Source organism: Nicotiana tabacum, chromosome 1, assembly GCF_000715075.1.
Source record: "Nicotiana tabacum cultivar K326 chromosome 1, ASM71507v2, whole genome shotgun sequence".
Taxonomy (NCBI): Eukaryota; Viridiplantae; Streptophyta; class Magnoliopsida; order Solanales; family Solanaceae; genus Nicotiana; species Nicotiana tabacum.
Genome location: NC_134080.1, coordinates 76,341,014 through 76,412,418, shown reverse-complemented (window position 1 = coordinate 76,412,418; position 71,405 = coordinate 76,341,014). Strand labels below are relative to the sequence as shown.

General features: G+C 37.6%; 5 protein-coding genes and 1 long non-coding RNA gene across 13 annotated transcripts in view; 2 read left to right on the top strand and 4 right to left on the bottom strand.

The window, feature by feature from the left end:
* The window catches only part of LOC142180296 (uncharacterized), a 13,603-nt gene extending 4,534 nt beyond the window's left edge, over positions 1-9,069 (bottom strand). The window contains exons 1-4 of one of the 3 annotated variants that reach the window (XR_012708659.1): positions 8,609-9,069; positions 4,652-6,143; positions 3,606-3,684; positions 2,836-3,097 (exon numbers count right to left, since the gene is read on the bottom strand). This is a non-coding gene — a long non-coding RNA (uncharacterized LOC142180296). Of the gene's footprint in view, positions 1-2,835; positions 3,098-3,605; positions 3,685-4,651; positions 6,144-8,608 lie in introns of those variants that run through there. The other 2 variants (XR_012708660.1, XR_012708664.1) reach the window with 2 other exon arrangements.
* Positions 9,070-17,342: 8,273 nt separating this feature from the next.
* LOC107774206 (uncharacterized) lies at positions 17,343-24,981 on the top strand. Of its 4 annotated transcripts, none has more exons than XM_016593683.2 (5): positions 17,343-17,652; positions 18,925-19,030; positions 19,429-19,541; positions 22,203-23,096; positions 23,850-24,981. In XM_016593683.2, the coding sequence occupies exons 3-5, from the start codon at positions 19,437-19,439 to the stop codon at positions 24,738-24,740; spliced, it is 1,890 nt and encodes a 629-aa protein (XP_016449169.1). In that variant the 5' UTR covers positions 17,343-17,652; positions 18,925-19,030; positions 19,429-19,436; the 3' UTR covers positions 24,741-24,981. The 4 variants fall into 4 exon arrangements, with proteins under 4 accessions (XP_016449169.1, XP_016449168.1, XP_016449171.1 ...); XM_016593685.2 differs by having other exon boundaries at positions 17,516-17,652; positions 18,925-19,026; XM_016593682.2 differs by lacking the exon at positions 18,925-19,030 and having other exon boundaries at positions 17,387-17,652.
* A 2,670-nt stretch (positions 24,982-27,651) lies between these two features.
* Positions 27,652-29,979, bottom strand: LOC107774209 (uncharacterized). Of its 3 annotated transcripts, none has more exons than XM_016593690.2 (4): positions 29,848-29,979; positions 28,445-28,549; positions 28,223-28,347; positions 27,652-28,080 (listed from the first exon to the last, which is right to left on the bottom strand). In XM_016593690.2, exons 2-4 carry the CDS (start codon positions 28,527-28,529, stop codon positions 27,847-27,849), a joined length of 444 nt encoding a protein of 147 aa, XP_016449176.1. In that variant the 5' UTR covers positions 28,530-28,549; positions 29,848-29,979; the 3' UTR covers positions 27,652-27,846. The 3 variants fall into 3 exon arrangements, with proteins under 3 accessions (XP_016449176.1, XP_016449175.1, XP_016449174.1); XM_016593689.2 differs by having other exon boundaries at positions 29,823-29,928; XM_016593688.2 differs by lacking the exon at positions 29,848-29,979 and adding an exon at positions 29,746-29,779.
* Positions 29,980-31,268: 1,289 nt separating this feature from the next.
* On the bottom strand, positions 31,269-52,636 carry LOC107774205 (beta-adaptin-like protein A). The gene is made up of 11 exons (XM_016593681.2): positions 52,268-52,636; positions 51,203-51,719; positions 42,774-42,898; positions 40,576-40,774; positions 37,150-37,378; positions 33,950-34,116; positions 33,577-33,786; positions 32,793-32,903; positions 32,434-32,610; positions 31,859-32,302; positions 31,269-31,763 (listed from the first exon to the last, which is right to left on the bottom strand). Exons 1-11 carry the CDS (start codon positions 52,318-52,320, stop codon positions 31,473-31,475), a joined length of 2,523 nt encoding a protein of 840 aa, XP_016449167.1. The 5' UTR covers positions 52,321-52,636; the 3' UTR covers positions 31,269-31,472.
* Positions 52,637-54,322: 1,686 nt separating this feature from the next.
* LOC107774204 (GTP-binding protein At2g22870) lies at positions 54,323-60,400 on the top strand. Its single transcript, XM_016593680.2, has 4 exons — positions 54,323-54,912; positions 58,304-58,373; positions 59,197-59,359; positions 59,748-60,400. Exons 1-4 carry the CDS (start codon positions 54,405-54,407, stop codon positions 59,964-59,966), a joined length of 960 nt encoding a protein of 319 aa, XP_016449166.1. The 5' UTR covers positions 54,323-54,404; the 3' UTR covers positions 59,967-60,400.
* A 925-nt stretch (positions 60,401-61,325) lies between these two features.
* Positions 61,326-64,745, bottom strand: LOC107774203 (large ribosomal subunit protein eL37). Its single transcript, XM_016593679.2, has 4 exons — positions 64,607-64,745; positions 64,374-64,509; positions 62,259-62,360; positions 61,326-61,557 (listed from the first exon to the last, which is right to left on the bottom strand). Exons 1-4 carry the CDS (start codon positions 64,607-64,609, stop codon positions 61,511-61,513), a joined length of 288 nt encoding a protein of 95 aa, XP_016449165.2. The 5' UTR covers positions 64,610-64,745; the 3' UTR covers positions 61,326-61,510.
* Between the last annotated feature and the right edge of the window lie 6,660 nt (positions 64,746-71,405).

Below are 71,405 nucleotides of genomic sequence, written 5' to 3'. Positions count from 1 at the left end.
TGTAGTTCTTCTCATGGGGCTTCAACTGACGAGAAGCATAACCAATAACTCTACCCTCCTGCATCAATACACAACCAATTCCAACTCTCAAAGCATCACAATACATGGTATATGAACCTAAAGTTGATGGCAAAACTAACACTGGAGCTGTGTTCAAAGCTATCTTGATCTTCTAAAAGCTCTCCTCACACTCGTCTGACCATACGAATGAAGCACCCTTCTAAGACAACTTGATTAAGGGCGATGCGATAGATGAGAATCCCTAAACAAAATGGCGATAATAACCCGCCAAACCAAGAAAACTGCGAATCTCTATGGCTGAGGACAGCCTAGGCCAACTCTGAACTGCCTCTATCTTCTTCGGATCAACCTGAATACCCCCGCTGGACACCACGTGCCCTAAGAAAGCCGCTGAACTGAGCTAAAACTCACACTTGGAGAATTTTGCATAAAATTTTACCTCCCTCAATCTCTGCAACACAACTCTCAAATGCTCTGCGTGCTCTTCTTGACTACGCGAGTACACCAGAATATCGTCAATGAAGACTATAACAAACGAGTCAAGATAAGGCGGGAACACGATGTTCATCAAATGCATGAACACTGCCGGGGCATTGGTCAGCCCAAAAGACATCACCAAGAATTCATAATGACCATATCGGTTCCTGAAAGTCGTCTTAAGAATATTCGAGTCCTTGATCTTCAACTGGTGATAACCTGAACGGAGATCAATCTTGGAGAACATTTTTGCTCCCTGAAGTTGGTCGAATAAATCATCAATGCGAGGCAAAGGATACTTGTTCTTAATTATTACCTTGTTCAATTGCCTATAATCAATACACATCCTCATAGTGCCATCCTTCTTCTTCACAAACAGAACCGGCGCACCCCAAGGTAACACACTAGGCCGAATGAACCCTTTATCAAGGAGTTCCTGAAGCTGATCTTTTAATTCCTTCAACTCCGCTGGCGTCATACAATATGGCGAAATAGAAATGGGCTGAGTGCCCGGCACCAGGTCAATACCAAAATCAATATCCCTGTCCGGTGGCATGCCCAGCAGGTCTACAGGAAACACATCAGTAAAATCCCTTACAACTAGAACAGAATCAATACTGGAGTCTCAGCTCCGACATCCCTCATAAAGGCTAGATACGAAAGACAACTCTTCCCAACCATACGTTGGGCTTTCAAGAATGAGATTACTCTATTGGGAACATAATCAGTCACACCTCTCCACTCGATCCATGGCACACCTGGTATAGCCAATGTGACTATCTTAGCACGACAGTCCAGAATAGCACGACACGAAGATAGTCAATCCATGCCCAAAATGACATCGAAATCCACCATACACAATAACAAAAGATCCACACGGGTCTCCAGACCCCCAATAGTCACCACATACGACCGATACACACAGTCTATAGCAACAGTATCGCCCACCAGGGTAGATACATGAACAGGTGAAGCAAGAAACTCACGGGGCGAACCCAAATAACGAGCAAAGTATGATGACACATAAGAAAAGGTAGAACTAGGATCAAATAATACAGAAGCATCTCTGTGGCAGACTGAGACAATACCTGTAATGACAGTATCTGAAGCAATAACATTGGGTCTGCCTGGAAGTGCATAGAAACAGGATTGACTGCCCCTGATCGACCTCCCCCTCTGGGGCGACCCCTAACTGGCTGGGCGGGTGGTGATGAAGCAACTGGTGCTGAAGCCGATGACTGACCCCTCTGATGGGATGAACTAGCAAAACAATGAGGACACTACCTCTACATGACCCATCTCTCCACACTCATAACAACTCCCAGATGCTGGAGAAGGGGACTGAAGGGAACCCTTCGTACCAGAGTAACTAGCAGATGCACTCGTATAGAAAAGCCCTGGACTGATGGAGCACGGGACGAACTCTGAGATGGAAGGGCACTAAGTGATGATTGGCCCTGATGAGAACTATGAGAACCGTGACCCGATGATGCCCCACGATAACCTAGGTGAGCTGGCTGAGCATGCCTGAATGGACGGCCTCTGCCATGCTGAAACTGACCCCTCGAAGGAGTACCACTGTAACTACCAGATCCTCGAGGCCTCTTGGCCTCCCTCTCCTCGTGCTCCTGGCGACGAACAGACTCAAATCTCACGGGCAATAGCCACAACCTCCTTGAAAGTAGCACCAGTCACCCTCTCCTTGGTCATGAGAATACGGAGCTGATAGGTAAGACCATCAACAAACCTCCTAATCCTCGCTCTATTTGTTAGAACCAACCAAATGGCATGATGAGCTAACTCGGAGAACCTCAACTCATACTGCGACACGGTCATCTCTCCCTGACGCAACCACTCAAACTGCCTACGCAGCTCCTTTCTGCGAGACTGTGGCACATACTTCTCTAGAAAGAGAACGAAGAATTGCTGCCAAGTAAGGGGTGATGTACCAACAGGCCTACACCACTCAAAATCCTCCCACCAAGTAAAGGCAGCTCCAGAAAACTGATAAGTAGTGAAAGCGACCCTACTGGTCTCCAGAATACTTGCTGTATGAAGCATCCTCTGACACTTGTCCAAAAAGCCCTGGGCATCCTCGCCCTCTGCACCATTGAAGGTTAGAGGCTGAAGCCTACCAAATCTCTCCAACCTACGCTGCTCATCCTCTGGCATGGCAGAAACTACATAGTCTTGAGCAACTACAACCGGATGGGCTGGATGTGCCCCCGGCGTCTGAAGTCCCTGCACAACCTGCTCAGGTGTGCGAGCGGTGAGAGTCTGATTACCTCCCCCCGCCTGAGAAGTAGCTGCGGCTATAGTGGTTGTAACCACCTGAGCTAAGCTAGTGCAAACTAATAAGATCTAAGCCAAGGCCTCCTGAAGACCCGAAATCACAATGGGCACAGTTGGTGCCTGAGCTGGTGTTGATGGAGCATCCATGGCTGGGACCTGGTCCTGAACTAGGGTAGCTGGTGGATCTACATGTGCTGCCCTCGCTACTCTGCCTCTACCATCACCACGACCGCGTCCTCGGCCTCTGGTAGTCACTATTGGTGGTACTAGGGGTCGTCCACCCGACCAGTAGCATTGTCCTCACCATCTGTGAGAGAGTATAACAAAAAATGTTTAGTACTCGGATCAACAAGTTCGCACGACAAGAATTTCAAGAATATGAAGTTTTTCCTAAAGGTTCTGCATCCTCTCGAGGATAAGTACAGACGTCTCCATACCGATCCGTGAGACTCTACTAAACCTGCTCATGACTCGTGAGACCTATGTAACCTAGGCTGTGATACCAACTTGTCACGACCCTAAACCCAGACCCGGTCGTGATGGCGCCTCTCGTGAAGACAAGGCCAGCCGACACTTTCCATTTTTCCAATTATTAACAATTTAGCATTTAGAAACAGTCTAAACATGAATAGATAATCCAAAGTAGCAGATAATATCATAAATATGCGGAAGAACAACCCAACACAACCCTAACCGGGGTGTCACTAGTCATGAGCATCTATAAAACCTAATACAAGTCTGAAAGGTCTACAACTAGTACAAAAGTCTGATATGAGATAGAAATGATAAAGAGGGAGAAACACGGGTCTGCGTACGTCAAGCAGCTACCTCGTGCACTCCAAATATCCGCCGGGAGCTCTCAACTCGCACTGGCAAGATCAGCAACGCCTGAATCTGTACACAGGGGTGCAGGGAGTAAAGTGAGTACTCCAACTCAGTGAGTAACAAATGTAAATAAAGACTGAATGCAAGAAATCACGTAAGGCACAAAGTATTCTATAATGAAGCAGTAAAACCAAATAAAATCAGTAAATCAGTGAAAGATAGGTAAAATTCTTTATCTCAAATGTAGTTTCATAAAAAGCCTTTTCAATGATTAAGCAGGTAATTGACAGTCAATTAAGAAAAACAATCACATTAAGGTTCGCCCCTCGGGCACAGTATCAATAACCCGCCCCTCGGGCAACATTTCAGAACAGTACCAGCCCCTTGGCCATTCAATCTCATATCACAATGGGTACTCGCGCTCATTGTGGGTATACAGACTCCTAGAGGGGCCCCTTACGGCCCAATCATAATAACAAGCCATCTCGTGGCATCAAACTAGGCCCTCGGCCTCATATCAATCAAGCCACCTCGTGGCATACAGATCTTAGGCCCTCCGCCTCATATCAGTATCAGTGTTTCCTCACAACATAGGCCCTCAGCCTTATTCAGTCAAAAATCCTCAAATGCCCCTCGGGCAATAGTAAAACAGTGTTTCCCAGCCCAAACATCGTTTAAAAATATCATTTAAGTCTTAAAACAGAGTAAACATGGCTGAGTATAAAAATAGTGGAAAATAACATGATTGAGTTCAAGTGTGAAGTTAAAACAGTGAGTAAATATCAATAAAAATCCCCGAAGGGTTCAAATAGTTGGCACAAGGCCCAAATATGGCATTCAGCCCAAATAATGATGAGACAAATAGATTTCAGTCAAATACGCGGTAAAATCATCAGTCAGGACGGACCAAGTCACACTTCCCAATAGTGCATGACCCCACGCTCATCATCAAGCGTGTGCCTCACCTCAATATAGCACTACGATGTGCAATTGTGGGTTTCAAACCCTCAGAACATCATTTACAATCATTACTCACCTTGAACCGGTCAAATCTCTAACTCGCGACACCTTTGCCCCTCAAATCGGCCTCCACTCGCGTCAAATCTATCCAAAATCAGAACGAGGGCGTCAAAATATGCTAAGGGAACGAATCCCAAGTGAAAATAATCAAAATACAACACAATTCCTGAAATTACCAAAACCCGACCCCCAGGCCCACATCTCGGAATTCAATAATTTTTACCTCAATAGATTCCTTATCTCCCCACGAGTTCATACATATCAAAAGTTCTCAAATCCGACCCCAAATAGTCCTTCAAATCCACAATTAAAGGCCTAAGTTTCCAAGCCCTAGTTTCCCCAATTTTAACCTTTGATTTCCATAATTTCTAGCTCTAATCCATGAAATAATAGCATAGGAACAAGCTTTAGGTCCAAATTCCTTACCTCAATAAAGTTCTCTTGAAATCCCTCTATCAAATCGCCCAAAATGCTCTCAAGCCGAGGTCAAAAATGGTGAAATAGCTCAAATTCGCAAAATAGAATAACTTATATGTTCTGCCTAGACTTTTTCGCATCTGCATCACAATACCCTCTTCTGCGGTACCGTATTTGTGGTTAAATCCTCCGCTTCTGCGGAAATCACTTATCCAACCTAAAACGCATCTGCGACCACACTTCTGCATCTGCGACATCGCAGATGCGGTCACCTTACCGCTTCTGCGGTCGCTACTCACCTGAACCTTTATCGCTTCTGCGATAGATCTCCCGCACCTGCGGTCCCCAATCCGCAGGTGCGAAAATACCAAAGGCAGCAATTCAGCAGCTGCAACAACAATCCAAACTTCCCGTCAACCATACGAAATCACCCCGAGGCCATTGGGACCTCAACCAAAAGTACAAACAAATCCTAATACCTTATTTGAACTTGTTTCAATCATCAAAACACCTCAAACAACATCAAATCACCCAAAACACATCAGATTCAAGCCAAACTTTCTAAAATCTTCCGAATTTCACTTTTGATCAAAAACCCAACCAAACTACGTCCGAATGACCTGAAATTTTGCACACACATCCCAAATGACACAATGGAACTACTGCAACTCTCGAAATTCCATTCTGACCCCTATATTAAAATCTCGCCTACCAACTAGAAATCGCCAATATATCAACTTCGCCAATTCAAGCCTAAATCTACTTCGGACCTCTAAAACCCGTTCCGATCGCACTCCTAAGTCCCAAATCACCTCCCGAAACTAACCGAACCACCGGAACTCACATCTGAGCCCTCTAACACAGAAGTTAATGTCCGGTTGACTTTTCCAACTCAAGCTTCCTCAAAAGAGACTAAATGTCTCAAACCTTACCAAAATCATTCCGGATTCAATCCGACCAACCCGATACCACATAACACGAATAACAAAGCATAAAGAGCAGAAATGGAGAAAACTTAGCGGTAACTCATGAGACGACTGGCCGGGTCGTCACAGTCTGTCATGCTCAAACTCTGGTAAGTAAATCCACACCTGTATAAGAAAACTGGAATCAACACTATGTGAGAAAATAACATTTCCTACTAGACACATGTAAGACATGGTTGTGACTATTTTTCTAAAATTAACCTATGTGGCTAAAAGTAGCTAAAAATGCAAGATTTGGCTAAGATCTCGCGAAGCCAAGAACCTAAACTCACTAGGAAGATTGGACCCTATGTCGGTTGCCTTTGTATCACGCCCCGAAAGATGAGAATCAAGTATGCGTAGTTCGGGCAGATTGGATACGATCGAGAATTATAAAAACAACTAATTTAGAGGAAAAAAATTGACTTTTTATTTTTGAAAAAAATGATGAAAGTAAACTCTTTTTGGATTTTCTTTTCCCCTTTTTTTGAAAAAAAAATTAATGGGAAAGTGCAAAATCTTTTTGATTTTTTTTTCATTTTTTTGGTTTTTCCTTGAAAATGTGTCAAAGAAAATTATAACTGGGCCCTACTTGCCTCATTTTTATACTTCAACCTCTTTTCTTTCTCATTTACCCTCAAACCTCATTGGTCCGCCAAATGACCCTTTTACCCTTGAAGAAATGCAATATGTAGCACATACGATGCATCAAGCTGGTCTGTTATTTTGGGTACACCTATCCTAGACGGACCCAACCCCTGTGTTGAGTCCCCAAGGTCAAATGCACGTGATGCAAACAAACGTTCCTACTAGGGACTCGGTCATAAGGTTATGTTGTTCTAGTTTAAACCTGGGGTTGTGTTCTTGACCTGGCTTACTCAGAGCGGACGACTCGAGCCGAAGAGGGGATAACGTACCGGGAGTACTAAAGTCTACCCGGCCTTGTGCTAGCCCAGCCTCGTTCTACTTGGTATAACTTCTACAAAAAAAGCGGGCCATGCAAACGTGTGCACCATTTTCAGAAGACTTAGAGGGGTGGCGTAAGAGGAAAGTTATATACAATTCAAATAATATCAAAGTGGTAAACAGATAGCATTTAGCACAAAAGGTTCACAGAATACGGTAATATCAACAATAAATAAAACCAAGTAAAAATCATTTTAACAAGCTCGAATTCTCGAACCCTGAACCAAAGATTCTGGGTTCTTGTCCCCAGTAGAGTCGTCAGAGCTGTCACACCTCCTTTTCACTACCCCCGAGAGGGTATAAGGGAGTTTTTACAAATTTAAGTGACAATCGATATGGGATTATTTATTTAAAAATCAAAGTCGCCACTTGGGATAATTTATAGTGTCCCAAGTCACCGATTAAAATCCCGAATCGAGGAAGTTGACTCTATTTACGGTCTGCGGACACAGAAATCTGGGTAAGGAATTCTGTTAACTTGGGAGAAGGTGTTAGGCATTCCTGAGTTTCGTGGTTTTAGAATGGTCTCATTGATCATACTTGGCCTATTAAAATTGTTTAATTACTCAACTAGAACCTATGTGCATTTGCCTCTTTTAATTAAGAAATTATCTTGAAAGGGGTTACGCGCACGTGTACCCATTTGTTTGGTGCATCAAAAATCACGTTATGCGAACGTGTCCATAATTAGTAACGTTTTATTATTATTAAGAAAGTTTGGCCAAAGTTGCAGGAACGCATACTCCGGTTTTGTTTTTAAAATCCTAATCTCGTCACGCGAACATGTACGCAATCACGATGGTATATTAAACGGTCCTAAAGCAACTACGAACATTTGTCATTTTTATATCTAGGTTATGAAGTTAATACGAGGGTCATGTATGATTAAATTGTGGATCGCACACCTCGGACTATATGAACTAAATTTAATTTAGCGGCCTATTAACAACAATTTTATTATTAAGAAAGTTTGATCGAAGTTGCGCGAACGCATAATCTGAATTGGTTTTTAGAATTGTAATCATGTCACGCGAATATGTACGCAATCACAATTGTATATTGAACATGCTTAAAGCAAACTGCAATGTTTATGAATATTATTCTTTCGAAATTTGGGATTATTAGCCCTATAAACTTTTAACAAACTACTATGAATTATTTACAACTTAACTTGTTCTTACTATTCTATTTCAAGGATTTGTTGAAACTAATTGTAGATGAAACAAAATAAGTTAGAACAAGAAGATATCTATTTGGGAAAAAGAAAAAAAATAGACAAAAACACTATCAGAAGCGAACAGAAGCAGTAAACAAAAGCATTTTGAAATGGTAATGTATAATAGCATTTTCAAACAAGTAGACTCTCATTACACCAAATCACATTGATTATAACTAAATATGAGCGTCCTATTCTGCAAGGGCACATAGAGAGTTTAACGGAACTGTGTTTCTACTAAAAATAACACTAAAGTTTACCTCAGAATATTAGAGGGCATTTCACAGGTTCATCCATACAAAAACGTTGCAATTCTTGAGCCAATTCGGCACCAAATCTTATCAGAAACAAATCCACTAAGTAATAATACTAACAAGAACATAAGGAACGGCAGAAGAGAGAAAAGAACCTCGATTCCGACTGCCTCGACGGAGCTGAACAGACCCAACGAACAGAGCTAGCGACCTACGAACGGGTTTTAACGAGACTCGATCTCAACGGAAACGTTACACTAAATGGAACGACAAACTTGTAACTCAGTCGACAACCCCAAACGAGCTCTCCACAAGCTTTAAACGAACTCCATTGATGAAACAAAATTCCGTCGCTGGTTTCCGGCCATTTTCGGTGGTGATGGAGTTCAGTCGAGGAAGAAGAAGCAGCAGCAGCTCCAAGTCGAAGAAGGAGCTCAACCCTTTTTGTGTAGGTCTTTTCAATCAAAAAACAAAATAGCCCTGCCTTTGGTCTTTGGTTAGCTTTCTCGATTTTTTGTGTATTTTTGCTGAAGAAGAAGATGAATATCCCTTTTGGGGAGTCAGCGGCGCTCAGCTTTTTTTGATTGTCTTAGGGGTCTATGTTTCCTGTATTTTCGCTGATAGCCCTTAGGTCTTAGGGGTCTAGGTATTTATAGGGTTTTTTAGGATAAGGGATATGGGCCTAGGAATTATGGGCTAGGTCCGGAAATTACGCTTAAAAATGGGTTGTTTGAGCCCAAATTTTATTCTTTCCCTGCTAACAAGACTAAAAATATGATCTCATTTATTAATTAATCCAACTTAAGTAAAATAACTATTAAAATAAGACTGACTGTTAAAACAAAACTATTTTTGGTATTTTTCAAGATTTAAAATGACTACAAAATATTAATGAAACTATTTTTTATAATTTTTATTTTCTTGTAATAAAATAAATTAAAAGAGTCAAAATTAGTTGAGATAGCGATATTAGGCCTAAATTAAATATTTACATGTTAAAATATGAAAAATCTTGGGGAGGGTCAAAACTCATATGTTTACACTCATGCTCCTCTCTACTGCTGAAGTAAACCAAAATATCATCAAAGAAAACAATCACAAAAGAATCCAAATAGGGCTTGAACACCCGGTTCATCAAATCTATAAATATTATTGGGGCATTACTCAAACCAAATGACATCACTAAGAACTCATAGTGACTATACCGAGTTCAAAAAGTTGTCTTAGGGACATCTGATGCTCTAATCTTAAACTAATGGTAGCCAAATCTCAAATCAATCTTCGAAAATACTTTGGAACCCTGAAGTGATCAAATAAGTCATCAATCCTCGGCAACAAATACTTGTTCTTGATAGTGACTTTGTCAACTGCCGATAGTCTATACACATCCTCATTGTTTCATCCTTCTTCTTCATAAACAATACCTGTGCACCCCATGGCGAGACACTTGGTCTAATGAATCCCTTATCAAGAAAATCCTGCAACTGCTCCTTCAATTCTTTCAACTCAACTGGGGTCATACGTTAAGGTGCGGTAGAAATGGGCTGATTGCCCGGAATCAGATCAATACAGAAGTCAATATCTCAGTCAGGTGGTTTCCCCGAAAAATCTGTAGGAAACTCGCACACAACTGGTACTGAATCCATGGAAGGAACCTCTGCACTATGATTGCAAATATAGGCCAAATATGTCAAACACCTCTTCTCGACCATACACCGAGCCTTCACATAAGAAATAACCCTGCTAGTAGAATGGCCAAGAGTCTCTCTCCACTCAAATCGAGGCAACTCTAGCATGGCTAATGTCACCGTCTTGGTGGGACAGTCCAAAATAGCATGATAAGGTGACAACTAATCCATACTCAAGACAACATCAAAGTCCACTATGTCAAGAAGTAGAAGGTATACCCTAGTCTCAAAGCTCCCCATAAAAACTACCCACGAGCGATAAACACGATCCACCATAATAGAATCTCCCAGAGATGTGGACACATAAACAGGAGCACTCAAGGAACCACGAGGCATAACCAGATATGCAACAAAATAGGATGACATGTATGAATAAGTAGAGCCCGGATCAAATAAAACTAAGGCATCTTTATGACAAACTGGAACAATACTTGTGATGACGGTATCAGATGACTCCACCTCAAGTCTAGCTGGAAATGCATAAAAATGGGGTTGAGCCGCACCACTATGACCTTCGCCTCTCGAATAGCCTCTAACTAGCTGGCATCTACCTCTAACGGCCTAACCACCATCTCTAGCTGTCTGGCCCTCGTCTCTAGCTAGATGTGCAGGCGGTGAAGCAACCATTGCCGAAATCATGGCACGAGTACCCTATTATGGTCTGTTGCTCATCAATATAGGATATTACCTTCTGATGTGACCCGTACCTCCACACTCTCTCGGCTACTATAGCTGCTAAAGCTGAGACTGATCCTGATTGTCCAGATAACCGTTGTGATAGCTCTAAACCGATGTTGCACTGATGGGAGCTAAAGGTGCATTGTAGGCTAATTACTTAGGACGGGGCCCATAAGAACCACGATTGCCCGAGGCACCATGGGCTACCTGAAGGGATGACTGAATTGGCCTGTGAGGATGGCCTCTACCAAATGAACCTCTGTCTCCAAATGAGGAACCACTGAAACTAACAAAATGACTAGGCCTCTTCTCAAATACTGCCTCTCTACCCTGACCTTTGATTATCTCGATTCGTCTAGCAATATCTGTGGCCATCTAGAAAGCAATATCATCCCCGGTCTCCTTGGCCATCTATATCTTGATAACAAAAGTAAGTCCATCAATGAATCTCCTCACCCTTTCCCTATCAGTAGGAATCAAGATAGATGCATGAAGGGCTAGGTCCACAAATCTAGTCTCATACTGGGTAACAGTCATGTTACCCTACTGAAGGCACTCGAACTACCTGCAGTACTCCTCTCTCACAGTAAAAGGAATGAACTTCTTCAAAAAAGTTGCGAAAATTTATCCCAAGTGAGTGGCGGTGAACCTGTTGGTCTGCCTCATTTATAGTCCTACCACCACCTCTTGGCAGAACCGATCATTTGAAACACTGCAAAGTCGAATCCATTGGACTCCAAAATACCTATATTGCGCAACACCTCGTGGAAATGATCCAAATAATCCTATGAGTCCTCAGAAGGTGTACCACTAAAATGAGTAGGAAAGATCTTGGTAAACTTATCTAACCTCATCAATCTCGTAGAAGACATCGCGGGCCTCTCCCCGGGCTGTGTAGCAATAACGAGCTGAACAACTCCAACTGCTGGAACTGTCAGAGTCTGATATATGGGAGCCATCTGCTCCGGAGTGTGAGTGTCGGGAGTCTGAGCTCCTCGCCCAGCCTGAGAGATAGTTGGTTCCATAGGAAATATTTTGGACTGGGCCACACTCTCCATGAGTCCAACTAGGCGGACTAGACTGTCCTGAAGTATGAGAGTAGTAATGAATCCCTCCAAGACCTGAGCGGGTCCGACTAGTGCGGTCTGAACATGGATCTCCTCCTCATGCTCAATATGAGGCTCTGCAATAGGTGTTGTTGCACGTGCTCTAAGCTGAGCTCTGTCATTGCCTCGGCCGCTACCCTTAGTAGTGGTTGCAACAGGGGGCTCTAGCTCCTGCCCCGCTATAGATTTTGTGTGTGTCCTCACCATCTGCGAGAGAACAAGAATAAAATGGTTTAAACTTTAGTAACAAAATAAAGACGCACGATAGAGAAAGAAAGAAGTGATTTTTCCTAAAGTCCTATAGCCTCAAGAAGATTAGTACAAACGTCTTTGTACCAGTCCTCCAGACTCTACTAAGCTTGCTCCTGAGTCGTGAGACCTAGGAAACCTAGTGTTTTGATACCAATTTATTACGACCCGGAATCCCAAACTCAGGGCTGTGACAGCGCCTAATATTTCACTTGCTAGGCAAACCAATATTAGCTAATTACTTATCTAGTTTTAATAATTTAAAACAAAACATTAATGATAAGAAACTGTAATAGTTAAAAATGTATGTGATAAATACCATGTAGCATAGTCAAAACATATCCAAGAAATCTGGAGTCACAAATACATAAGAATCTAGAGTTACTACAAATAAAGTCCGAATAAAATACAACTGTTTGAAATAAGGTAAATAGTAAAGACAGAATGGAAGGGGACTTCAGGGACTACAAACGCCATCAACTCTACCTCAAGTCTCATGTTGATAGCCAGTCCGGGCAAGATCTCCTCTACACGCCGTTGGGACCAAGACTGGTATCTACACAAGAAGTATAGAGTGTCACATGAGTACAACTGACCCCATGTATTCTGTAAGTGCCGAGCCTAACCTCAACAAAGTAGTGACGAGGCTATGACAAAACACTCACAATAAACCTGTACGAATAAGAATGATATAATACACAAATAGAACTAACGCAACAAACTCATATAACCGGACCCCTAGATCAACTACCAAAGGGCCCCAGAATAAAATAATCTGAAATCTCATATCATAATATCGAGAATAAACTCTACAACCACAAATAATACAACACATCAAATCCTTTGCGACGTGCAACCCGATTGCAACAATTAACACAATACCATGATATGATTTTCATTATCATACTATATCATCATTTGTTCATATCATATTCCGTCCTTATCTCTTCATATCATATCATTTCTACTTCCGTCCCCCAATATCAATTTATTTTAATACCGGCGCGCAATCCCCCAATATCAATTTTTCAATATAAACAACTCAACACCAATATTTTCGTAATATCAATACAAAAAAAATAAAACATGGGGAACAATAAGAAACTACCAAAATGAATGGAGAATAACCAATCCTTCAAAAAACCCAAACCTTGGCAAAACAATAATACCAAAATAGCTAGATGACTCACATAAACGGAATAACATAATAAAGTAGTTCAAGTAATATAAGAAAGGTAAAAGCAAGTAGAACATGACACAACGAAAATATACAACTTATATAATTAGAAGCATGTAGCAGAAGCAGATATTGGATGAGAAATATACAAATCGAAACAAGTAACAATTAAACAACAATAAGAGGTAAGACATGGATAATAATTAAGAACATGTAGCAACTAAAGCATGTAACAAGAGATAACATAGAATAAAAGAAGACATGGAATTAAATAGCCCAATCCGGCATGCATTAACCCCACGACAGCACATATATACTCGTCACCTTGCATATACGTCGTTTCCCCACTGTATAATGCCAAAATTGGGAAGTTCGACTTTGAGGCTAATGTGTCGCTCCATGCCTAACCTCGAAGAAGTCCGAAGCAGAGCGTGAGGTATGACCCCAAGGTGTGTCCCTCGAGGGAGCACATCGAAGGCTTACTATGGTCGACCTCGGAACACTACAATTGATGATCATCATGGAAAGGCAGGAACGTTTCCAAATACACGTGGTTAGGGAGGGCCAGGTCTACAAGAATAGTACAAATCCGTACTAAGTCATTATACAGCTATACCAATAGCATTTCCTCGTTATTATTAGACATGTACTATGTTGGGATTCCCCCTTTGATATAAAGGGGACCTTTGTCATTTTGTAACGGACACAACATATTGAATACAATACAACATTCTCTGCTCTTTGCTTAAACAATTGTTCTACACATTTATTGTTTATTCTTTCATTATTCTTTCATTGTTCATTCATTGTTCATATGTTGTTCTTCATTTATTGCTCATCATCAACCCGTTAAAGGCTGCCCTCGAGGTTCCACGTCGCAGAGCTCGAGACCCTCAGCCTTATAACCACTTCGGTTTGTTTATCATATCTTGCTCATTTACACTTAGCATTATTCATCTAACAACTAGTATTAAGATCATTCACGTATTTTTAGAACCACAAATCAAATATATTGTGAATACTATTTTCAAGGTAAACACCCACATAATTCACATAACAAGCAGAACAACAAGTCCTAATTTCTTCAAGTCAAAGTTAGATACAACACTTACCTCTTTCTGCAGTCAAATCAATACCCAACTACGGTCTTTTCTTTAGAAATAGCCTCCAAACCAGTCAAATCTATCCAAATATGGTTCATATAATTCAAATTAAGCTTTAGAAACTACTCACGAGTGAAAAAGATTCAATCTTTAATGAATTTGAAAAAAGAACAAAAACCAACCCCGAGCCCGCTTGGTCAAAGTTCGAGATTCGGACCAAAATCCGATTACTCATTCATCCCTGAGCCTGGTTATGTGATTTGTTTTGAAATCCGACCTTAATTTGAGGTTTAAAGAATTTTGGATAATCCCTAATTTCTACCATGAAATTCATAGATTAAAGGTTAGAAATCAATGGGTGATTATGGAAATACATCAAAACTAGTTAAAAATCACTAACCAATGAAGTGGGGATGAAAAATCTCTTAAAAATCGCCTCTAGGCCGAGCTCTAGCTTTCAAAAATGGTGTAGAATGACAAAATCCCGATTTAAGGTTTTCATTTAACTGGATGTCAGGTGTTCTTCGCGTTCGCGAAGGCTATTCCCCAGCCAAGCCTTCGTGTTCGCGTCCCAGGGGTCGCGTTTGGATGAAGACCATCACCTGCCTCCCCAGCCATCCCAATGCTACGCGTTTGCGAGTGGTCAGTGGCGCTCACGAAGGGCAGTCCCCCCCGGGCCATTCGCGACTTGCCTCTCGCGTCGCAGAGAGCAACCAGCCCTAGCCCCAGCCCCAAACTTCCCCTTCGCGTTCGCGGAGACTAACCAGACACTAGAAAGGCAGTTCCACAAGTTCAAATGTGGTTCGAAGCCTATTCGAAACTCACCCGAGCCCCTCGGGCTCCAAACCAAACATGCACACAAGTGTAATAACATCATATAAACTCGCTCGCGCGATCAAAACACCAAAATAACATCTAGAACTATGAATCGGACATCAAAACGCATGAAATTCAAAAGAAAACTCAAGAACATCTAGAATCACAACCAAGCGTCCGAATCCTATCAAACCAACTCCGAATTACACCAAAATTTACAAACAATTTTCAAATAGCAAATCAGACCTATTCCAAGTCCCAAAACTAGAATCCGAACAAGATAACCATAAAGGCAACCTACGGTCAAACCTAGGGAATTTTCAAACATTCAAATTTCTAACCTTTGGCAAAACAAGCCAAATCAGCTTAGGGACCTCCGAATTCAATTCCGGGTATATGCTCAAGTTTAAAATCACAATACAAACCTACCGGAATCATCATAATACCAATCCGGAATTGTTTATCCAAATATTATTATAGTCAACTCAAGTTATTTTTAAAGCTAAAAATCACATTTTCTTCAAATTTTCACGTAAAAATTTTCCGGAAAACAACATGGATTGCGCGTGCAAATTAAGAAACATCAAATAAAACTAATAGAGGTCTCGGAATACGTAAATAAGGGCTAGTATTCAAAACGGCCTATCGAATCGTCAGAGTATTGTTGCTTTATCACGGTGGAAAATCCCCAAAACGAAATTAGCATCAAGGATTAAAACATCGTGCATCCTATTATCAAATAATCCTTGTTTTCAACATTTAGGATGGCGTTGTGCCATCTGGTTAGATTACAGCTTCCAAAGCAGTAAGTACACTATCTTTAACTTTCCACCGATAATTGGCCACATTCATAATTCTTTCACTTTCAATTATACACAATGTTATAATATTATTATTATAGTAATAATAATAATAATATTACCAAGGCCTCATTATTTGATTTTTAATAATAATTGGCTACATTCCTGAAGATAGTTATTTTCTTTGTAATAATAAATATCGCTTTTAGCAAAGTGATTAAGGCCTCATTTGCTTTTTTTAATATTAAGACGGTCTGAATCTGAATACACATCTGAATATCAAGATGTGTATTAAGATTAAGATATCTGAATCTGAATACACATCTGAATATATTAGGATGTGTATTAAGATCTGAATACTAAATAATTAAGACTGTTTGATTTTTAATATCTGAATGTATAAAATTTATCTTTGTTCGAAAATTAATAAACATAAAATTCAAATGAAATACTAACTAACCTAATATTCTATGAATAAAATATATAGTTTTTCAAAATATGATAGTTGTTGGTGGCAATGGCTAACAGATGAATGCCGACTAGAGGCGGTGGTTGGTGGTAGTTTTGGTTGATGATGGTGGTTCATGCTAGTAGCTAGTAGTGATTGGTAGTGGTGGTGATTATGATTGAGGATGTTGGTGGTGATAGTTAATAATGGCGGGTGGTGGTAGTAATTGTGGCTGAGGAAGGTGGTGGGTGGGTGGTGGTAGGTTATAATGATGGGCAGTGCCGGCTGTAGTTGTTGATGGTAGTGGGGTGGTAAGTTATGGTAGATGATGTGGATGAGTGTTGATTGTGGATGAGAACTGGTCGAAGTGGTGGGGATAGTTGGTGGTGATGGTCGATAATGGTGGCGGCTATTATCGAGGATGATGGTGGCGTGGTGGAGGTGGGGTTGGTGGGGTTGGTGGAGTATGGTGGTGGTGGCGGCATGGTGGTAGTTGATAATGGTAGGCAGCGGCGGCAGTTATTAATGAATATGTGATAGCATCTTAATGAAATTAAGTCTCTGTTATAGATCTTAATCATACAGACCTATTCAGACTCATTAAGTGGTTGTGAAGTAAAAAAAAATAAACACACTTAATGATTAAGATGTGAATAATTAAGATTCAGACTTTAAAAACAAACACACTTAATTTCTGAGATCTGAATGATTAAGATTCAGACCTCCCTTAAGTGCAAACAAACGAGGCCTAAATGAACAAATAAATAACCTACTAATTGAGAAAAGATATTTATAATTCAAAAAATGCCACACACACAAGCAAGTTTTTTTTCCTTTTGTCTTTTTTCGCGTGGAAAAGAAAAGAAAAGATCATCCAATGAAGAGAAAAAGAAGAATAAGGATTTCATCCAAATTGTCTCTTTCATATTTTACAACCTTTCTTCTCTTCTCTCCATTCCTTATCTTTTGGAACTTGGAGGGACTATATTTTCCTGTGCAATCCAAAATTATATATGTGTGGATAAGATTTTCAATATAACAAATTGTCTCAACTCATTTCTTCTCGGATAGTATAAGAAACCAACAAGTTGCAGTAGTACATGCAAGTAAACCGTCACACTCTCTCGGATAAAGGTACTCCCTTTTCCTTTATTTTCTTCAAAAAGTCACTTAAGCTTAAATTGGTTTTTTTCTTAGTGATTCTTGAATATTTTTTATTGGGTTGATAGTTAGTGTTTCTACTGGGATGATTTTGTTACCTTTTATCTTGTTTTCCCAGTTCTTTGTGTTGTGTTTAATGTTTTCTTGGTCTGACCTTTTCTTTTTTTGTTTTGAGAAATGGGTTTTTTGTAGAGTGCGTAATGCTTGTTTGGTTGATTGCAGAAATGGGTTAATTTGGATTTCAAAAATTTCTTGTGTAAACTCTTTGCCGTGTCTTCTTTAACTGTGGGGGGTTTGGGGGGGAGATGTGGTCATTTTCTCTTTTTAGAGCCCTTTTCTTGTGTTACACTAGTCTTGACTGATTGATCTTCAAATTAATTGATTTTGGGTAATTTCCATGAACTATGATTATCCTATTGTTGTTGATTAATTGTGTAGAATTCTACTATGTCTAGTAAATCAGTACTTACTTCCTGAAACCTGCTTCCAGAATTTTCACTATTTTGAGTTGACATTTTATATAATTAACTCTATAGCTGCTTTGGGCAGACTTACTTTCTATTAATTGCATCAGCGATAAAGGTAGTGTCAGCTTCAGTTTATAGAACTAGCCAACACTTGGAAAGGTGATGTTTTATCTCATGTAGAATTGGTCTACAAAAGAGCAGCTCGTTCAAGTAATAATGGTAAATATCCAACAAAAAAGTCATGCTCCCTCTGCCTTGATATATTGAGTTTGTGAATCACGCTTAACACGAAAAGTTACTAGAAAGAAAATTGTTAAGATCATAGTCCTACTCATCTGAATTATTTTGGTCAGTGGACATGATTCTTCGTAAGAATCTGTTTGTTCTTGTTTTGGCTTGAAAGAAGAATATGCATGAATTCCCAAATTCAGGTGTAAATGGGTATAATTTGCAAGAATATGTTTATTCTAGTATTTCTTCTACAGATTGGAGGAGGATTAAGTTTTGAATCCCCAAATTTAGGAAATCACAGGAAGAGTATTACAGATATTAGATATTAGATCAATTCTGTATCTCCATTGAAATGCTTGCCTTTCATTCAGTGGATTCTCTAGTTTAGATGCTTCATATTTTGTAGAACTTGACCAAGTGCAAATGATAAGTCTCTAGAACTGGTGTTGTTTTAACATTTTCAAGCTTTATCCGAAACTGGAAATCAACCTTGAAAAGAAACCTCACTATTATTAAAGATTCTAAAAGCAACATTCATTTTCAACAGTGGGACAAATTCCGCACTTAGCTGGACTGTGCGACCTGAATAACTGTTCGGAAATATGTTCTGGACAGTGCACTGCAATTGTTGTCTACATTTCATTGGCCTGTAGGTATAATGGACTTAACTTACTAAATAGCAGTTTATGTTGGTTACTTGCTTCACATTGATCTACTTCAATTCTTAATTGTTTGTATACTTCCTGAGTGTGAATCTTTTGTCATTAGTAGGCCTTGCTTTAGGTCAGTTTCAGTGAATTACCCAGTGGGAAAACGTCGATAATCATATCGTGTTTAAATTCCTGCACTGATCCCCCTTAAATACACTTTCTCGTGATATTTCCTGCAGTCTATTAACTTCACATTTTTGTTACTGTTGTCCCTTCAGGGACATCTGATAATGTTTCTAGTTAATTTGTTTGTGGAGCTTCCAAAGTAAGCCTGTTTACATATTTTCTAAAGCCAATTGAGGACACCAGTATTCACTTGGCAAACATTTTCACATTTTCAGGAAATTACATGGATGATTTTGGAAAAGAAAGGCAAAACTGTGAAACATATCGCAAGAAGTCGGGTATGAGGACCCTTATCAGAAAAGAGTGGCTGCATGCATCACCAATCAAGGTACATTTAATGTGATAACATGTTACTCAATTCTTCCAATTTATGTGACCCTTCAAATTTTGAAACATTTCAAAATGTTTGATATCATACTATTTTTAGACGACTCTCACAACTTTCAAGAATTCAAATCCATTAATTTGACCTTAATTGTTGATATGATGTTTTCCCTATCTATCTAATAGTTCATTTACCTTCATTATCACTATTATGACATACAAATTAACATCTTAAACTTTGTGCCCAATCAAATGCCGACATACAAGGTAAAATGAAACGTTGGAGAATCATATTATGCTGTAGATTCTGTACTTTTTGGCATACTGCTTGTATACGGGAGAGTTTTCCATTCTTAATAAAATTATTTACATTTAAAAAGATCTGAAAACTTCAGTCTACCAGAGGACTACCTGTTCGTTTGCGAAAGTTTTTCTTTCTTTTTATAGTTTACGATTGTGATAGTGCATCTTTGTCTGTGTTTGTCCTACGCATGCCGCACACTATCTAATCTCTAGGTTGATATTATCAGTCCACATTAATTGACTAGTTAACACTCTACAATTTTAAGTCCTCAATCTACGCCACCTAACATGTGAAGTTAGCAGTCTATGTCAGTTGACTTGTCAAATCAACAGGCAATATTCAGCTCACCAGTAGTCTGTCTCAGTTGAGATCAAGGCATCGACCCACTTTTACCTGGTGAGAGCCATTTCTTTGCAGTCAGAGCCACATCATTAAAAATCATCACCTAGTGTGGAACCAGCTTGCGACATACTTGTTTTTGTCAGCAATTTGATCAAGCTGGCAGCATAAATGCCTTTGACTTCTGTTATGTTCTACTGATTCACAATAGCGCTGTGGCCAAGTTAGTCTCATATTAGTGCCAAATCAATTTTATTTTCAGCAACACTTTCCAGTTTGAGTTGCAAATACAAGTTGCTTTACGTTAAGGGTGCATCTTAAAAATCAAGAAAATCTATTAGAGTATTTTGTAGAATATTCTTAATGATTATCTCATTATTGAAAATCAAGAGTCATTAAGAACTTTGTGAAAATAATTCCTAATGATTATGTCATAATAATCAGAAATCCCAAGAATTAGGTTACTTTCCCTTTATCATGTTACTCAACTCCTATAAAAGGAGCCCTCTTATATCTTATTAACCACCAATTTCAACATAATAGTTTTCTCTCCTTTTCTCCCCCACATCGTGCATCCGAGTCACTTAGTACACGGTCTGCCCATTTTGGGTAAACATATGAAGGGGATTATTGCAGAATGTTTTGAGTTGAGAGAAGACGGACACTTCCACCGGCATATGTTGGTAATTCTAGCCTATCTCCTGTTAAAAGTCCTTGGATTTGCTAAGAAGAAGGCATCATTGGTTCTATCCAAACAAATTTGAGGTCCACGTCGAGACGAGAACATATAATTGTGCCTTCTATGCCACTAGCAAGCCTTTTAGAATGTAGAATAGTTTTTCCATTTTTTTTGGTTTTGTTCTTTTCCTTCAAGTCTTCCTTTGGTAATTTGTTTCTGTACATTCTTTCCCTTGTCCTGAAAAGAATGATGGTTTTCATTATATATAAAACTGACTCCAAAAGAAATTGTCTTTAGTGTAAATATGATTATATGTTTGTATGATTGCCTGCGGTGTTAATAAGGTTGAAGGATGTCTTTTTCTTTTTTTTGGAGAAGCACTATAGAAATAAATGAAACCGCTAAATAATATTGCTTTGAACAACAAAATTTTTGTCATGGGTATTGAATTAGGGAGTAATAGAATGTAGGACTGGGCTTAACCTGATAGCAAGTCCTAACACAGGGTTGATGTTTCTTTTATTGATTCTAAATGCGGGGTTCCTTTTTCATTTTTCTCTAATAGTCCTCTTATATAGAGTACCACATGAAGTTGAAACATCAAAATCTGAAGCTAATTTATTAGATTTCATTCTTTACAGGTAACTTTTACAGTTATCTTTGATTTAACGGAAAAGGATTCAAAATGCCCCTAAACTATTGGAAAAGGTTTAAAAATACCCTTCATCCACCTATTGGGCTAAAAATACCCCTTCATCCACCTTTTTGGTTCACTTATGCCCTTTGACGGTTCGGTCAATGTTGAATTAAAAATAATTATTTAAACAAAAATATTTTGCAAAATATTTTCGTTTTTTTAAACTAATGCACTAGTAGTCCACTAATTTAGTAAAGTTTTCTTCTTCATTTTTCAGTTTCTACAAAAAAATATTTTTTTTCAGTTCTTTTTAAAGCATTTTTTGTAAAAACTGAAAAAAAATTATTTTTAATAAAACATTTTCGTTTTTTAAAAACTAAAAAAAATATTTTCAACAAAAACTGAATTGTTTTTTGTAAAAACTGAAAAAAGAAGAAGAAGACTTTACTAAATTAGTGGACTACTTGTGCATTAGTTTAAAAAAAACAAAAATAAATATTTTTTTAAGTAATTATTTTTAATTTAGCATTGACCTAACGGTCAAAGGGCATAAGTGAACCAAAAAGATGGATGGGGGAGTATTTTTAGCCCAATAGGTGGATGAAGGGTATTTTTTTTTTCCGTAAAAAAAAGAAGATAATTGCTCTGCTGTTGTGGTTCAAGATCAGGGGTTGTTGCTAAAATATAAAAACCTTTATGACTGCAGGAAAAAGATCCAGACGATAAGATGCCACTGCGACCAACACCTGAATCTGGCCACTGCACCTTTTGTGTGAATGGTAATAGCTGTAGAACTGTTCGCTCAAGAACAAAACTGATGAACACTGTTTTAGAAAGAGGGAGGCCCAAGGAAGCCGAGCTGATCTTTGATAGTTTGATTAAAGGAGGGCATAAACCATCTCTAATTACATACACTACCCTCTTAGCAGCTTTGACAGCCCAGAAGCGTTTCAATCACATCCATTCCATTATATCTGAAGTGCAAGAAAATGGTATGAATCCAGATCCAGTTTTCTTCAATGCTGTTGTTAATGCGTTTTCTGAATCTGGAAACATGGAGGAAGCAATGAAAGCCTTCTTACAAATGAAGGAGAGTGGGATAAAGCCTGCAATCAGCACTTTTAATACTTTGATCAAAGGGTATGGAATTGCTGGAAAGCCTGAAGAATCTATAAAGATAATGGAGTTAATGTTGCAGGAAGTTAATGTGGAACCAAATCTGAGGACATACAATGTACTTGTTAAAGCATGGTGTAACAAAAAGAATTTTGCTGATGCATGGAATACTGTGGATAAGATGATAGCTTGTGGTTTACGACCGGATGTTATCACTTACAATACGATAGCAGCAGCTTATAGTCAAAATCATCAAACTGAAAAGGCGGAAAGAGTGATTTTAGAAATGCAAAGGAACAATGTGCACCCTAACGAAAGGACTTGTGGCATCATTATATCTGGATACTGTAAAGAAGGTAAAATAAAGGATGCCTTGATGTTTGTGTACAAGATGAAGGATCTTGGAATACATCCTAACCTTGTCATTTTCAATTCACTGATCAAAGGCTTCCTTGACATGTCAGACGGAGACAGTGTTGATGAGGTTAGTATTGGTATATCTTTTGATTAATAACTATTAACCTTCTATTGTATGTCAAAAAAAAACTGAAAGGGAAGTCAAAGAGTCAATAGAGTTTGAATGACTAAAACATTGTAAGCCATGAAGAAAAATTAAAAGCTGAGAGAATAGAAAGTCAAATATTCAAGCAGAGTTTGAACAACTGAAGCCCTCTCCCTATGCAGTCTCTAGTAGTTTGGAGCTGAAAGTTGAAAGCACCGTTCATAAGTTGCATACAAGAAACTTGAAACATCAAGCAACATCTTTAACTAACTGAAAATTGTTATAAAATGATGCAAATGATGCAACACAAGTATTATTCTTGTTGTACAAGGCTGACAATTTTCATTCCCCAAATCTGTATTGATTTACTTAAAAGTGCTGTTTGAAATCTTCTGTATATATATGTGTGTGTGTTAAGAACCACTTCACAAGTACATTTCCACTTGAAATGTTAGCATAGATCAGTACAGTCTAGGAGATAGGACACTAGTTAGAGCCACGTTTGAGGTCGTATTTGTGCATGTAAGCATGATTTTGAATTTGCCTGCGTCATTCATTAGCCAATTCATTCATAGAATGCTTGCATTGAATGGCTGAATGTTACAGTTATATGCTTTTTTAGGAATGTAGAACTTCTGCATCTTTTTCTGTTTCTCTTCACATGCTTGCCAAATTCAAATATTTTATTAAATATGATGTCCACTAAAAGGTTTTAATCTCCATCAATTTGATCAGGTTCTTACATTAATGGAAGAGTTCGGTGTCAAACCTGATGTCATTACATTCAGCACCATCATGAATGCCTGGGGTACTGCAGGATATATGGCTAAGTGCAGGGAGGTCTTCGATGACATGGTCGAAGCTGGCATTCAACCTGATGTCCACGCGTATAGCATTTTGGCCAAGGGTTACGTTCGTGCAATGGAACCAGAAAAAGCAGAAGAAGTCCTGAATACCATGGTTAAATCTGGGAACCCTCCAAATGTTGTGATTTTCACTACTGTAATTAGTGGATGGTGCACTGCTTGTAGAATGGATTGTGCAATGAGGATCTTCGAGTGGATGTGCGAGTGTGGGATATCTCCTAATCTGAAAGCTTTTGAAACTCTGATATGGGGTTATGCTGAAAATAAAAAGCCTCGGGAAGCGCAAGAGGTAATCCAAATCATGGAAAAATTCAACATTCAACCAGAGGAAAGCACTTATATGCTTGTTGAAGAAGCCTGTCGTGGTGTCGGATTAGCTGAGGCAGCAAATGGAGTGGCCAACTCAGTTGAAAAGCAAAACTTGACTAGTAAAGTTGATATGGAAGGCGTGGCAGAAGTGGAGAACTTGGAAAAAGTCTACCAGAAGAATGCTGTCCATCATTTTTATCCCAAATTGTTGCAGATACCCAATGAACTAATTAATGAACCAAAGGGACCAGTAAGTGCAGCCAAAAGAAGTCGTATGGTGCTAAGGGAAGCTGAATTTTCATCTGATACTTTGTCTGCTGCGACAAGATCATTGCATATTAGCTGTAAACTTGGAATGCGGGCTCCTGTTGTTTGCCAGAGACAATTTCAAGTGCAGCTTTGTGCATCTGGTCAGGTTGGAAACTCATGTACAGCTGTGTTCTTGAACTGAAGAGAGAAAAGTTGTTGTGATTAGTGCACCTGAATGCAGCTGGTTGTGAAAGTAATGTGATTAGAGTTTTGTACATATAAAGGGTGACTTCAAATTGCTCATCTTTCCGAGTACATCTGTATCCACAGGTTTTGTAAAGCTTTACTGATCATTTAACTCAAATTTCTTGTTGTCCATTGTATCTGCATACTGTGCAGCTGTAGAAATCATATTTGGATATATGCAAAAGTCCATTTGTAAATGCACAGTCGATCCTCAGTACTCTTTACCTCCATGAATGACTCAATTGTAAGGGGCAATTTTATGTTGTTTGAAGTTTTACTGAGAACTATGTCTTTGTTTTATTCTTGGTTTTGATGAGAGGAAGTGGAGGTAGCAATACCCCAATCACTCCCTCCGTCCCACTTTATGTGAGTCCCACTTTATGTGACATGCTTTCTTTTTTACCCTGTTTCAAAAGAATGATACTTCGTTTTTTTAAACTTCCATTTAAGTTTAGCATCCCAATTTATATTGGGACTCTTACATTACTCATTTAAAATGAAAGTACATCTGAAACCTACACCACCACAGCACCACTCATTTAAAAAGATAATTTTGATACTTATATATATTTGGTTGTTTTCTTTAGTTCTTAAATTTTGTACTCAATCAAATATCGTTGCATAAATTGGGATGGAGAGAGTGACGTTTTTCTTTGACTTGTTTTTTGGATAGAAATCCTCCTAGTTAATAAGATTTCTTTAGAAAGACTAATAGCTTGTTTGGCAAGCTTCTAAATCTAACTTATTTTGAAAAGTGTTTTTCTCAAAAGTACTTTTGGTAACAAGCAGTTTGTATTTGGCTAATTCATTTGAAAAGTGCTCTTGAACAACAATTAGTGTTTGGCCGAACTTCTAAAAAGTGATTCTAAAGTGTATTTTTTTCAAAAGTGTTTTTCAAAAAAGTACTTTTGGGGAGAATTTACTTTTTTCTGATTCTCAAAAACTATTTCTGCTTCTACCTCAAAAGCACTTTTTTCGTCTAAAATCTTGACCAAACACATTAACTTTGGGGGGGGGGGATCATTTTTGGCCAAAAAGAATCTTGGCCAAACAGGCTATAAATAACCTTTCACTTTGTAGAAACTTATAAAGAATAACACAAGGAGAATGCAATGTATCAAAGTCTGTTCTTCCTACAAAGACTGATGTTAAAATGATTTTTACAAAGTTAACACAAGGAGAATGCAATGTATCAAAGTCTGTTCTTCCTACAAAGACTGATGTTAAAATGATTTTAACAAAGTTTGCTCTTATTGCAAGCCCACTTGTGGAAATACACTGGGTTTGTTGTTGTTGTTGCTGCTCTTATTGCTGTAAAAATTACACGGGGCGCCCTATTTGGTCGCCCCCATTTAACCTATACCCATTTTTTTTAAAAGTTTTAACTTGTACTCACTTTTTAAACAATTTCAGCCCCATTTCTCCTCCTCCTTCTCCAATACTCGCACCATTATAGAAAACCAGCTTTGCCATAGGAAACAAAGGCTTCTCCCATACTCGCACCATTATAGAAAAAATAAACAGTGCAGTCCCTGTACTTGTAAGGTCCAAAATTGGTGTTCTTGACACCAAATTCAGCATTCATTGTAATGTTGAATGAAGAGTTTTCTGCATTTTTGGACAACACATCAAAGGTAGCGGATCGGACGTTAAACTTGGAGAAGTTTTATTTTGTGTCTCATACAACTTACATTAGTTGTATGAGGCTCTTTTTTGTCTCACAAATTTGTGGACCCTAATCTTACACTTCTGGGTCCACAGAAATCTGGGTCCACAATAATGTGAGATAAAAAAGTTGTCTCATACAAGTAGTGTCAGTTGTATGAGACACAAAATAAAACTTTCCTGAAACTTGGAAGTACTGACTTTCATTATGTACAATGAAAGAGAAGAGAGATTGCAATTTGAAACAGAGTAGAGAGTGCAACAAAAAATAAGAATTTCTTGCGTTTCTTTTTGCTCAACTCTTTGGATTGTATGGAGTTGGCTGATTCTTCAGCTTGCTTTGCATGTCCGTTAATCTAAAGTTGATGTTCCCCTTCTACTGCCATTTAGTTTCAAGTCAAATTTTATTTCAAAAATTTCAGCTTATATAGTGCTGAAATTTTTACAAATGAACTAAATAACTTCAGCATCTTCTACTGATGTTTTTGAAAAAGCTTACCAGGACAAAAAAAACTTCAGCGTTTTTAGTGCTGAAGTTTTTACGAATGACTAAATAACTTCAGCATCACAAAACTCAGCTACTAGAATGCTTAAGTCCAGCAAATAGAGAACAAAACTTCAGCACTAGAATGATTAAGTTCAGCAATTACAAACAAAACAAGTTCATCAAATAGAGAACAAAACTTCAGCACTAGAATGCTTAAGTTCAGCAAATGGAGAACAAAACTTAAGCACTAGAATGCTTAAGTTCAGCAATTAAAAACAAAAATTTTAGTACACTTGGTCTACTTCAGGCCTGGCTACTAGAGTGCTGAAGTTTTGCGTGATTGCCTTTGCTATTTCAGCCCCGTATGTTGAAGTACCGCAAAAAAGTGGGTACACTTGCAATTTTTTTTTGCAAAGCGGCCACAAGTTAAAACGTGACCCAAAAAACGGGTATAGATGCAAATCCCCCCTTATTGCAAGATCTATGAAGACAGATTGTTAAAATTAAAAAAGAAAATGCTATATTTTGATTTTATATTAACTGTTTAATCACAAGTGTTTACGAGACAAAATTGAATTTTGAAGTTAAATCAGCAGATATCCACCAGCTCAATGTTCACATAATCGGCAATATCAACAGCCTAAGGTATCAATATCCCTGCAGTTTAAACTGCTTCAAGTACAGAAAGGAAAACACAAAAAATAGCAAGCATATGCATAAAGAGTTTTTCATCCACCATAACATATTACTATATCAAAAATAGAGGCAGAACATCGATTCACTGACAAAATATTTGTTTCAAAACTAGATAACTAAAAAAGATACAAAAACTAGACAGCCTTCATAGTGGCTTATCACTTGTTAGATTTATGTTCCATGAATCACTCAACAGCTGAAAAATCAGATAAACTTAAGTAGCTGTCTTAAGCTCAGCAGCTACAGTGCTCGAGTAAACCGGGTGAAGCGCATGACCATCCTTGGGCTCAACATGCACCCATTTGCGCCCACTCAGCTTGTGGCGCTCAAACTTAACACAGCCTTCTTTCAAAGCATAAAGCGTGTGATCCTTCCCAATTCCAACATAGTTTCCAGGATGAAATCGGGTTCCCCTTTGACGAACAATAATATTTCCAGGTATCACTCTCTGCATGTAAAAAAACTGTGTTACAAAAAGAATACTGATGTTGGTAAGAAGGCATGCTCTATATGCAACATTGGAACAGAAAAGTTTCTCCTAAACTGATTAATGCTTCATCCCATTTTTCCACAAGCAGAGATTTTTTTACCTCTCCACCAAATTTCTTCACGCCTAGATTCTTCGGTTTTGAATCACGGCCATTCTTTGTAGACCCTGCTGTCTTTTTAGTAGCCCACCTCCTAAACATCAAGCTCAATCCATCTCCGGAAACATCTTAAATTTGCCCAAAGGAAACATATGTCAGAGTTTCTAAACATTTCATCTATTTCCAAAGCACATGCTTTAGCAAAGAGTGCAACAAGATACGTACCCCTAGCGGTATTGTAAGCAGGTGTGCCTGTTACCAGCTCTCTGATATTTAACCTCCTAAACAACGATGCTGCAGTATTCATCATGTAATTCACCAAAACCAAATCTGGGGTTGAAGAAACGGATTAGAAGTTACGTTAACTACAAGTCTACAACATTACTTCATCTATGCAACGGTATGAGCATTTGCAACTAATCAACTATTTGATTAAGCTCATATACAACAAATTCTGAACAGATCCACCGTATCATGTAAACGGTAAAACTAGGAAGAAAAGGAAAACTGAGTCAAATTGACACCTCGCCCTCCAGAGTCCTGCCATTGATTCTGGGGATCTGGAAAGTGAAAGTTCCAATTATTTGGATTTTCCTGTGGTTTTGCTTGCTGCCCCTTCTCTCAAACCCCGTTGGGAATTTCTGATCTCTACTTAATACTTACTTTAAAACCTTCCAACCACCATTTATTTCCCTAATACTCCACTCCGTAATGAAGGGGATTCTACCCAGCCACAGAGCAGCAGAGACAAAGCATTTTTTTTATTGATTCCACTTTCTACTAACTAGTAGTTCGGGGCTAGTTGATTTGTCTCTCTACTAACCAATAATCACATTCTAAATTGTTAGAGAATTTAACTATCAATTCTCTATCATATTAACGTCGCTCAGAGATCGGTTTAGATGAATTAATTTAATTCTATGGAACTTTTAAATTAATTCAAGGCTCATTTGGAAGGAGGAAACCCTAATCCTTTCAACCTGTCATAAAATGCCTAAGAAAATTTAGATTTGAAGCACAATGTCTAATCAAAATTTGGGTCTGTAATACAAACTCAATCCCGGTTATTTCAGCCTGTATTTGGAATTTTTTTTCAATTGACAATTAGATGACATTTCATCTTCTTTTTCTAAAAAAAATCCAGATATTTGCATCCAAACGGATCTATGTCAAATACTACCATTTGGGATTGTTAGAAATAGGAATTGTGTTGGCTGAATAATTAGAAAGATTTGGTAAATGACTTTACATTTTGAAATTGCACCCAACTGGTAAACGCTCAATATAACCTGTAATATAAGTTTTAGTCTTCAAATGATCAAATTACTAATACTCGCAAAAGAAAAGCAGATTAGTAAAGCAACAACTTTGGAAGTATTTAGGCAAAGTATCTTATGCTTCAAAGGTTCTCAAAGTGTGAGTGTAGGTATTCATTAAACAGCAGAATGCATAGTCAATAATACAAGTCTTCAGAAAACTGATTAATAGTGCTTAAAATGAGTGATTAGTACAAACAACCTCATTACCAATAGAAACAATTATCATATATAGGAAGCAAGCAAGAAGTCTGTACACATAATAATTTGTAGAAATCACATCTTACGAGATAGAGCGAGAAGAGGGCTTACAAGTTACAAGTCGGATATCGCAGGAGGAGGGGAAATTGGTGTGGACTTGGCCGGAGAAGATTACCGTAATTGAAATTGGGCCCCAAAGAATTGGGCCCAGTTGAGTCAAACTAACCTGACAGTTGTGTGACTTCTTCATATGAAATGACTGATTTTACAAGTAAAAATAGCACGGTATAGCCAGTTTTCTGATTGGTCATTCAAAAATAGTCAATGTTTACGAAGTCAATGAAAAATAACCACTATTTTGTTGTAACAGATACCAGTCCAGCATAATATACTGGAGTTCGGTGCACCTGTGTATGAACTCCAACATATTATGCTGGACCGATATACTTTGCTGACTCCAGTATAATATACTGGAGAATGGAGAACCGGCGCTCCAAACTCCAGTATATTATACTGGACAATTATACTTGCTGGAACTCCAGTATATTATGCTGGAGTTCTAGTGTACTTATGCTGGAACTCCATCATATTATGCTGGAGTTCCAACATAATTATCCTGGAACTCCAGTATAATATGCTGGAGTTCAAACATACTTATGCTGGAACTCCAGTTTAATATACTGACGTATTTTCTGGATTTTGAACGGTGTTTTCGCTCAAATTTATTTTTACATGAAAAGTGGCTAAATTTCGATTACTTTTGAAATTAGGCTATTTTTGAACGTTCAATTGTAAATCTAGCTATTTTTGAAGTTTTGCCGATTTAAATATGCTATGTGAAGAGTTAAAAGAGTTACTACTAAAACTAGAAAGAGACATTCTTAAAACGGAAAGTAAGACGCATAAATTAAACGGGATATAAGTTACCAGAAATTACTCTTCTTTTGAGTATCGGATTAGCAAGCTTAGAAACGTTCCCTTCTTTTTCTTCCTTGTTTCCAAAGATAGTTTATTTCTTAAGTTATGTCATGAACATAGTAATTAAGTATTCTTTTCACAACACTAATCAAAATTTTCCAACAGCATGTTGCTCAGAATTCTCATTTCACCACCCTGCGCCTAGTAAGAAAAGGAGGAAAACCTAATTAACCGGAACACATTTGGCCTTGAAAAAATAGCAGCCAGTTGATTATGCATAGGACAGAAGAACCTTTTCACAAGAGTATTTTGTGGTTTAAAGTACGGACAAACAATAAATAGGGACATGATCTAAAACCATCTAAGAATTTTACAAACACTAGTCATACAGGTGAAGTTACGAAAAAATTGTAGTAGTAGTAAATTACCGTTAGTATTTAGGAAAATTGTTACCAGCTGATCTCTGCATTAACTCCTTTTGATATCTTCTAACTGAAATAATTTCCACTGGTTGTATTTTGTATGCATTTTTTGACCACACAAAATCGGAAAGTCGGTGGGGTAACCGAACCAAAACTGGAAAAAGAAATCACTTAAAATTGGCCACCGAAAAATGTTAGTCCTCAAAAAGTAGTTTTTGCCTCAGAATCACAGGGCATGAAACACTCATCTTAGCATATGTTGTACAGAATAAGTAAACCCAAGTTTCATGGTTTGTTTTCTGACTCTTATTGAACTTGTACAAAATAAAATTACAACGAAATGTGAATCCACTAATACATCTAAGGAGCATTACAACAAGAGGGACATCTGAATGACTATGAAAAACCGAATTTGGACAAGGCTGACTGGAACAATTCTGAGAAGGCCTGAGATGTACTCTGATCATCAGCTTTGATCTTTAACTGTACTTTACACGACGATGAATTAACTATACATTCTACAAGATAGGTAGATGGTTCCTCTGCTTTTTGTGCGTAGAAGAAGAACTTGAAGTTCGGCGCTTGACCACCGGAAGCTATGCAGTGGATTGAATGGCCTTGCATGTGACGGATAAGCGCTTGAGGAGTTGTCATTGCTGCCACACCTTGTGGACTAATAGTGGTTTCCTGATAAAGAAGAAAAGGCAAAGTATTATGAAAGTGAAGGAGATTTAACTGACAATGGGGGATGTCGTAATAGTAATGTTCCGATATATGTGCACCTGTGATATTGATATTGGCAGTTGACGCCATTTCTGCTGGAAAGTGTTGGGAGCTAGAACAGCTTTAGTATTGAGCTTCAAAACAGGACGCGGAGGAGGAGGGCTAGCTGCAGCAGGCAAACCAAGACCAAGTAAATCATCGATTGCCGAAGCAGCTGATGCCACACTTGGAGTAGATTTGTAATCCAAGGAAACAAGATCAGTTTGAGATGGTGCAGCCAAAGAACCATCATATCCAGGAGCACTGTATGCAGAACCATTGTGACTCGAACCTTTACTTTCTTCTTTATCTGAAGTACTCAAAAGTAAATCCTTGTCATTTGCCTCGATTCTCTGTGCTGGTACTACATTATCAGTCGATTCTGCCCCAATAGACAAATTTCCAATTTCCTCAGAGAAGGCAAACGGCCCTCTATGTTCCTTATCGGTGAACATGTAAGAAGGCTGCAAAAATAATTAAGCATGAGAAACATGTTTCAACATTTCACTAATGTGCAGTAGCATTGAAATTACACTTCTGACTAAGATCCTCAAATTATTATACAATTGATAGGAGTAAAGAACATCTTGCATACCTTTTGATAAACAACAGAGAGGCTGTTAAACTCATCAAAGATACGATCTTTAATTTCATTACTTTGTGTATCAGCAAAGACAGAAACAGCTTGCTTTGGAGGATTCACCACACGCTCTGCTACGGAGACATTGTACTGTAGAAGTCTATAGTATAGTAATGCCCTGTCATGGACATCCTGCAATAATACTTGCACATCATTAGAGGCACATAAAACACTTCATACTAATATTTGCCAATCAACTATAGCTCATTCTCAATTAAGTTCATTCTGTTCTATTCGGGCCTACTTCATTCCAAAACTAAATATATTGTCTTTTTATATCAGTAATTTTTCAAAATACAAAAAAGAAGTGATACCTGATGAAAATCATTAACACCAGCAGCTAATACAGCTCCCAAGGCTTTCTGAGTCTCTGGTGGTCTTCTGAAAAAGCACTTCACTACTGCTGTAAGAAGATGCAAACGAACCTGCATAATGCATAGAAAGCTAAGTCTAATAAGCTTATGCATCTGTTTTGTTTTATGTATATATTTTTAACTCTATGAGAACTACATTTACAAATGCCTTTCAATCCATCCGAACCTTCCTACTGTTAGAGGAGCCCACACAAGAAATTCACAATTTTAGTTCATTCATTATCAATCCCACAAGAAAGCTTTGTTTTTTCCATCACTCAAAAGAGGAAAACTGATGAACATGGATGACATGAATGATGCAGATGACCTCAAGCTATAGGATCAATAGATCTTAAATTGAAGCAATAAGGACAGAGGCAACTGAACAGGGGGGGGGGGGGGCGCCTTTTGCAATTTTGACATCATCACCTTTGTACTAAGCAAGTAATGTATTGACTTGCATTAACAACCCACAAGGTAACTGACAAAAGTTAGCGAAGAAATGTTTTCTCCAAGGCACAAATCATTTTCAAGATTCAGAGCCTTACAAAATGAGACAACTGATTACATTCAGGTATTATGACACTCTTGGTGATGCTCAAAAATAAGAAAGATCTAAAGAAGAGCATAAAAGACTACACAAAAACCAGTCAATAAAAAAGGAATTTAAAAAAGAGACTAAAAACTTGCATAGGAAAAGAAAAAACAAACGCTAAAAAAGAAAAGAAAAATGCAGCTTGATTACCTCTGCAGAATGCTCCTCTTCCCAATTCTCAACAAGACTCTCCAATATATATGGAGCATCTTGCATGTCTTGAGCGTATTCCCCTAACATCCAAATAAGAGCTGCCTTGGCTTTGGGTTCCTGGACAGTTTTGCTACTAATATTCCCTACTACTGCTATACAATCATGACTCCATTGAGGATATTTCCTAAGGAGATCTTTTACAAGTACCTATATGAGCAAATGTCATGGTAAGACCAAACAAGAAGAGCAAGACATGAGGTTTCAGGTAATTTTACATATTTAAGGAACTATTCCTCCAAAACATAAAAAATAAACAACCCCAGAAAAGGAAAGATCCAAAAAGGAAAAAGGAAAACCAATGAAAATATACCAGAGTTTCCGCAGTCACATGGTCCTTCTCCATTTCCAAAAACTGGAGCAGCCTATCTACAATAGCATTAACATCATACTGTTGTAATGCTATTTTGCCAACAGCCCTGATCGATTCTCTCGCCATGGGAATGTCAACATTAGCAGCATATTCACATAGCTCCGTCACTGAAGTCAATCCACAAAGATAGCAATCAGTTTGGCTAATCAAAATATGCAAATTAATGGGTGCTGGGAGCGACAGCTTGAAGTTCTACAAAAGTTGGACAATAAAAGTCCTTAACAATACTCTGGTAACCTACACATCACCACACCAAAAAAGGGTTTATGGATTTAGTCCACAGAATTCTTTATATGTGGAGATCATACACTTGGGGGTCGTTTGGTAGGATGTACAATAATAATGCGGAATAAGGTGTATTAGTAATGCATGGATTAGTAAATGATGGGTTAGTAATGCATGCATTAGTTATGCAGATATTATTTCTTATCTACCGTTTGGTGTGGTGTATTAAAATTATAATGCATTGCATAATATTTAAGAAAAATAGTTGTTTACAAAAATATCCTCCATATTCTCTAGCTTTAAGGGACTTTAAGGATAATTTTGTCTTTAACCATACTAATGCAAGCATTAATAGCCTTGGTATTACTAATGCCATGGTTTTCTATGCATTACTTATACATAGGATAATACCAAGTATGATGTATAACTAATACAAGTATTAGCTATACACAAGTTGAAAAAATGTACCAAACAAGGTATTAGTAATGCATAGAGCTAATGCTTGCATTATTTTTTCTAATACCTCCTACCAAACAACCCCTTAGGATTTACTTGGTTTTATATAAAAGAAAATAGGCTCTTTATGAAACACTACATTTATTATTTACGCATTTGGTTACATTTTTGCTTTCGTGAAGATAATACCTGCATAACCTATGTGTAATCTCTGGCATTTGGGGTATAGTTGTTTGATTTATTGAGTAGATATGATAATAATACCAATACTAGATCGGATACAATTTTAACATAGGTGAAGGGTACTACTGGAATAAATCTGTGTCTAATTTATTACACACATGTTTTAAATAATGCATTGTGTATCCAGATTTAATACGACGAAGTTCACAATCAATAAGTCTAATAATGCAATGACTTTTAATCACTGTATATTCTAATCCTTACGTGTTAATTCATGTATAACTTTTCCACGAGCAAAACAACCCCTATACACCATAAATAATGGGTGTTGTAATTGAAAAAATATAACAAGTGCCTCCAGATTTATTTTAAATTTTTTATTTGATATTTTGAATTTAAGGCATTAATTTTGACTATACTACTAATAAAGAGTTGAATAACGGCTCTGGCCATTGCTTTTTTATTCCAATATAAGATGTGTGCCTAAGCAAAATCCAGACGAAACTAACTACTTCTAAAAAGAGTGAGGTTAATTTGTGAGGTCTATGTGTTATGTCTTAAGCTGGCACTAAACAATAAAAATAGCAAGTGAAGGGATATATTAACTGTTAACAAATTATAGAAAAAAAGTTAGAGATTACGGATAAGAAATTATCTTACAAGAAGACTACAAATAAGAAACTAAAATTTAGTAAAAGAAAACTAGTTAAAAATACATATTTGCATCTAAGTCAAAATTTAAATGGTTTTTTAAACTTGACTGGCATGGTTTTTACTTTATATTATCATCATTCAATTGCAGTTTGACCATTTCCTTTTGATCATATCATTATTTGTTTACCGCATATTTGCCTACAATTTACATATATATATCTGCGTCGTTTTTACTAAAGCACACGCTTTAGTTATGCTTTGCCGGTTAATGCCCAACCGTCTTGGCAGTTTTCTCAGCTTTTCGCCTTTAACAGGCTTCTACTCAAAGCTTTCTACAGAATTTTAAAAAGAAAAGAGAAAAACAAAACAAGTTAAAAAATTTGGATCGATCATGGTACAAATTCACAACTTCTCGTGGAAGGGGAAATAGTTCTACTGAATTGCATTCTCTCTGAAAACAAGTGAATGGTGAAATATCCACTAATACAGTAAATTATGCTTTATTTCTGGAGTTTTAACTACTTAAAATTCCAACTGTTATAGCAAATTAATGTTCAGACTAGTATTCGAACAGCTTAAAAAATCTTATTAAACCTATCTAAGTGAAATTATTCCCAACTACGACCAATACTTTGTTCTTGTTTCTCTATCATACTTATTGTTTAAAATAATAAAGACCTAGTAAAAAGTAAAATTTCTGTAGAAGGGAATTTAAATAACGGTTGTGTCTCCTCGACTATTCCACCTGGTACCTGCTACTTCCTACCAACATAGATATTGGGTAACTATGTCCACCAAGGCATATGTTGATGAGAAGAAATCACCTCGTGTTTTTTATTTCTGCTGGAATTTGCACAAAGGTCTCTAAGATTTGCACCCACTTTACTGACCACTATGCCACACCCTAGGGTGCAAAGGAAACTGATACTAGTTGATCTATTCTCATTTGCCTGAGTCTTCGGGCAGAGTTACCCGGTACTAGAGCTGATTGGAGGAAGTATATATCCGGTGGAATAGCCGAGGTGTCGGAAAGCTGGCTAGGCACCAATCGTTATAAGAAAAAAGTTAATAGGAAGTTAGATACCTTCCTATAAAATAGAAGTGAAAGAATAAAAAATAAAATAAATTGATGACCAATATAGGTACGGCTTTTTAGGGACGAAGCACATTTTTTACGAAGTCAGGAAGAAGCACATTTTGCAAGAATTTCCTTCCTCCAGATAAATTTGACCAATTTTTGGTGTTAGATAAGAAAAATGAGAACCTGCATCTAGTTTTTGGTAATAAAGTGTAATGTAAGAGTTTGTTTTGACAATTATATGGAACTTAAAAATTTAGCACTTCAGTTTATATTTACTAATCACCCTAAACATCAAAACCAACAGAACTTGCTTTCCACAGCTTTATTAACAGTTTACTGATTACTGTGCAAATTCACTCATTCTTACCTCTTCTCAAAAAAGAAATACTCTTTCTTACCTTATGCCCTTAATTATTTTTCAAAATTTTGGCTGGTGCAACACCAATATCCCTTTGACCATGATCCAACACCAGGAAATAAGGTACACACAAAGACGCTTAGGTTGAAAACTTCAAATTAGTTGACTGGTACAGATACTCACCAATTTCATATGTATTGCTCTCATTTGCCACAGCAGTCAGCATCTCAAGTTTTAGCTTTTTGACATAAAATGGCTCATTGTACTGGCAGTAGAAGTGCTTGTAGTCTGCTGAAAAAATATATGGTGCACGCATCACCAGCAAATGTAAATGGCTTAACACGGCATAGGATTGCTCTGGACCTCCTGAGCTAACTAATGTAAGTAGAGGTGCTTTTATACGCTCATATACCTAAACAGAAGAATGAGTAAACGAAAATTAGAACTCAGCATTAGTAAATTATAGGATGTGTCAATGATGAAAATAAAAGAAAATTTTGCATAAATAAAATTTTAAATAACATCATTTTGCATTTTTATGCAACTATTAGGTAACAAAGCTGTCAGAGCAATATAATAATTAAGTTGAGGCGGTTAGATAGCTAAGTGTGAGTACTTATACTTGTTGTAATATAGAATTTATGGCCTCCCTCGGGTAAATATAGCTACTAACAATGTAATGTGTGCCTATAAGAGGAATCAGATGTGAAAAATTAGTTTTCATGCATTAACTCAATATCTCCTTCTTGCTTATCTTAAAGCTCACAGAGAGTAAATCTGATGAAACATTTACACCAATAGAACGTGGGGATCCCATTTGTCTAAAAAATATACACTTGTACCAAAGGTATGTTCCGAGATTGGCACTGTCACAGCATCATTTCCAAGAATGAACATTTTTTGTTCTTTGTTTTAGATCATATACTTGGCTTCATCTGTACGTGTGAAAGTTAAATCTCAAACTGTATTGACTTTTCATGCTTCTTTTTACATGCACAGCAAAGATTCCCAACTTTTTAAGGTAAATTTTTTTATTGATATTGGAAAAATCCCTGTTTGAGAGCTACATAACAGAAAGTATAGAGCCCAATCTATAGAAACCAAGATCGGGTGCACCAAAATGGAACTAGAGACAAGAGGCTATTCCTCAAAAATAAAAAGTCATGCTCAAACACCCTTCTATACTATTTCACTTATTTAACATAACCCACATAAGAGCTAGGGGTGACATCCCATGCCATGGATTTTCTCTTCCTTCTTCTAAAAGCCCACTTAAACAGCCCCTCTTTTAATGTACTCAGCATCACCCAGTGTATTTCGAATCAATTCAAGATCACACACCACAAGCGTGCTGTTATTTGACCGTGCAACCGGAAGTGGTTCCACTTCTTCTCCTGAGCATCTACACATGTTAACATATGGCACCAGCTTATATGTATGATCCTCCTCTTCCTCAAATTTTCCGCTGTTAGTACTAGTCATCTAGCTGTTGGAAACCAAAAGAAGCGAGAAATCATCTCGTCCTTCACCATCAGTAATTTACTGAGAACATGACTTATCTCCTCATTTCCTAACAGTCCTGCATGGTATCTGGTACACTCTATTTTTAAAGTAACTCAATAAGACTTTGCAATTCGCCAATCTCCCAATCCTATAGGTTTTTCTTATAGTTCCAATGAACTCCCCCATCTTGTAGCGTGTGTTTGGGTCAAGACCTGTACATGTTAGGAAAGGCTATCTTCAACACGCTCTCTCCAACCCGAGGTACATATGGCCAGCTCTTCGAGTGTCTCAGTAATACAAACAAAAAAAGACGATGGTTTTTAACATGCCCTTGAAGCTAATTCTGCTCTCATCACTTACCCTAAAAGTAATTTGACCACTAAAGTCTTCCGTCCCATCATAATGCTCCTCCACAATCCATACCAAGATGGTAATGTAATAATCCTAGTCCTTCATCTCCCATCAATGGTATCATGCTTCTCCGTTATGACCTCCCTCCAGAAAGTCCGCACCTCAATCCGATATCTCCATAACCACTTTCTAAGCAGGCGTTATTAAAAATTCTCAGATCTTTTACTCCCAAGTCCTTCCCATTTTCTGGGAGAGTGGTAATTCCTGGTTACATGTGCATCATCGGAAAGGAAATTGCTCTTTAGCCTCTCCAACGTTTTTATCACTCTAACCGTGGTCTGCATTGATGACATGTATGTGAAACTACTAGACAACATGCTCTTGATTAGTACTTCCTCCCTCTTTCGACAAAGACTTCTTTTGCCACCCTACTAACCTATCCTCAACTCTCTCAATGACCGGATTCCACACTTTTAGGTCCTTGTTCGAACCGCCCAACAGCAAGCCAAGTTAAGTAGTAAGGAGAGCTCCAACCTTACAACTAAATACTTGTGCTAGATGCTCAATGTTGTTCAGCTCGCCCACTGATAAGATCTGACATTTTCTGGAGTTTATTCTGAGACCTGCCACAACCTAAAATCATATAAGTACCTATTGCAGGTATGTCGACTGAGACACTCTACATTATTAAGAAAAACCAAAAGTATTGTTCACAAATAAAAGATGTGTGACCCTTACGTTGCTCTGTCCATCCCTCGATACAGTAAAGTCCCTCAGGAGACCTCTCGATATAGCACAAGTCATCATCTAACTCGCCGTTCTTATTACCAAAATGAATAACATGGGAGATAACAAATCCCCCTGCCTCTAATCCATGAGCTGTCGAAGAATCACACGGACTAACAAATCCCCCTGCCTCGAACCCAGGAGCTGTCGAAGAATCCACATGGACTCCCATTCACCAGGACAAATGATTGACCAAATATATGCAGAATCTGTTCCGTACTCCTCCACTTGTCCTTGACTCTCATTCTCATCATGATGAAGTCCAAAAAGTCCCAATTTACCTGGTCATAGGCTTTCTCGAGGTCCAGCTTGCACAGATCTCCCTTTTTCTTCTAGCATCAACCACTTTATTTACCACGACCTCTGAGATTTCACTTCCTTCCACAAACACATTGGTCTTTAGTTGAAAAGCACCTTAAAAATTATAGTATAGATGCTTTCCACCAGACTAATAAGCATGTAGTCTTTAATGCGTGTCGCCCCCTCCCTTTTCTCGAAGAGCCCTGAAAGATGCAGATAAGAAATGGAGGAACCTAATTCAATCCCAAAAGCTAGCACGTGAGATGAGGATTTCCCAAGACCATATAAAGAGGCAACAACCCATTTCCGCCACCAATATGGGATACTTAACTCCCCACCCTCCCCGGGCACGCTTAGAGCTGGACAACATAACCCGGGAGGGGGGGGGGCAACATCGGGTACACCATGAATAGGAATGAACCTTAAACAGGGGTTATCATAAACCTACTGAATTTTATATCATCTCCTAAAAAAGACAATTTGGACCAAAAAGATATAAAGATATGTAAAAAATTAAAATGAACAGAGCTACCCGGAGCATACTCAAAAGAATAGTGGAAAAATAAATCGACTATTTGGTGAGTAGAAACTTTAGCTGATGACAAGTAAAAAGAGATGGCTATCATCATCTACTAGGGAAATTTTTTAGCTGAATACTAGGATGGGAACCTGTTGATGAATGTCAGCCATAGAGAGTGTCAGTTGTAAAAATAACTTGATTGTTGCCAAGACAACAGCACCATTAGCGTGTTGAAGCCTATCTTCAAGAAGATTCATCATGTCAAATATCTCATTATTGTCAGCAGGCACATACTTTGAAACCAGATCAAGAACAACACATTGAGCCCATTCACTGAACTCCTTGAACCTGCAGAATCATGTCTGAAAGATAAGGCAATTCTTCACTAGAAAGTCCAAACAACGCAACGACAAGGAAAGGGAAGCATTAATTCTACTTTTTTCATGGGATTTGATGAAAAAGATACTAAACATGCCACACTGAGATTTTATTATCCGTGTAGTGTAACTGTCTCCACAGATAAAAGAATTAACAGGCTCCCAGGAGTCTTACACTATTGCATGATCTTAAGCAGCTAGAGAAAAATATTAAACACCACAACAAAATGGTAAAATATAGAAAGGAGAGCGGGAAGTATAACTACTCTCTCAAGTGTCAGCAAAAGATATCTATCCAAAAAGTTTCAGCAAAGAGATATCTTCACCAAGCAGTTTGAGCTAGTTTAGGGCCTGCCTGCTGCCTAAGTCCAAGTACATTAGGTTTTTAGACAATAAACCTTTGTTTCTTTGACAAAACCGCAGTCCATCTTTCCGTGAAAGAATCAGGATTTTAAAGAGCATTGAAACATTGCATTCCCTCCAAAAACAAGCACTCCCTCTGTCCCAATTTATGTGAGCTAGACCTACCCATGTTTTTTGTTTCTCTATGTTGCTCGAATTTGGATGTGAGCAACCGATACGGGTGCGAATCTAGAAGTTGGATTTGTCATCACCTTAATCATAGGATTTGGGGATACATATAGGAGTAAGGGTACGGGTGTTAAGATACAGCTAAAAATTGCATATTCAACATATATAAGTATATATTTTGACAATTAATTGAAATTATCAAATTAAGGCTAGAATAGTTAACTTCTCTGTACACACTTAATACTTTATTGATATATATAATTATATATAACCAAATAGCCAATCAACCTATTTCTTGGCCGTAGTTGTAGCCAAAGCACCAAATTTAGGTTGATCAAATCCATTGCGGATCCACGCCCACACCCTGTCTGGTCGACACGAGTGCGGCAAGCATTTTGAAGGGTTGAGCAAGATAGGTGTTTCCCAATTGTGGGACTATCAATATTGAAAATCATATTTTTGAGATTGACAATGATCATTCCTTTCTGAGTGAACTTTAAATATAGTATTCACGCTCTAGTTCTGCAGATCTAGGCATGCGAGAGGGTATTTGAATGCCCCACGTTGGTTGAAGGAAAAGTTGCCTTCTTATATGGTTTTGAACAATCCTCACATCATAAGCTAGCATATCAAAACTACAAATGTCGCAAAAAAAGCTATATGCATCATTTTGTTTTGGAACATTGTAGTATCCTGATCCGTGTCCAAATACACCACACAATTTCAAGCACAGTACTTCTATAAAGATTACCTTTTGTTATGACCTAAAAATCAAATATGAAGGCACTCACAGACTTTCAGTAGTCACACATTCTTCTCCTATGAGGCTATGACTGCAAATAATATACTATGTAGTCCCTCCAGGAAAGACAATGCATAAACAAGTGCATATAACCTCTACTTTTGCAATCAACAAGATTCTTTAATTTTATCTTTATCCAACAAATTCTAAATTATACTAGAGTCCCTGAAGAGGACAAAGATTTTCATGCTACTGCTCATTCAAAATCTCTGCGACATATTAGTAAATTTTTTTGTCTATAAATAATCGCGACATATCGATATCAGTAATCTAAAAGCATGTTAGACTTTACGAATACAGATTTACTAGCAACACTTTTGTTCTATAGCATTCAAACAAGTGAAGCTACTAGCAACCCTCAAAGTCACATGTAAACACAAGACCTTCCTAATGATGAAAATCAATAAAAAAAAGTAAGACAAGAACCAGTATTGCACCGAGTAAAAGTTATATATCAACTTAATTCAGAAATGACTGCAGAAAAGTACACCATAAACTGTTTTTGCCCTTTTTGATGAATACACAGAGTTGATTATTCCATACACAGACATGATTGCCAAAAGTACAAAATATAGTGGAGATTTTATCACATGGTTCCGATAAGGTATTCAATCACATGGTTATGACAGCAATTCACCTATTCAAAAGGTAATAAATAAGTGGCTTGCTTAGTAGTGTTTCTCTTTCTGTTGATGCTTCCTCAGATTTTGTTGCTTCCAAACCCCAGATTTCCTGTAGGGAACACAAGCAGTTGGCTACAACCTGAAGAAAGAAGAAAGATGAATATGAGTAAATGATAATGCTAGAGATCATGAGATGGCTGCTTCTTTTACACATGAAATTAGAGTTGTTAAATTCTTTGTTGTTAAATTCTTTCTGGTGATAAATAAAGAGCTTTGACATTTGTTGAAAAGCATTGCATGTTGATGCATGTATATGAAAATAAATCATGAGTGGAAAAGCTTAAACGTATTGAAGACTGGCAGAACTCTTTATAATTGTGTGGAGCAAATGATGGAAGACTAACAGGAAAGAAATGTCATTACTAGTAGTATTCAATATACACATAAGCATAGTTAAATGACATCTCAATTCTCAAGGCTATAACATCGAAAGCAGCATATACTATAGGTTGGTAAAAACAAGAACTTTTTTTTGTGATAAGATAAATTGTATTAATCAAAAGGGCGAGAACTCCCGTAAACAAGAAGTATACCAAAAGATAGAGAATTTACATCAAAACATGATTCTCTACAAAAGACGTCCAATCTTCCATACAAATAGGGGTTATATGAGTGCACCAAAAAGTGATCAAAGATAAAAGACTATTCTTAAGATGTGAAAAAGGAGACTCAATCCCCTCAAAAGCTCTCCTATTTCTCTCCCCCAAACTATCCACATGAGAGCTAACGGGACGAACTTCCACGCCTTTTGCTTTCTTCTTCTGCGGAAACCGGCCCAGCAATATAGCATTTCCTTTACAGTGCTTGGCATCACCCATTGAACACCAAAAAGGTTCAGGATCGCCCTCCACAAAGCCGAGGACACAGGACAATGCAACAAAAGACGATCAACTTCTTCCCCTGAGCTTTTACACATATAGCACCAACTAACAATAGTAATTCCCCTCTTTCGCAGATTCTCAACAGTCAAAATCACTCCCCTCGCCGCTAGCCATGCAAAAAAGCACACCTTCGAGGGCGCCTTAGGAATCCAGATCGAGAAGTATGGAAAAAAGGCCTCCTCTCTCACCGACATACTCTGGTAAAAGGACTTTACGGTGAACAGACTATCGCCACGTAAATCCCATCTCCAAGAATCACAAGATGGCTGAGGCCTGTCTTGCCCATATAGCAGTGTCAATAAATTTTGGAGCTCCGCAATCTCCCAATCTTGCATGTTCCTTCTAAATGAGAGGTCCCATACTACCCCCTACATGCTCCTTACGAATTCGTTGGACCATCAATTCCTTCTGGTTTGAAACTCTGAAGACGTGGGGAAGGAGACCCTCAGAGTATCCTCTCCACACCACCTATGATTCCAAAAGCTGATTCTCTTTCCATCTCCCACCCTATAAGAAATGTTGCCACTGAAGGATTCCCAATTCTTCATGATGCTCCTCCACATGCCACACCCGAAAGGTGTTATGATTGCCTTGGTCCTCCAACCCCCTCCCATGGGATCGTACTTTTCTACTATGACCTCCTTCCATAGAGCATGCTCTTCTACCCCGAATTTCCACAGCCATTTCCCCAACAAAGCTCTGTTTAATACCCTAAGATCTTTTACTCCAAGTCCACCCCACTTCTTTGGGGAAGTGACTGTCTGCCAATTCACTAGATGATACTTTCTAGTTCCATCCGCTGCATCCCAAAGAAAATTCCTTTGAAGCCGCTCCAGTTTTTCTGTGATGCTCACAGGAGCTTGCAACAGGGACAAGTAATAGGTGGACATACTCGATAAAGTGCTTTTAATGAGAACTTCCTTTCCGCCTTTTGACAAGTACCGTTTCTGCCAGCCTGCTAATCTTTTTTCAACTCTTTCGATCACTGAATTCCAAACCGTAGCATCCTTATGCGAAGCGCCCCATGGGAGACCCAGGTAAGTAGTGGTAAGGGAGCCCACCTTACATCCGAGAACATAAGACAAAGCATCGATGTTAGCAACCTCACCCACCGGGAAAATCTCACACTTGCCGAGGTTGATTTTGAGACCTGATACTATCTGAAACCATTGCAGGACCTGTTTCAGGTAGGTCAACTGATCCATATCGGCATCACAGAAAACCAGGGTGTCATCCGCAAAAAGCAAATGAGAGACTCTTCGGGCACTGGGCACCCCGATCGGAGCTAAGAATCCTCTCAAGAAGCCTCCGCCCACCGCTCGATCCATCATTTTACTCAAAGCATCCATCACTAGAATGAATAGCATGAGGGACAGGGGGTCTCCTTGCCTGAGACCCCTGAAGCTGCTAAAGAAACCACACGGGCTACCATTAACCAGGATAGAGAATCTGACTGAGGAAATGCAAAACTTGATCCATCCCTCCATCTTGCCCCAAACCCCATCCGCATCATAATGAAATCCAGGAACTCCCAATTGACATGGTCGAAAGCCTTCTCAAGGTCCAACTTGCATAGTAAGCAGGGATCTCTATTTTTCCTTCTGGAGTCTACAAGTTCATTTGCCACCAAAGCGGCATCCAAGATCTGCCTACCTTCACAAACGCATTCTGGGAGGACGAAAAAGACACGTCAAGAACCTTCTTGAGTATATTGGAAAGCACTTTAGAAATAATCTTGTAAATGCTCCCCACAAGACTAATAGGCATGTAGTCACTGATAGAAGATGCACTTTCTTTCTTAGGCACAATAGTAATAAAGAAGCATTGATACTTCTCTCGAAAACACCATTCATATGGAAGTATTCAATGGCTTCCATCAACTCCCCCTTGATGGTGTCCCAACAGAGCTGGAAGAAAGCCAAGGAGAAACTATCAGGGTCGGGGGCCTTATCACCAGCACAACTCGACACAGCCTCGTGCACCTCCTCCTCCTCGAAAGCCCTTTCTAGCCACTCACTGGCTCCCTCCCCTATGTGGTTGAACTCTATTCCCCCAAAAGTCGGCCTTCAACTAACTTCCTCTTTGTATAAGTTCTCATAGAACCTCACTGTCGCCCCTTTTACCTCCTCCTCTCCCTCAATCCTCGCCCTATCCACAACTAAGGACTCTATGAAGTTTCTCCTTCGATTTGCAACCGCCACCCTGTGGAAAAATTTGGTATTTGAATCCCCTTCCTTTAACCATAGCGCCCTCGATTTTTGCCGCCAACTAGTCTCCTGAGCTATTGCTAACTCAACTACTTCCCTCTTAACCTCCCCCAATCTCTCTTTCTCAGATTCATCTAACTCCCTCGCCCCTTCCCCTCTCTCTAAATCCCCCAATTCATGCATAAGCTCCCTCATTTTAACCTCTACCCTCCCAAAAACCTCCTTATTCCACCTAATAATATCTCACTTGAGCAATTTAAGTTTCTTCGAAAGACGGAATGAAGGTGTCCTTGATACCCCGTAGCTTGTCCACCATTCTTTCACCTTCTCACCAAATCCTGGCACCTTCAACCACATGTTCTCGAATCTGAAGGGAGCACGCACCCCCACTCTCTGCATCCATCTAATTCTAGCAAGATAGGCAAATGATCCGAAGTCAACCTAGGTAAAGGAATCTGCAGCACATTCTGCACCAGCTCATCCCAGGATGGCGATATTAGAAATCTATCAAGTCTAGACCTTGAGTTGGAATCCTCCGCCCTGGCCCAAGTAAACCTTTCCCCTGACAGAGGAAGATCGATGAGAAAGTGATCATTGATGAAGTCAGAAAACTCCTACATGGCCCTCGAAATCATACTACACCCTAATCTCTCCTCCGGGAATCTAATAGTGTTAAAGTCTCCCCCAAAACCCATGGAATATCCCATTCCCCCATCATATTGGACAGTTCCTCCCAGAAAAACACCTTGGACCCTTCTCCTACCTGTCCGTACACTCCCCCAAATCCCCACTCCACCACACTCACTCTATTTTTGACAAGAGCTGCTAAAGAAAAAAGTCCCTTCTTATAGCCTGTTTGGCCAAGCTTCTTTTTGGCCAAAAGTGCTTTTTTGGGCCAAAAGTGCTTTTGGCCAAAAATTGATGTGTTTGGCCAAGCTTTTGGAAGGAAAAAAAGAGCTTTTGAGGAGAAGCAGAAGCAGTTTTGGAAAAGCAAAAAAAGTAGCTTCTCTCCAAAAGCACTTTTTTGAGAAGCACTTTTGAGAAAAATACACTTAGAAGCAGTTTTTTAAAGCTTGGCCAAACACTAATTGCTGCTCAGAAGTGCTTTTCAAACTAATTAGTCAAACACAAACTGCTTCTCGCCAAAAGTACTTTTGAGAAAAGCACTTTTGAAAAAAAACACTTTTCAAAATAAGCTGATTTTTACAGCTTGGCCAAACGGGCTATTAATCTCCTTTACCTCCAAGCTTCTATCATCCCACATTAGAAGAATGCCCCCGGCACTTCCCACTGCTGGAACCCACTTATATTTTACCCAACTACCTCCCCAGACACTCCTCATAATCACATCAGACAAAACTTCCATTTTTGTCTCCTGAAAGCAAACTAGGTTAGCACCCCACTCTCTAACTCCCACTTTGATGATAGCCCTTTTGTTTGGGTCATTCATCCCCATCGCATTCCATGAAAGAATCTTAACTTCCATAAGAAACTATATCCCCCTTCTCCCCACATCCTCTAACCGAGCTCCCTTCCTCCCTGTCACACACCCGGCCCCTTCTCTGGTACACCATTACATCCCCTAAATTATTTTGCTTAACACCTTGACCCACCTCCCTCCCTGCACCATCATAACAAGATTGTTGCTCAATCTCCCTCAACAGTTCTAACACCCTATCTTCCTTCCCTTCAAAAGAAACACCAAGAAACTTCCCAAAGTTTAATAGTTTATCCTCCATCCAGAAAGACATATCCTCTCCTCCAATCCGAGATGAAATTGGACAGGCGTCTTCTATATGTACCATTTCCTTGCCCTTACTGGAGGAATACAAGACCATAGCATTGCTAGCAATAGGAACTTTAGGTGCCGAAAGGATCTTGCCATTTCCTTGAGGGGTATCAATCTCTGAAATTAGCACCCCGCTGCTACATGAATGACCAAGAACACTAGTAGGGTAACAGGAAGGAGGAGAGCATAGAGCCCTTGGCGGCATCTTAACTAGAAATACTGGTCCGGCACTAACATCAGATGGGGCATGCTCAACGATCTTTCCAGAAGAAGAAGAAGCTTGAAGTGTAGCCTCAACACAACTAAGCCTAGGAGCAGATGAGGGGGCGATGGAGCTGGGTCCATCAGAGGCGGGAGATCGTGGAATAACAGCACCATCTATAGCCGGTGCCGCCCCTGAAGCAGCGGCCATCGAAGAAGGGCGAAGGTCACTAGAGCTCGGTGCAGAAATGCCACTGTGTGTAGCACCATTGGCAGAAGAAGGAAGAACGATTGTTCCCATATGCTTAGGAGCCTTAACAGACGCAGCTTGAAATAATCTGGGTCCCTTATAATCAATTCTAATAGAGTTGGGAAAAGTTGTTGGGCCCATGTGAGGAGGCCCAGGCCTATACTTGCTGAAAACTTGTCTGGCCCTAGGATAATTAGAAGATGACCAGCCCATTCTACCTTGCCAACCCGCATAACTAACTCATTCACGTCTTTCCCTCCTGTTGAAATTTTGTCTTCTTCTCCCAAATTCAAACCTCTCGTCTCTTCTCGATCTAACATCTGATTCTGGCTTAGACCACTGATCCGGTGAGCCCTCCCCTCCCCTCCCCTCAGAGACTGATTTCTCCTCCCCTCCCTTCTATTTGACCTTCCCTTTTCTTCCGCCACTATCACAGGCATAAAGATAGGGCGAAATTCAGGGCTCAACCACACCCTATAACTCAAGTAGCCATCTTCCACTACAGTGGAGACAAGGATTCTGCCCCTTTTTCTCACCACAATCCTCACTCGCGATAGATCATGTAGGTTGCAAGTGACATCAATAAAGCCCCCACATATTTCACCAATCTTCTTGAAGAGGCCAAGGCACCAAATATGCACTGGGAGACCCACCATGTTGACCACCAATGTTTCGCCGGTGAAACGATGGTCGAGACACCCATCGTGCTCCACCCATCTGTCTAGATGTAAAAAGTTCCCATCAAACCATCTATTTCCTTTAACAAGAATTTCTGAAGCTTGAGACTCGTCGAGAAATCGAAAGAGATATTGTGTATCCCCCAGTTGCGTTATTTTCAGCCCGTCATTGACATTCCATGCATCTGCTGCCCAATTCCTAACAGCCTCTAGAGAACCAACCCATTTGGAGAAAAATCCAATTAGACAAGATTTCAAGAAACCCTTGCGTCTGAGAGTGTGCTCCTCAGACAGCGAGAAGTGTGGCACCTGCCCTACGTCGAGCTTTCGATGACATCTTCCCTCAAGTTCTAGGGTTGGCCAAGAGGCAGCTTTGATAAAAGACATTTTTCCCAGTTTTCTAGATTCTAGTGAGAAGTAGGAGTTTCTCTCTGTAGAGTCCATCATTTCTAAAAGGCTGACTGAAGAAGAAAATCTGAAATCTAGTCGGAAAAAACCTCCCCCGTCGCCGGAGAATAGTGAAAGTCGTCGGATTTTGGAGAAAGTTAGATGGGTAGGCTCGGAATAGCCTTGTGAAGAGGCTGTCTGAAGGCGACCAGACGAGATCTAGCCGAAAATTGGCTCACGCGCCGGCCCGTGGCATAAAGGTCGCCGGAAGTGGGCCGCGCGTGAGGGCGCGTGGGAGGCTATCCGTCGAAGATTTTTCTGGGTTTTGGTCGCGATAGGGGTGGCTATCTGTGGGTGGTGATAGAATCCTAGGATTCATGGTACAGAGATGCCTCGGGAGTAGTGCCTGAGAGCATCTTAGGGTTTCTGTTTTTCAACTCCTCTAGAGTATTGTTAAAGGAGCTGCAACACAAACGCCTCAGATAGGGAACAGGAAGGAGCTGAGATCCCCGACTCAGCCACTCTCTGTTCTTAAGTAAGTGTTCCCCTCTTCAAATCAAATGAATATGTTAGTTACCACCAATTTTAACTTTAGTCATTTGCGGATTATTGTTTCACATGATTCTCTTGTGACTAGGTCCCACCATCTTAAGGCGCCCATCTTTGTTAAAAATACGACAATTAGGGATCAAGTGCCAGAAGGCTCCCGTCCAGGCAAGCTCGAAGGAAGATGAATGAACACAACTTTACATCCTCATGGGAGAGAATGGTTTCAACTTTCAAGATTCGAACCCTGCCACCTGTATTAACACACAACGCTCTCCATTGCACCAAAGACCGCCTTCTAGTACCCTAATTACTAGTCCAAAAAATCAAGATAAGCATACTCAAATATCTCATCACTAGTCAAAGTTTTTAAAAAGTGAAATTCTTAGAGAACTTCACCCTGATGATAAAGAGACAATGTCACCATCTCCTCCATCCGTTATGCCTTCCTCACAAATAAACGTTTATTCTTTTCATTCCTTCCTTTATAGCATATCATTTTTTGTTCTCAATTTATTTATCTAAATTCATACTATAATACAATTTTTTAATTAAGTAATAGTTTTATTATAAAGTTTGAGCACAAGAACGCCAGTATACAAGAAGTGCACCAAAAGGTAGAAAACCTAAAAAAGATATGGTTTCCTACGAATGTCACGTAAAGAATTAATCTTTATCCTAATCAGACCTTGGGTTCCCAAAATGAAAAAGATTTGTCTAAAATCACCCAATTCTGCGATGTTGTAACCTTTTCCTAATCCCATCCACAATATCCCAACATAAGAACTGCTTCCACGACCATACTATGTTCTTAAATAGACATATATATAATTAACATTGATACTGCAAATGAGATATGAATTTGGCAATAGAAATCACATGTACAACTCAAACACCAAGTTGATTTATCTCCAACAAAGTTGAATCATATAAACAGCAGCAAAAGCCTGGCAAACACAGAAGAAAGATTCATTTGTTAAGCAAACTAGCTATCTCTATTTCCCGTTGCAGTAGTGTAAACTAGTCATCTGTATTTCCCATTGCAGTAGTCTAAGTTCTACATGACTTTTGCCATGAGCTGCAAGGAACTAATTATAGTTTCCCGAATATAGATCTATTTCTCACACCTTTATAATAAAAAAATAACATTATCAAATTATGCCCAAGTATGCTGCAAATTGTTGGAACAATTATCCATTATGAGATGCATGGAATCCACACCATCTATGCTGAAATGCTACCCGATGTCATAGAGAGAGGGAAAAATGAAACCAGGAAAAAGGGAAAATCTATGGTTATATCAAAAAGTGTCTGCAACTATTTTGTTGTTATTGTAAATCATATAGCAACCAAACAGTAGGTAATAATTGCTTCGAAAAACTCAAGCATAAGGAAGTAGCCAAAAAAAAAAGAGAAAAGATATCATGTCGATCAAATTGCCAAACCTGAGCATCTCGATCATTAAGCATCAAATGCTTAAGCGTGACAAGAAAATCCGCATCCATGCAAGTTGATGCTGAGATATGGTACAACTTCAAAACACCAATGGCTGCAACTGTCCTGACATAGCTATTTGAATCCTTCAACCCTAAACCCAAGGGGCCGACCAAATACTCAACCAAATTTGTGACCCGCAGAGAACACAAGCTCCTTAGAGCCAAACCGCGAATCATGGGATCCTCATCTTTGCAGTCCTTCTGAAGAAAGTTAATGGTCAAAAGCGCGAGTTCTGGGTTGTTTTTAGCATAGTTCCCAACATAAAGGTAGCACATCTTTTTTAGAACAATATCTGAGGTAGCTGAGCACATAACCATTTCGCTGAAAACTGATGAAACGTCTATCCCAATTGTCATACACGAGATCACCTTCTTGAACAGCTCCCTCTTTGCATCATCAGTCCCGGGAGCTCGGCTACCTGCCAGCTGCCTTAGCTGCATCTTCAAATCTGAAACTTCCCCTTTTCTGCACCAATGAAAACTTACATCAGCAATTGTATATCCTTTAAACTGTACATAAAATTTCAATTTTTGCCATTCCAAAAGCCCTAATCTTTATTTACTGGAATCCCATAGAAGCAAGCAAAGCTCATTTTTTAACAAGGACATTGCCTTATGTAATTATAACAAAATAGAATGTATCATATAGCCATTAAATATAAACCATCGAGTTATTAATACAGTATAACTATGCAAAAAAAAAAGTAGTGATTTGAATAGGTGAACTTCTTAGGTCAATGTGGGAAATACCAACATCATGATCGAAGCTAAAAATCCAATCTTGATCGTTTATTGAGTAGTTAAGTAGTATTTTCGGCTTCGGAATTTCAAGAATTCAACTATAAACAATTCAATTTCATCGGCTTTCTTGAAAGGGTCACGAACAAGACTACGTAAAAGACAATGAAAAATAGGAAGAGTTCCTACCTGGTATGGATTTTTTTTAATTCTCCGTCCAAAAGGGTATATGAAAAAATTTTACAAAAAAGAAAAAAAGAAAGAAGAATTGTTTACCCGGAAGGTTGAGAAGGTGAAGGAGATCGATGAGTTTGAGCTGGAGGAGCCATTGATTGCACACTGGATCTTGATTCGTTTTTCTCTAAAAGGAATGGATCTCACAGTTTTGGTTATGTAATGAGTACAGCACTACACCCCAAAGAATCAAAGGGAGTTGTAGAGTTTTTGCTGGTGTTCTGATGCTTTCTCTGCTACTGTGATGTGGCAGGGATGTGGAAATTCCAATATCTACTGTTGTTGCCCTCCAATTTGGTGAATTAACCCATTGCAATCTCAATTTAACATAACTTTAATAAATAACGTTGAACCCCTTAAACTCAGTTTTCACAAGAATAAAACCTCCCTCAAGTAAAGAAGTACGTCATTAGGATATTGTAACTTTTATACAGGACTATTCAAAAATGTCACACAAATTTTAAAAAGATAGATCTAAAGTAATTTTTGAATCTCATTGACGATTTTACCAACAAAAAAATTACTTATGTTAACATATTGTATTGAACATTTCGCACAAAATAATTCGCATATTAATTTTGTCACATCGCACTAACAATATACTTATATAAAATTTAAGAGTTTAGTCTTTACGTACTAATAGGACATTTTAATGAACACACAAGAGACTATAATTCGCATATTGATTTTGTCACACCGCACTAACAACATACTTATACTAAATTTAAGAGTTTAGTTTTTAGGTAATAATCAGATACTTTTAGTGAACACAACAGAGACTTAAGAAGGCAATTTTCTTCTATTGTAACCTTTTAGGCAATCACATTAATTTCTCTATTTAAATATATTTATGATACTCTTAAATAAATAATTTATTTTTAAACTTATCATATTATCCTTAATAAGATGATTGGTCATGTAAATATTTATTACTTGTTTTAAATCATAAATTTCAGAAGCCTTTATTTTCATTAAACTTTATACCCAATCAAATAATATCACATAATATGATGTATTTGAGAGAGAGTAACTATTTGTAATAAGTTAATAACCTAAACAATAGAGTAAATAACCTACTCCTTTACAATATTAGGTATATAGAGGGTGTTTGGCTAAGTTTATAAGCACTTTTCGACTTATTTACGAGTTTGGTAAAGTTAAAGGTACTTATAAGTTAAAAATAAGTCAAAAGTCATACCCCTAACTTATGAATTTTTAGCTTATAAGCATTTTAAGTTTGACAAAGATTTTTACTATTCTATCCTTAAAATATCTCTTTTTAGAGCAAAACTACTACATCGATACTCACTGTCTCAAATATTCAACCTAACCCCCTCCCTCTCCCCCTCCCCACCCTTTCAAGTCTTCAATTCTCATTGACTATTTAACATAAGCAAATTCTCTATTCCTTTGCATACTTATATCTATGTAATTGTGTATTAATCTTTGAACTGTATGTAATAAATGAGGACATAACAAATTTTTTGTGTATTGTTTTCTAAGTATTATGGTGATGAAGACAATGTTTGCTTCTCTTCAAATAATTTGTCCTATTTAGGTTTATTTTTTACTGAAAAACTGTTGTCAATTTATTAATTATTATAACTATGATTATATGCTTATCATAAAATAAATTATATTTGTCATAAAAATTATCTTATCTAAGCAGATTTGTATTTAAAATAAAATGACAAATAGAATATTTTATATTTGAATCGATCTGAAATCTAAAATTTTGAAGAAATTACACCTTTAAAAGTTTAAACAGTTCTAAGGTTATTTAAGACATTTTAACACAAAAAGAGCTTATCAACACTTTTATATCAAATACTGCAGCAACTTATTATCAATTTTAACACTTGTACCTAAACACGTAACTACTTATTTATTAACACCTAATGCTTATCAGTTACTTCAAATCAGCTAGTCCAAACGGGCTAATAATAAGTTAATGGAAATTTTATTTTCTAGCACTTTTTTTTTTTGTAGCACATTATGAAACTTGAAAGGAGCAATTTCTAATTGTGATCATATCTCAAGGATGTTCTGAAATTTATCTTATCCCAAAGGACCAACATGAAAAAAAGAAGAAGTGGAAATATCTTTTACAAACCACAGCAAAACCCAACAATATCATGGTGGCAGTGACTTCACAGTGAGAGCAGAGAACCAAAACAAGATGTTTATCAGTCATCTTCCTAAACTCCATTCCCACTTCTCCATTTTCTGCCCAAAGCCCAAGATTCTCATAACATCCACACTCTTATCCAAATCCAAAACAACCCCAGTTTCCCATTTTTCATCAGTTACAGCAGCAGCCAACACACTCCTCCAAAACCCAGACTCACAAACCAAGAATTTGGAACTTGAAGATGTTCAAGAACAAAATACCCACATAGAAATTTCAGTTGAAAAGCTATTTGTTCCACCTGATACTGATATTTCTTCTGGTTCAAGGCCCTTGAGTGCTAGGATTTTAAAAGGGTCAAATATTGTGCTCAGCAAATATGCTGGGGATGCTCAAGTGGAGCAAGCTGAGTTTGTGAAGAGCAGTGTGGAGACTGAGGAATGTCCCTCTGATGGAAAGCCTGAGTTTGCTCTTGTTGGGAGGTCCAATGTGGGCAAATCTTCTTTGCTTAACTCGCTTGTGAAGCGTAAAAAGCTTGCTCTTACTTCCAAGAAACCAGGTTTTCATATGTTCTTTGCTTGAAATCTTTTGTAGAATGGCTGTAAATTTGATAACGTGTGATTAAAGAAAAGATGTGATTTATGAGGGTTCTTTGGTTCATTAAAAATAGTTTTTTCGAGTATAGCTAAGATATTAGGTTTCACTTGATAGAGAAATTTCTGATTTCGTTGTTGGTTACACATTTACATGTATGTGTGGCTTCAGCATTATGGTTAAAACTTTTGTATAGTTACTATTAATTTGATGAAGTGTGATTCTTGATTGTGGAAAAGATGTGAGTTTTGAGGGTGCTTTGGTTCATTAAAGATAGATTTTTGAGTATAGCTAAAATAGTAGGTCTCACTTGATGGAAAGTTGACAGAACCATCAATAAGATGTGGCAGATGATCCCAGCAAGTATATTTTGGTGTATTTGGACAGAAAGGAAGCGCAAATGCTTTGATGGCATAACAACTCCCAACTGCTCCCTGAGAGCAAAGTGCCTTAGGAATCTATATAACCGGAGCAACCTTTCCCCTGTAAATGAGTTAATTCCATTTCTAGATTTTATTAGCTCTTTGACTTTGGCTTGATTGCCAACCTTAGGTTTTTGGTGCTTTTGGTTAGCTTCCTGACTAGAACTGTATTTTTGTGTAAATGGAGCAAACCAACCTCTTTTGTAATGTTTTTGCATCTTCTTGATGCCAGTAATATAACATCTTACTTCATCAAAATAGGTTGTCACTTGATGTTGACAGAGAAATTTTGGAACTTTGCATAATTGATTGCATGTTTGTGTGGCTTCAGCAATATGATTAACTTCTCATAAGGTAAAATTTGTATGGATTACGAATCATATAGACTTTCGAAAACTTAATAGCCATGTTTTGGGTGAAGCTAGAAGGTAACAGGGGTAGCAGTAAAGATTGGGATAACATAAAGAAGAACAAATCGATTGAAGTGGCTATCAACAAGTTCCAAGCAATTAAATTATTTGAAAGCGAGCTTGGGGAAGATATGAACACCTTAGTTAAAGGGATTCCAGGCGACCATCAGATCTTTATTAAGGGAGATCTGAAAGGTCATGTCGATAAAGATAGTTGTCGAAGAGACAATTAAGTAAATAAAGTGTGCTCTCTCTAGTAGTATAAGCTTTTAGATGATATGGTCATACACTTCAACATGGTATGAGAGCAGGCAGAGGTCCGGGATTCGAGTCTCACCGCCGCCATTATAATAAATGACTTTTCATGTGCTTGGCAAATGCAAAAAATGAACGAAGCCGGCACGTGATGGGTGTGCTTTAAGAGACAATTAAGTAAATAAAGTGTGCTTTTTCTTATAGCTTATGCTTTTAGATGAGATGGTCACACACTTCAATAATAATGATCAAGTACACAAGATATGGTTATGGCACTAGGAACGATGAAGGAAAGGCTATCCTAGAGTTCACTTTAGCTTATGATTTTGTGTAGCTAACACATAATTTAACCAACAAAAAAAAAATATTAGAGTTAGGTTAAACATAGTCAAAATGGCTTTATTCTTACCCGAAGACGTTATAGAACATATAAGGACTGTATAGTTATACCAGAAGAAGTGATGACCACCTAACATAGGTTGGTGGTCTTGGATGTAAAACGCGAGGCGAGAGTGAGAGTGAGAAAGGACACAACTTGCAAGTAATTGAGAATTCAGTGGTGGGCATTAAAAGGTGCTAACTAGTTAGCATTCAAGAAAAACTACGGGAGGAGGGAGCATGGACCTAGAGGGGGATATTGACATCCTATGGGAAGAAATGTCATGTTCAATTAAAAGAGTAGCAAACAAAGTGTTAGGTGTCTCTAAAGGTTTATGACCTCAACCTCAAGAATCTTGGTGGTGGAATGAGAAGGTGCAAAGAGTTATTAGAGCTAAAAGAGAACACTATAGGAAGTTGCCAAAAGCAAAAGATAGAGAAGCCTTGAAGAGTACAAGAGAGATAAGAGGGAAGCTTAAAATACTAGTAAAGCTCGAGGGAGATACTGATCACACAAAAGAAAAAGCTCGCGGAAAAGCCGTAGATGGTTTTAACCAAAAGCTAAGGACACAATTGGGGAGAAAGAAATGTTTAAACCGACGCGACTAAGAGAGAAGAGAAGTAAGGACTTAACTCAGGGGAAGTGTAAAAAACGATTCTCAACAAGTATTGACAGAAGATAATGAGAAGGGGCTATTCTGATAAACTTATTTAACTCAAACCCCGATAACAACATTCTAGATCTCCAAACATTTGTGCACGATAGAACTTTAGCTTCACTTGTAGAATTAGGCCAACGGAGGTAAGGATGCTGTGAAATATATGAGGATTAGAAAAGCTTATGGCGTAAATGGTATCCCCATAGAGGTTTGGAAGAGTCTTGGAAAGGTTGGAGTAGGATAGCTTACCAAACTATTTACTGAAAAGTGGTAGGATGCCCGATGGGTGGAGAAAGAGTACCCTGATTCTAGTTTATAAAAATAAAGGAGGCATTCAAAGTTGTGCAAAGTGCAAACTATCATGACATTAAACTTATGAGTCATACGATGAAACTCTGGGGAAGAGTGATAATTAGTAGACTTAGGGACACTATAAGAGTGATAGAGAACCAATCTAGATTTATCCCCTATAGATCTACAATGGAATGAGGAGTCTATATTTTTGCTAAGGAGATTGATTGAAATTTATCGTAAGAGGAAGAAAGATATCATGTGGTGTACAATGACTTATAAAAGGCATATGATACAGGAGAAAGATTCAATGCAGTTCCAGCAGTTTTTATCTCATTCTTTCATCAGATTTCCGTTAAGTGCCTCTGCCATTCTCCATTATCATTAGCTGTCATTCCACTGTGAGAGCTGAGCAACAGTTTTAGAGTTTCCTGGTATACTACTTGATAAATGGTCCTCGTACCGCTCATCAAAGACCACAAGCACACTGTTCTGTCTTTACCTATCTCAATTTTACTAGATTTTTCAGCTTTGTGCTGCATGCCAAGTCTTCCTGGTGGCTAGAAACTGCCAGCTCCTTCTCTTGCTTTATTAACTCCAGTGAAACTGTATAGGTTCTAAGTTTTTGTTTCCATTAAGGTGTGGTAAATACGACATGGTTAATATGATTTGTTTAGTACCTCAGTACATGGAAATTTTGATAGTACATGCTATTTAAATCTTCCTGAGAAATTTGATTTCTTGTAAGTGCTCTCTATGTCTAGATAGGCAAGCAAAATTTTCTGGGGGACTTGAATGAAAGTAAACTGTTTTTCTTTTATATGTAAAATTAAATCCGACCTGCAGCTACTGAAGCTCTGATATTTCACCTTTCAAGAATTTCTTTACAAATCTGCAATACGAAACCGTATAATTAAGCCTGTTCTTCTATCTAATTGCAGGGAAGACACAATGCATCAATCATTTCCGGATCAACGATAGCTGGTACCTTGTAGATTTACCAGGCTACGGGTATGGACTTCACTGCAGAATGTTTTAAGAAAGTTGTGTATACTTTTCCTGCAGCATTCGAAAGACTACTGTGAAATGTGACGCTCACATTCTGGCCTTGCCGATGTATTTTCATGATAGCTTATCCGACGGCTTTCTATAGTTGCATATTGAATAAAAAATCCCCAGTAGCTTGAGAAGTGAGAACTCCCTACTCTATCATTCTAGGTCTTTCAGAAATGTTGACTAAATTCACATATAGGAATTTTATTTCATGAAGAGGAAAATCATGATTGCTTCTGTTTGTTAGAAACTGTGAATCAGGACCTTGCATGATGCTGCGATTTTGGATTAGAGACTATTGTTAAAACATTGACCTGAACTGAACAATTACTCATCATATTATGAGAGCTTGATGCAAGGTTTTAGCCAGCTTGACTAGGTTTAGCAAGCTATCGAAGAGACAGAAGATGATGTTCATAAATGCTTGAGCACCAAGCGGACATGTTCTTTAGAGCGACTTCATGCAACTGTTGAATTCCCTCTCTTCTGTGAATCCACTTCAAAACAAATTATTGCGCTCGAACTTTGTTTTGTATCTATTTTCACGATAATCAACTTCTCTACACCCCCTATCTCTTAGTCCCTTCCAATCATATTTTTGCAAATTTCACTGTCTTTATCACTCTCTCAAATAACATTGGAATAATCTTACTCCTTTTCATGCCTCAAATTGATATCGTTAACGTTATATGCTTTTTGTGTGCTATCTCCGTCTTCTATAACATTTTTAATAGTACTTGCATATTCAAGATCAAATACTGAACTTTTGTTAATACTGAAGGTATGCAGCTGCACCACATGAAGTACGGACAGATTGGGCTAAGTTCACCAAAGATTATTTCCTAAACCGGCCAACCCTTGTCTCAGTCTTCCTCCTCATAGATGCTAGCATCCCTGCAAAAAAGATTGATCTTGAGTATGCAAGTTGGTTGGGACAGAATCAGGTGATTCAGTCTAAATTATCTCCATTCCGATTTTATGAACAATGAAGTTGTAAGATCACATCATGTGAATATGAGGCCTCCTTTTGCCATGTGCTCAACATTTCAAGTTCTGAATTTTTATGTTGTTCCTTGTTTGCCTTTGCACTTTCTGTGTGATTCTATGAAGTGTTATTTTTAAACTTTCTACTCCAAGACCATACATCATTATACTCAATATTAGAGGAAAATGGATTACTCCCTTACTTTGGATATCATTTTGCCCCCACCTAAGCAATCAATTCAGAAACCGCTGACCAATTTGGTTTTTGGAAAAATATTGTTGTTTTTCTGTTTATTTATGACGACACTTTTCTAAGTTTTGTGTAGTATCGTGGGTGCTCTTTTTCAGATCCCAATGACACTAGTTTTCACCAAGTGTGATAAGCGGAAAAAGAAGAAGAATGGAGGGAGAAGGCCTGAAGAGAATTTGCAGGATTTTCTAGAGTTGATACAGAAGTTCTTCCAAACTGTACCACCTTGGATTATGACAAGTAGTGTCACCAACCAAGGTCGAGATGAGATACTGTTGCACATGTCTCAGCTGCGAAACTATTGGCTCAAGCATTGAGTTGGCATCATATGATTAATAGGTGCTGCGGCTCGCAATTTTTGCCCAACATCTCTAAACTAACCAGTGTGAGTGTTTATGGAGTTAAAAGTGATGGTTAAGCGTGAGGACGTGCAGGGTACAATTGGCATCATCAAGAATCGTATGCCTTATAAGCCTGAGTTACTGGAACACTGGGGAAAAAGAGCCTATTGGTGACTGCCTTAGGCAATTGTTATTGTTATACTTTCTTACAACTAGTTATCCTTCTCAGAACTTACCTGGTCAAAGAGTATGGCACTAGGTTGAGCTTTGTTTGCTAGTGAAACTCAAAATGGAGAATGCCCAAGCAACAGGGCCGTGTCTCTTGTATATACAGAACTCTATTTTTCTTTGACCTATGTAATGCATGCTTTGACAAAGAAATGGATCATTAGAACTGCTGGCATTATTTATTTCGTGACTTGCTAATAAATTGTTTTTGAGCTGTGTTTGTCCCCAGCATCTATCGTATTACAATTGTTCAGCATGGAGGATTGGAAATAAGGGAATGTTCTTTAGGGTTTGGGTGAAAGTTCATTTACTTGAGTTCTCTCCTCCTGATTCTGAACAAGGTGGATAACAATATAGTATACAATTTAATCGCAACTCTGTTTGCTGGATTGTCGTAAAATTTTTAAGGGGCTTACTGAAGTTGCAATGAACTTGTTAATAGAGGTGAGGAAGAAACCAACAAATATTCATCATATGGCCCACAATAAATCTAACAGTATTCTTTTAATTGTACCAAAATAAGTAACGAATAAACCAAAAGCTGGCTATACAGAGTCCAGAAGTTCAATTAGCGACTCGGAAAATGCATGACCAGGTCCCCTCAAACACCATTTGACCTCACACTAGTCGCAAATTTTACACTAAAGTAGTTACTCCCTCCAAACATTTTATAAGACAAATGCCCACAGGATTGGGCACTCCAAAGCAATTTCAACTTAATTTAAGAGCAAGGCTCCGCAAAAGACCTCTCAACATTTGCAACAGTTAAGAGAACAAAGAGAGTATCTACAGGATGCAAAGTTCTGTGTAAAGTTTGTCTTTGAAGGACCACTGCTATGGATACAAGCTGTCTGATTTTGAAGGCACTTCTCTTCACAAAAGCAGGAAATTTTGTCAAGATTGTCCATTTACAGTCATACATCAACTAATAAAATAATAGTATAAGGTCCAACGAGAGATTGAACGTTACTTTTACGTGGAGGTTGATAAATGACTTCAGAGGCCAACCACCTTAGGTAACATAATGATTTCGGTACAAAATGGGAGTTTCTACCAGTCATCCAGATGATTAAAGAGGACATCATTTAATTCAAATTATTACGCTTAGGAATGTAATAGAACTAGTATATAAAGGACAAAAGGCAATCATCATTGGATCTGTCTTAAATAGGAACCACTCCACACTAACAAATGAGAGATAATACTCGAGGTACAAATATCCAAGACTTGATTCATCAGGGAATGTAAAGCAAAAAATTAAAATGAAACAGATGAACTGCCTCTTTAGAGACTTAAGAGGCTACAGCAGCACCCTTCTTCCTTGGAGTAGCCTCGGTTCCTGCAGTGCCCAAAAGAAAGACAAACCAGTTAATCCCACATATAACAGTATTGAAGTATGCAAGCGCGCCAAATATATTTAGAAACGCTGCAGTTATGGTTCCTCCTTTACATCCTGCTTGCATTTTGGGTCTATTCTATAATCTCAATTTGCACATTCAACCTTTACTTTGTTAGGACGATAGATTGATCCATCTTACGCAGAAACTAGGTAAGCTTAAATAGCCTTAGCCCACAACTTAAGCAACAGCTGAGAGCCATTTTGTAAACAGACATTTGGGGAAAAGGATAATTTTGTTGAATAAGAAAGAAAGGATTAAAGCAGGAATATATCAAGACAAGGGAACGCAGATAAAGAAAGGAAACTGAATCTGGGCAAAAAAAGAAACCCTTGAACTGAAGATAAATATATGCCCCCAGAACAAAGCCATCAAGAAATCGATTCTCAGATCTCTGTCCTTGTAGCTGAAAGAAGAGGCAGTTAGGGTAAAAATAATTTTACTATATGCACGTCATTAAAATAGTTGTTTATCCTCAAAATGACACCTAGAAGATGAAATTGCCCTCTAGAAAAAGCATACATGAATACATGAGTTGTAGGTTAGTGTTGTTAGTATTAGCTAGTTTGTCTATTAGAGGTCGTAAAATTGAGGGTCCAAGAGAATATTCTCTAATTACAAAAGATAATAACAGACGACGTACCTTCTCTGAAGTTGGTCTTAAACCTACGTGGTACATTGCGGAGGTACCTCATGCGGCCAGTTCCAGTGGTCTTTCTCCTAAGTGCCTTGACGCTCCAGTTATCTACAGCAAAATACAGTAAGAAATCAGCAAATAAGGATATCCTTTTATTTTCAGAAACCATCCAAAACCACTTGGATTGGTATTCAAAACTAAACCATTGTAGCTATTGTTTGCAAACAAACAAAAAAACAATTGGATCCCTGAGTTGTTTCCGCAAATCAGCCACAAACCCTAATTTCAGTCCGTTTCTAACATGTAAAAGTTCCCAAGCCATTCAGTTCTTTTTTATAGGACAAACAGGGTTGTGCTTGAAACAGATACTTGAAAACAATCTTCATGAAGCCCCAAGTGGGGCTCAGACCCCTTTATTTCGTTTAGACATCGATATTTCAAAACCAGTTTTTATTTGCTTACCAGCTGTATAACCTTATGGCTGGACAGGCCATCTCCTCTTTATCTTTTACCCTGTTTGATCCATATGGCCAGAAAGAATTTGCTTTAAGATTTTGGAAATAAGTTCAGTAGCAAATATTTTAAACAATTTTTCTTTGTTAGTAATATTTCAGAGGTTTATACACAAATCCAGACACAGTAAATTAAAAACCAATTCTTCCCAAACCAACCCACACAAAATTGCTATTGACATACCAAACTTAGGACCTTCCAAACACAATCCAAAACCAAATAAAAGTGTGTCTAATCATACAACATCAAGGGACATAAAAAATAAGGGCAGCCCGGTGCACTTAACTCCCGCTATGCGCAGGGTTCGGGAAGGGTCATGCCACAAGGGTATATTGTACGCAGTCTTACCCTGCATTTTTGCAAGAGGCTATTTTCATGGATCGAACCCGTAACATCCTGGTCCCACTAGGGGGCATATCAAGCACAAATACTAAAGCATAGAAGAACAAAACAGTTAAAAAGTGTAGCGTGATATTGTGCAAATACTTTTTATACCATCCAATTTATTAGTTAAAACTCCAGCTAAAATATGAAGATTGAAGGTACAATTCCACGGAGACATCAATAACAAGAACATACAACCAACCAATACCAGCAGCTCAAACACAAAATCCGTTAGCATCTAAACGCATTGCTGTATTAAACAGGGAATTCCACGCAAAATAGTACCGTGCAACCACCACCGAAACCAACCCTACTAGATGGCTTGGACAATAATTCTTAGTTGTCTAGGTATGCTCAAGTATCAAGGAATTGACTTATAAGCATGCATGATAAACAACTTGGACTGGAGCTACAGGTAATCCACTCATTTCCTCTTGTCATTGCACCTACCAACTCCATCAAAGATCTGAACCAACTAATCCTAGTTTCATTTTACACCTGGTTTTATAAAGCCAAAAAGAACCCAAACAGTATGAAGTTTAGGACCCATTCGGCTCCCGTTATTTACCTAAGTTACTCAGTTTCCTGAACTGCACAAACAATTTAACAGTTAGAGCATATAGCAAATTGCTAGCTCAGTAAAAGTGACTGTCAGTCACTAATTTAATAGTAAGTGATTACATGTTCAACAATTGGAACAGTCAAAAACAGGCCCTAAGTTTTATGAGATTCAATACTACCCTCTTATCAATCAACTGACAAAAAACATCACTTTTCAACAACCCTTGAAAAAAAAATCCAAAAAAGTTCCCTAATTCGAACCCTCTTAAATCACGCCAGATCCAAAAAAGCAAAGGGAAATGACAACAAAAAAATCACAAAAGTAAAAAAAAGAAAAACCCAAATCACTGTGCACTTCGCGGCCAGTTCCATTATTTCACGCTATTTACCAAGTTTCCAATCACTGCTACACGACATTACAAAAAATCCAAATGTTTGACCTAATAGCAAACTACTAGATCAGTAAAACTGACATTTCAATCAGTTATCTTATGATTACTATGTAAACAGCCACTACCCTTTTTCTAACCCAAACCAAACAAGCTCATAATCAACTAAAAAAATACACCGATTTCCAACATTGAAACATCTCTCAATAAAATACCAGTTCCAACAGGCAAATATCAATATCAAAAGGGTGCTTCAAAAATGAAAACAAAATACATTTTCTGAGACGAGCAGCAGGATAAGCACAAGCTGAACAACGACTCTTCTGGATGTGGAAGCTGCGACGACCACATCTCACACACAGTGTGTGTGTCTTGTTCCTCCTCTTACCAAAACTACCTGTTCCTTTTCCCTAATACGATTCAACAAAAATAATAACTAAACATATATACACAATCAAAGTTGAATAAAGAGTTGATCGTTTATGCATTTGTAGATTGGACAGTTACCATTTGTGCAGCGGATGTGGGAAAACCTTAAAGCTGGAAAAATTATGCGAGTCGAAAAAGAAGAAGTAGGGTTTTAGGGTGTTCGTTTGTTTTTATTTGGTTTTCGTTTTGCGATTTGGGCCAGAATTGAAGTCCATTTGTTACTTTGTTCAGGCCTTCAACTGTTAGCTTCTTTCCTTTAGGTGGCTCTACAGAACAGGCCCAGCCTGACTGGACCAGGTCCAAGCCAGTACGCCCAACTTTGGCACCATTTGTGGGGGAAGTGCCCACATAGCCGTTTTAGGATTCCTATTAAAGGAATTGAATTTTTCATAATTGCTTATAGATTCAACAAATATTCCAAAATATACGGCCACAATTAGATTTTCATATTGTACAGCTTTTATGTATAATCTTAAAATATGGTAGAATCCCTATAGAAAAGGAATGCAAACTGTAACGTATCCCGTTTCTCATCCCATTCCATAATTAATGCCTACAAATTCACCATTTTGTTAAATCAACATTTTCATTATAAACTCATTAGATTATTTCTATTTCAATCTCCATCTTGGTCTCTAAAAATTCTCCATCGCCTTTATTTATATTATCCTTCAACACATTCTCAACAAATAATTCATTATTTATCAACTTCTCCTTCTCTTGTAGGAGAAATATTCTTCAAATAAAACTACCCAAAAAGGTGATGTATTATATATTATATACCAATTTCATAAAAGTTTATATTATATAATATATTGTATACTATATTTATTAGTAGTATACATCAGATAAACTAAAGTAATATTATAAGATGAAGGCATATTGTATAATATACTATACCAATATCATATAAGTTTGTATTATATAATATACTATATACGATATTTATTAACAGTATACATCATATTTTTCTTCTCAATGTACACATCAGATAACTAAAAGTGTATGTTATATTGTATACTTATGTACCATTATATTGTATACTATATTAGTTATTAGCATGCATCATATACATATTGATAGTAGTAGAAGAGGATTATACAACTAAAAGTGATATTATACGATGAAGGTATGTTATATTGTATATTTATATACCATTATATATATATATATACACTATATACTATATTATACTATATATATCGAATATACCTTGATATATAATACACTTAGTATATATACTATACTATACTATACTATACTATACTATACTATACTATACTATACTATACTATACTATACTATACTATACTATACTATACTATACTATGCACTAAGTATTAGTGCATTAGCTAATATTATATCGTATATAGCTTATATATATATACACATACATACATACATACATACATACATACATACATACATACATACATACATACATACATACATACATACATACATACATACATACATATATTAATTGATATAAGTCGAGACTTGCTATCCAGATTATATGACGCCAATATATTTTCAAAATTTGATTTAAAATCTGGTTATTGGCAAATTCAAATATTTAAAGAGTATATTTATAGAACTGCTTTTAATGTTCCATTTGGGCAATATGAATGGAATGTTATGCCATTTGGTTTGAAAAATGCCCCTTCTGAATTTCAAAAAATTATGAATGATATTTTTAACCCATATTTGGATTTTATCATCGTTTATATTGACGACATATTAGTATTTTCTAAGACTCTGGAGATGCATATTAAGCATCTTGATATTTTCAAGAAAATTGTTATACAAAACGGTTTAGTAATTTCTAAGCCTAAGATGAGTCTATTCCAAACGAATGTTCGTTTTCTAGGTCATAATATTTGCCAAGGAAAAATTACCCCAATACAAAGATCTATTGATTTTGCCTCAAAATTTCCTGATGTTATCACTGACAGGACTCAATTACAAAGATTTTTGGGTAGTCTGAATTATATATCCCCTTTTTATAAAAGTTTGTCACGAGATCTAGCCCCTCTATACGATCGGCTGAAGAAAGATCATAAACACCCTTGGTCTAACCAACATACTGAGTTAGTCAAAAGTATTAAAGGGCGGGTTAAATCTCTACCTTGTTTAACCCTTGCCAATCCTACTTGGCAAAAGATTATCGAGACAAATGCGTCTAATGTTGGATATGGAGGGATTTTGAAACAAGTCCTACTAGGGGACGATCTTCCCCTACCTCTGCCCCTGGTGACCCACGAAGGGTCCATTCTGCAGAAATTGTAAATCATTATTAAGTAAAAAGGATAGCATAATTCCAGTGCTGATATTATCTTGACTGAAGGGACACACATTTTCAATTAACTGAACAATATCAATAACTTCTTGAAAATTAGAGTCATATTATATATTGTATATATACTATATTAAAAGCACGAAGGTCTTTAGCGAAATATCGTTCGTCTTTTTTACCCTTTAAAAATATAATTCACATTAGACAAAACAGTCATTTAACTAATATTTAGGAATTTAGAAAAAAAACTATAACTTTATTTAATAAATTTTCCCTTATTTGAACTATATAAGAAATCCTAATATTTAGGACTTTAAGTTCAAATACGATTTACTTTCTATAAATCATTTACCTTTTAAATTAATGAGCTTTAATTTACACATAATTTTAAATTTTGAGAATATTGCTATTTGTGTATTTGTTTTTATTTTATTTTGTTAGAGTTAGAAGGATTGTGTTCTATAATTAGATATCACAACTAATTTGTTTAGTGATTCAATTATCACGAACCAATACTTAGGAGTTAGGACAAGGTAAACTATGATTCTACCACTTTAGTTAAAAGATTTTATGATCATTCGGTTTCAAAAAATAATGTTTTAAATTTCTTAGATCATTTAAACTGTTAGTATTTCTTTCCAATACTTTATTTCACAAAACATGGGGTTACAGCTTAGATATGCTTATTCTATTTTCTTTGGAATATGATTGCTTGAGATTAAGCTTTTGTTCGAATATTTAGTAGTTTAAATCAACTAAAGTTTGTGCATTAAATTCTTCATTATTTGAATATATAAAAGATTTTCATATTAAATACCTTGAATAAAACTTTTTCTTATTTGAATTATGTAGTATACTTTTTTTTTTTTGCAAAATATAAAAATAATCTAAAATTAAACGGCAAAGTCCACGAAGAATAAGTGAGAACTAACTATTATTAAAGTCGGTAATATTAGGTGACACTCCTTCAATATTTAAGGATATTTAGGTTCTCAGACTCTAAGTCTTTTGCTTTGTAAATATATACAATATCTAAAGTTCTTTTTTTGGAAGGTGTTCTAACACATATCAATTATGGATCTTATTAGTTCATATATTTTTATTTGCCTATGTTTTATAACTATAACTACTACAGTAATAGTTATACCAGCTCAAATGGCTAGCCACCTAAATAGAATCGATATATATCATTTTCAGAAACTTTTCTTATTTTTAGCTTATATTTAATAACTCAAACATACTGATTAATAATATATGTATAATTCTTAAAAATTATGTTCATTGATATAGGGTACACGCGCAACGCGCGTACTCTAAGACTAGTTATAAAAAAAAACAACATGCATCAGATACATATTGATAATAGCATAAAAAGCTTGGGATATACTTGAATTTTTTTAATGGAGAAATTGGGGAAGATTAATACGGATAGATACATTTTAGGTGAGATATAATTTTCTAAAAGCAATTGTAACATATTTAACTAAGTTTTGTTCTGCATAAATTCCTCTTAAAGGAATAGCCAAAATTTGAATGGGGCATTTGCATCTATACCCGCTTTTTTGGGTTACGTTTTAACTTGTGCCCGCTTTGCAAAAAAATTTGCAAACGTACCCACTTTTTCGGGTAACTTCAGCATACAAGACTGAAATAATAAAGGCAATAAAGCAAAACTTCAGCATTCTAGTAGACGGGTCTGAAGTAGCAAAGGCAATATGCTGAAGTTTTTTGTCCTGGATAAGCTTTTTAAAAAACTTCAACAGAAGATGCTGAAGTTATTTAGTTCATTTGTAAAAACTTCAGCAACTGGATTCATTAGTTCAGTCATAAAGTTTTTTCAAAAACTTCAACAGAAGATGCTGAAGTTATTTAGTTCATTTGTAAAAACTTCAGCACTAACTAAGCTGAAGTTTTTTTGTCCTAGATAAGCTTTTTTAAAAACTTCAGCATAATGGCCGTTGGCTATTTATAAAATAGCCATTTAACCTCCCCCCCCTCCCCTCCCCCAACTTTGTTTTAACCCCAAACTTTTTATAATTACACTTTTCCCTATTTTTAACTATAAATACTCCCTCTTTCTTTCATTTTTCTTCACTAAATCATCAATCTCTCTCTGATTTTCTTCTAAAATTTGTTACTTTGTTGTTGCAACTTGTGTGAAAAATTGTGAAGTTGGTGAATTGAAGTATTCAAGTCTTCAACGATAATTAATTTTAATAAATTGTTCGTAAATTCGGTTTAGTTTTAATATTATAGTTTTGTTTGTTTCATTTAATTACTTTGTATAATTATAATTAAGATGTATTTTTTGTTAAAAAATGTTTGGTAAAAATAAGGGAAAATCCAAGAGTGGTGAATCTAGTGGCCAATCTATTTCTCCTTTAATTCCCCGGCCTCCCCTACCTAACCCCCATACCCTCCCTCCACCTGCTTCTATTCTTGATAGTGATAATACTTTATTACAATTTATTGAGAGTCAATATGTGCATAATGTTGGTGGTGGTGAACGCTTAGATGATAAATATATGAATTTTCTTTATGGTAATCAAGCTATAGATGAAGAAGATGAGCAGGAAATAGATTTAGATGAAATGCAATCGGATGATGATACACCCACTAGTCCTGTTGCTCAAGTTAACCCAACTAATCCAAATGATACCCCGGTTGACCCCCCTGTTACTACCCCTACTTTTTCTAGACAACCTTTTAAACGGGCCAAAACATATCTTGTTTGGCCATTTTTTATTCAAATAAAAGAAAAAAATAAAGCTAAGTGTAAAATTTGTGGCAAAGAGTTAGCCTTTAACTATGTTGATCGGGGGGGGGGGGGGGGGGGACGGGAAGTTTGAGGAGACACATAATGATACACCCTCAAGATAAAGCTAAATTTTTTCGAATGAAAGTTGTGGCCGGGGGGCAAGTCCAACTAGTCAGCCTGACCCTAGTACCGGGCCAAATCAATTTCAACCGGGAATTAACACTGTTACCGGTGGTATTTTATATCATGGCCCAAGAAAAGATAGGGACGAATTGGCAAAAATGGTTATTGTTATGTGCTTACCCTATAGTTTTCTGTTTAACCCCACTTTCTGCATTATATTAGAAAAGTTTTTAATCCTACTTATAAAGGATGACCTCGCACAACCGTAAAGAGCGATATTTATAAATATAAACATGAATATGAACAATATTTGCGCTATTTATTTACTCATATTAATTTTCGTGTTGCTATTACTACTAATATTGGTAGAAGTGGTAATGACTGTGATTATCTTACTGTTACAAGTCATTGGATTGATGAGGAGTGGATAGTGCAAAAATGCATTATTGCTTATAGAATAATTAATTCACGTCACACAGGGCAGTTTATTTCTAGTACAGTTACAAATATTTGTAGATGTTTTTGCATTAGTGGTAAAATAATGTCAATTTTAATGGTTAATGCTACTAGTAACACTAATATTGTAGACGTTCTTACCACTACACTAAATCCTGCATTTAGTAACATTTTTCATGTTAGATGTATTTGTCATATTTACCATTTAATTGTGGGTGATGGTGTGAAAATTTTAAATGTTGAAATTGAAAAGATTAAAATGGCTCTTAATTGACTTTTTTATTTAAACCATAGAAGTAGACTTAGATAATATTTTAAAAGATGCGATGAATTTGGCCTAAGAGAAAGAAAGGTTCCTAAACCTTGTCCAACTAGATGGAATTACATGTATGACAGTTTAGTTGTTGCATATAAATATAGAAACCTCATAAACTCAACATTTAATGCTCATGTAAGTGATGATGATGAGCACCTTACAAATGCGGATTGGGCTAATGTAAAATGCTTGTAGATTTTTTAGAAACATTTCATGTTGCTACTGTGATGACCCGGCCAGTCCTCTCATGAGTTACCGCTATGTTTCCCTATTTCCGCTTCTTATTTCTTTGTTTATCGGTTCTATAAGTGGTCGGGTTGGTTGGCTCGGGTTCGGAAAGGTTTTGAGAAGGTTTGAGACATTTAGTCTCGTTCGAGGAAGCTTACGTTAGAAAAGTCAACCGGATGTTGACTTATGTGTTAGAGGGCTTGAATGTGAGTCTCGATGGTTCGGATAGCTTCGGGAGATGATTTGGAACTTAGGAGCGTGATCGGAATGTGTTTTGGAGGTCCGGAGTAGATTTAGGCTTGAATTGGCAAAATTGGATTTTTGACGTTTTTCTATTGTTAGGTGAGATTTTGATATAGGGGTCGGAATGGAATTCCGGGAGTTGTAGTAGTTTCGTTGTGTCATTTGGGATGTGTGTGCAAAATTTCAGGTCATTCGGATGTGATTTGGTATACTTTTTGATCAAAAGCGTAATTCGGAAGATTTTGGAAACTTGGACTTGAATCCGATGTGTTTTGGTTGATTCGATGTTGTTTGAGGTGTTTTGAAGATTGGTACAAGTTTGGATGGTGGTATATTACTTGTTTGTGCCTTTGGTTGAGGTCCTGAAGGCCTTGGGGTGATTTCGGGTGGTTGTCGGAAAGAATGGCAATTTGAGATGGCAGCTGAAGTTGTAGACTACTGTCATAACCACATCTGC

Bases quoted from the DNA above. Each gene is read 5' to 3' on its own strand.
- LOC107774206 (XM_016593682.2), top strand. From the start codon at position 17,619: ATGCAAGTAAACCGTCACACTCTCTCGGATAAAG. The intron at 17,653-19,428 runs GTACTCCCTTTT...TCACATTTTCAG, and splicing joins TCACACTCTCTCGGATAAAG to GAAATTACATGGATGATTTT. The intron at 23,097-23,849 runs GTTAGTATTGGT...CAATTTGATCAG, and splicing joins ACGGAGACAGTGTTGATGAG to GTTCTTACATTAATGGAAGA.
- LOC107774203 (XM_016593679.2), bottom strand. The intron at 62,361-64,373 runs GTATTTTGTTTT...ATTTTGCTGTAG, and splicing joins TGCTGCTCGTCTCAGAAAAT to ATAACTGGAGCGTCAAGGCA. The intron at 61,558-62,258 runs GTACGTCGTCTG...TGGGCACTGCAG, and splicing joins TAAGACCAACTTCAGAGAAG to GAACCGAGGCTACTCCAAGG.
- LOC107774205 (XM_016593681.2), bottom strand. From the start codon at position 52,320: ATGGCTCCTCCAGCTCAAACTCATCGATCTCCTTCACCTTCTCAACCT. The intron at 51,720-52,267 runs GTAAACAATTCT...TCATTGGTGCAG, and splicing joins TCACCTTCTCAACCTTCCGG to AAAAGGGGAAGTTTCAGATT. The intron at 40,775-42,773 runs GTGAATTGCTGT...ATGATTCTGCAG, and splicing joins ATTTATTACCTTTTGAATAG to GTTCAAGGAGTTCAGTGAAT.
- LOC107774209 (XM_016593688.2), bottom strand. The intron at 28,348-28,444 runs GTACGTATCTTG...GGCAAATTTAAG, and splicing joins TGCTTACAATACCGCTAGGG to ATGTTTCCGGAGATGGATTG. The intron at 28,081-28,222 runs GTAAAAAAATCT...TTTTACATGCAG, and splicing joins TGAAGAAATTTGGTGGAGAG to AGAGTGATACCTGGAAATAT.
- LOC107774204 (XM_016593680.2), top strand. From the start codon at position 54,405: ATGTTTATCAGTCATCTTCCTAAACTCCATTCCCACTTCTCCATTTTC. The intron at 54,913-58,303 runs GTTTTCATATGT...ATCTAATTGCAG, and splicing joins TCTTACTTCCAAGAAACCAG to GGAAGACACAATGCATCAAT. The intron at 58,374-59,196 runs GTATGGACTTCA...TTAATACTGAAG, and splicing joins GTAGATTTACCAGGCTACGG to GTATGCAGCTGCACCACATG.